At 37.9% G+C, this 72,089-nt stretch overlaps 5 protein-coding genes and 1 non-coding gene across 18 annotated transcripts; 3 read left to right on the plus strand and 3 right to left on the minus strand.

The window, feature by feature from the left end:
• Positions 1 to 11,746: 11,746 nt before the first annotated feature.
• Positions 11,747 to 11,853, minus strand: LOC130466505 (small nucleolar RNA R71). Its single transcript, XR_008926728.1, has one exon. It is a non-coding gene; the product is annotated as a small nucleolar RNA R71 (small nucleolar RNA).
• Positions 11,854 to 26,871: 15,018 nt separating this feature from the next.
• LOC110800502 (uncharacterized) lies at positions 26,872 to 40,153 on the minus strand. 11 transcript variants are annotated; one of them, XM_056837236.1, is made up of 11 exons: positions 39,846 to 40,153; positions 38,097 to 38,177; positions 36,409 to 37,120; positions 36,221 to 36,324; positions 34,748 to 34,948; positions 33,690 to 34,650; positions 32,210 to 32,695; positions 31,815 to 32,122; positions 29,616 to 29,714; positions 29,374 to 29,526; positions 26,872 to 29,013 (listed from the first exon to the last, which is right to left on the minus strand). In XM_056837236.1, the coding sequence occupies exons 2-11, from the start codon at positions 38,106 to 38,108 to the stop codon at positions 27,247 to 27,249; spliced, it is 4,803 nt and encodes a 1,600-aa protein (XP_056693214.1). In that variant the 5' UTR covers positions 38,109 to 38,177; positions 39,846 to 40,153; the 3' UTR covers positions 26,872 to 27,246. The 11 variants fall into 11 exon arrangements, with proteins under 11 accessions (XP_056693214.1, XP_021861499.2, XP_056693215.1 ...); XM_022005807.2 differs by having other exon boundaries at positions 36,409 to 37,125; XM_056837237.1 differs by having other exon boundaries at positions 34,748 to 34,939; positions 38,097 to 38,190.
• Positions 40,154 to 41,276: 1,123 nt separating this feature from the next.
• Positions 41,277 to 43,627, plus strand: LOC110800505 (uncharacterized). The gene is made up of 2 exons (XM_022005810.2): positions 41,277 to 43,523; positions 43,592 to 43,627. The coding sequence occupies exons 1-2, from the start codon at positions 41,277 to 41,279 to the stop codon at positions 43,625 to 43,627; spliced, it is 2,283 nt and encodes a 760-aa protein (XP_021861502.2).
• Positions 43,628 to 46,332: 2,705 nt separating this feature from the next.
• LOC130466053 (serine/threonine-protein phosphatase 7 long form homolog) lies at positions 46,333 to 47,361 on the plus strand. Its single transcript, XM_056834796.1, has 2 exons — positions 46,333 to 46,966; positions 47,058 to 47,361. Exons 1-2 carry the CDS (start codon positions 46,535 to 46,537, stop codon positions 47,166 to 47,168), a joined length of 543 nt encoding a protein of 180 aa, XP_056690774.1. The 5' UTR covers positions 46,333 to 46,534; the 3' UTR covers positions 47,169 to 47,361.
• LOC130465545 (uncharacterized) lies at positions 47,242 to 47,940 on the minus strand. Its single transcript, XM_056834346.1, has 2 exons — positions 47,804 to 47,940; positions 47,242 to 47,476 (listed from the first exon to the last, which is right to left on the minus strand). Exons 1-2 carry the CDS (start codon positions 47,938 to 47,940, stop codon positions 47,242 to 47,244), a joined length of 372 nt encoding a protein of 123 aa, XP_056690324.1.
• Positions 47,941 to 48,532: 592 nt separating this feature from the next.
• LOC110800506 (uncharacterized) lies at positions 48,533 to 50,716 on the plus strand. 3 transcript variants are annotated; one of them, XM_056834798.1, is made up of 3 exons: positions 48,533 to 48,719; positions 49,526 to 49,864; positions 49,994 to 50,716. In XM_056834798.1, exons 2-3 carry the CDS (start codon positions 49,532 to 49,534, stop codon positions 50,567 to 50,569), a joined length of 909 nt encoding a protein of 302 aa, XP_056690776.1. In that variant the 5' UTR covers positions 48,533 to 48,719; positions 49,526 to 49,531; the 3' UTR covers positions 50,570 to 50,716. The 3 variants fall into 3 exon arrangements, with proteins under 3 accessions (XP_056690776.1, XP_021861503.2, XP_056690777.1); XM_022005811.2 differs by having other exon boundaries at positions 49,526 to 50,716; XM_056834799.1 differs by lacking the exon at positions 49,526 to 49,864 and having other exon boundaries at positions 48,534 to 48,719.
• Positions 50,717 to 72,089: the final 21,373 nt, after the last annotated feature.

The raw sequence follows: 72,089 nt of genomic DNA on the forward strand, positions 1-72,089 counted from the left end.
ATGATTTCTTCATTCTGCAAACTTTGGTAGTATTATTTGTATGGAAACCTGGTGGAATTTTCATATATATTTCTTCCTGTAGATCACCATGTAGAAAAGCATTATGTACATCCATCTGGTGCACCTCCCATTCTTTGACCGCAGCGACTGCTAAAAATGTGCGTACTGTAGACATTTTTGCGACAGGAGCGAACGTCTCATTATAATCCAAGCCTTCTACCTGATGATTTCCAAGACCTACCAATCGAGCCTTCAATCTTATCAGATTCCCATCCTCGTCTCGTTACTCAGTATACACCCATTTGCTTCCTAATGCTTTCTTTCCTTCCGGCAAATCCTCCAACACCCATGTACCTTGTCCCTCAAGGGCGGCAATTTCAGATGCCATCGCATCTCGCCACCCCTTATGACGCATTTCTTCTTTGAAGCTCTTAGGTGGCTTCGAATCAGTTATAGCTGCAATATAATTCCTGTGCTTGGACGAAAAACGTTCATAATTTACAAAATATGTTATAGGATAAGGGGTACCTGACGAGGATGAATGTAAGGGTGGATCTTCAGATGGACTATTTTTTCGTATTATGGTGTGAGTTACACAATCTCGAAGCTTAGATGACGGAAACTTTGCTCGTTTGCCCCTACCTAAGTCTTCTGTATTGCTGCCGATGCCTATTGTGCTGTCTGTAGACTCTACTGCTGCCCCGTTGTCTGCTGTCTCAGTAGCTCCTGCAGTAGTAGCAGTCGCAGGAGAATACACAGGCAGACCCTGAGGCGCTGCACTGAAGCCCTGATGCGCTGCACTATATCCCCGAGGCGCTGCACTGAAGCCAGGAGGCGCTGCCCATGTGGCAGGCATGTCCCTGGGCGTTGCGGGAGGCGCTGCTTCAGGCGCTTGAGGAGGCGCTGTAGGAGGCGCTGCACCAGGCGCTGCAAGAGGCGCTGCACCAAGCTCTGCAGGGGACGCAGCACCAGACGCACACATGTACTGCTGCTGCTGTTTTTCTGCAGTTCTCACAGTCTGGTCTTGCGGCTCACCCTCCACACTCCCCTCTGCAACATGCTGCTGCCCATCATCAGTAGCTAGCTTCTCACATTGCCTAGTCCTACTACCCAAGTGCCATTGCTCAAATATCGCATCACCACAATACTCCTCACACACCCCTGCATCTACTGATGGTGATAATGCAACATCCAAATCATTAGCAAAAGGAAATATCCGTTCATGAAAAGTAACATCACGAGATATAAAATATTCCCGTGTTTCCAAATCAAACACGTGCCAACCTTTTTTCCCGAACGGATAACCGAGAAACACACATTTTCTACTCCGAGAAGCAAATTTATCTCCTTAACTCCGCATATTGTACGCATAACACAAACACCCAAAAACACGAATAGACTCGTACGACGGAGGTTTACCAAATAACATTTCATACGGAGTTCGATTCTCAAGTAAGGAGCTCGGGGTTCTATTAATCAGATAACAAGCCGCCATAACACACTCACCCCAAAATTTCATAGGAAGATGCCCTTGGAACCGCAAAGCTCGGGCTACATTCAAAATATGTTGGTGCTTACGTTCGACCCTCCCGTTTTGTTGCGGAGTACCGACACATGAAGATTCAAATATAATGCCATTCTTGAAAAAATAGCCTTGTAAACTATTAAACTCCGTACCATTATCACTCCGAACTACTTTCAAATCATGATTAAATTGCCGCTTCACTAAAGCCATAAAATTCAAAAACATAATATCAACCTCAGTTTTATTACTAATCAAGTAAATCCAAACACCCCTTGAATAATCATCCACAATAGTAAGAAAATAACGTGCACCACAAGACGAAGGTGTCTTGTAGGGCCCCCACAAATGTATATGAATCAATTCAAACATACGACTAGCTCTACTACTACTTAAAGGAAAAATATCCCTACTTTGCTTTGCACGAGGGCAGACATCACAAGGATTATTATGCTTTCTACGAACATGACTCACGGGAGGTAACAACTTGATTATCTTTTCCGAAGGATGTCCCATACGTTGATGCCATAACTCGAACACACACCCATTGTCCACTGCTAGAACTTTGACATGTGGAACCCCACGAAAAAAATATAGTCCATCTTGACGATCACCGACGCCAATCACCATCCTCGTCGACCGGTCCTGTATAACACAATTTTTGTTAGTACATTGAATAAAGCAATGTTTTTCGTCGCTTAACTGAGTGACAGAAATTAAATGACAATTAAATTGAGGCACAAGTAAAACGTTCTCAAGAACCAAACCACCCTTCAACATCATAGAACCAAGTTGATTAGCATTAACGGTATTCTCATTCGGTAGACCAACAGGCCTGTTTTGAACGGTTCTAATTACTCAAGATTGACAAATCCCATGTAACATGATTGGTACATCCTGTGTCGATAATCCAATTAGAATTACCCTGCAATCTGCTCTTTGAGGACAAAACATCTATACTTTGTTGAACCTGTTCTGCAGACACCCCAACTAAACCATCAAGGTCTTTGGCCTTGACAGAAGTATCAGATGGTGACTAACCAGTCACTTGATTAGCCCTGACTGTCGCAGCATACTCCTTCGCAGAGGTGCTGTTGTTACGTCCTCCACGTCCTCCACGACTGCTGCTGGAAGTACGTCCTCCACGACCAGAACCTCTCCCGCCTTTGCGCCTGTCATCCCACCACTCGGGAAAGCCCACCAACTGATAACAACTCGAATTATCATGACCTTCCCTGTTGCAGTGAGTACAGAACATGTCTCTGTTGTCCGTATATTTTTGCTTGTCTTTGGCTTCAACCTTAAATGCCATAACACCTTCTCGTGCATCACTATTTTTAATACGCAGGCTTTCAGTGTTAGTCACAGACTGATACGCCTCCTCGACAGAAGGCAGTGGATGTTGAGCCAAAAGTTGTGATCTTATGGCTTCATAGGGAGTGTCAAGACCAATAAGAAAGTAGTGCAGATGATCCTCAGCTCGAATATATCCAACCTGCCCAGCAATGTTGCACTTGCAACCACCACAAGAGCACTTCGGCACACGCGCAAATTGCACAAACTCCTTCCATATTTTGGATAAGCGTCCATAATACTCTGATATGGTCTTTGTAGTCGTCTGTTTGCAATCACTCAGGGCATTCTTAATTTTGCAGACCCGTGTTCCACTCACAACGCAAAAACGCGTTCTCAAGTGCACCCATAATTCATACGCAATGTCAAAATCCTCAATTGTGGACCTCAGATTCTCCTCTACCGTATTAGTAATCCAAGACACTAACATGGAGTTTATGGCTATCCAATGTTTAGTCTTGTTAACATCTGTGGTAGGTTCACGAATAGAGCCATCAAGAAACCCAAATTTAAACTTAGAGATCATCGAACGTCTCACGGCCTTAGCCCACTCATCATAATTCGGCGTACCTCGAAGTTTCACTGGCGTAATCACAACTCCTGGTCCATCACTTGATCCTAGGTAGTAGTCATGGTTGACCGGTGCGGCTGGCTTGGGTATCTCATCATCGTCGCCCATTCCGTAAGAACTGAAAGATTCAAAAGAGAAAACTCACGTAATCCGAGCAATATGATTAATTTCCCCTCACAACTTCACAATATTTTCGTGCGGAAACGAAAAAAAAAATTAACTAGGGTTTTTAACCTAGGCTCATGATACCATGACAAATATTGTGAAATAATCTTAACTCTTGTATTCTCCTTCATTAGCGCACATACTTATAGTACAATATATTTCCTAAACCTATACAATGTGTATTTAGGAATTCGTATACTAATAAAACTCTAATACTAATATATCTCGTATAGTAGAATTATTTCCATAATTCTATCTCAACAATTACTAACGAAAAAAGTAATGTCAATAAAGTTTTAGTTGTGCCAAAGGGCATAACTCAATTTGTAAGGGATTGTTGATTCTAGGAACATAAAAGTTAAATTCTATGTGTTGAATATAAATGTTGAAGCAACTAAATAATTCAAGGACATAATATTGAGCAACGAACTTGGGGATGAAAATCTATAATTATCGAGAAGGGAGGAGACTTATCTGAATATGAGAGAAAATATAGAATTAGAAAAAGGACGAACAATAATGGAGGTGAGAGAGGCAGACCCGGAAAAAAAGGGAATAGATAAGGAATGGGATAATCAATTAAGGCTAAATTGCCCCGGTTTCTTCATTAAACTGTGAGGCCATGAGGCTTTGCAAGTAGAAGTTTTTCAAATCTAATATACATATATAAAGGAGGCATTTTTACCGAAATATTAGAGCGCCACCTAGGATTACTAATGATTTCGGCCAATTAAAATAAGATTTCTAATTTATTTTTGAATTAAAAAAATTGAGTGCCACGTAGATAATTAATTAGATGACACCTGGATATATTTTAATGCAATCAAAAAAGTTATAGACTCACGTGTTGAAATCACAACACAAGTTTTGATAAAAATAAAAAATAAAAAAAGACTTAGATCTAATGAATTAAGCCGTATAATCTATTAGATACAGGAAACTAAAAAAAAGATGAAGTAGGTCGTATACTCCTATTCATTAACAAATTAATTAGTATTGCTTCCCTACTTATAGTCCTATTATAACACAATAGTCAGATTGATAATCCTATTAGATAAATTTATAAAAATTGGAAGGTCTAATCATATTCAAATTTATAATTGATTAAGTCCTATAAATTGATCGTATTGTTCAATTCATTCGTGTTTCGCGCTTGATTTATGTGGTGAACTTTCGCAAACAAAATAGTTTAATTAGTTTGGACATGGTCCTCATCGACGAAGAGGTATATAATTTTTCTAATATGTACTTTATGATTTTAAAATAAACTTCTTAATTAACTTATAATGCTATTATTTAACTGCAGGATGATTATATGCATGCCTCAATTAAAGCAAATTTTGTCCAACACTTTCGTCCAAAATTAATTCAGGGGAAAATCTACACAAACAGATATTTTTCGGTCCAACCTAATAAGGAACAATATTGTATTGTCGGCGACAACTAAATAATGATACAATTTTTTCAAAATGCCGTTGGAAATATAGATAAGATACCAATGCATCGATTTGATTGTGTACAGTTACAACACTTGGATCAGTTTGTTAAAAACTATTCACTCCCTGATATGTATAATTCTGTTATTTATTCTGTAGTAAAGTTTATTTGAGTTATTGCGTAACAATTATGCTAAATACTTTGTCTTTTTTTTTCCTTGGTTGTTTTTTTCTCTTTTTAGATGTCATTGGTATGGTTGTGAATGAAGTTGAAGATTCTATCGAAATAGAAGACCAGTGGTACATATTTTTTTCTTATTATAAGGAGTTAATTAAATATATTATTTATGGTGTTATTATTATTTAGTTTTTTTTCTTATTCTAAAGAGTTAATTAATTCGCAACAAAAAACCCAACTTGGTGATTCCACTAAGCCTTTTGCTATAGTTGTTACATCTACCATGGTAAAATAATTTTTAGCTAATGGTATCACATATTATGTCTCATGTATTTCTTAAAAATTGTTTTATGAACCATATATTTATAATTTTTATTTTATTTTATACAGGAAAAAATAATCTAACCACTTACCGTCAACCAAGATATATATAAATCTTGATGTTCCGGAGGTTCGTAAATTGACATATAGAGGTATAGTTCATATATATGGTACACTAAATTGAAGGAAATAATGCCCTTGGTCCAAGTATGCATTCTATGTTAAGTCTAATAAATGCGGTTCAGTATTAATTAACAAGTTAATAATTCAGTGAGATCAAGTGAGCTGAATGCCTAGCTAGAGGCCGCTTCAGTTCAAGTGGAATTAATAATATTAATCCACAGCTTACTCTTGACTGAACCCGTAGGGTCACACAAATAGTACGTAAACGGATCAAGTATTTAATGGCATTAGATACTCCATCTATGGATATTCGGAATCGACGGATCTTGGTTTCAGTGGGAGCTGAGATCGTCACAGGCAAGAAATGAATACTCCGGATACGATGATATTGCCGGAAGCGGAAATATGGATCGTATCGGAAATATAAATATTATCCAAGTCGTAGATGTTGCCGGAAACGGAAACATGGTACGTATCGGAAAATATTATCGGAAATGGAAATATTACCAGAATCGGAAATATTGCCGGAAACGGAAATATTGTCAGAATCGGAAATATTATCGGAATCGGAAAATAATTCCGGAAACGGAAATATTAAATATTTGTTCGAAACGGAAATTGATTCCGGAATCGGAAATATTAAATATTGTTCGTATCGGAAATGAATTCCGGAACCGGGAATTTAATCGGAAGCGTATCGTACGAATTAGCATCGGACGAGGCCTGCCGGACGAAGGCCCAGCACAAAGTCGGGCCATCGCCCAGCAAGCCAAACGCGCGCCCAGCCAAGGCAGCGCCCAGGCCCACCGCAAGGCAGGCCCAGCGCGCGCCTAAGGCCATGGGCCTCGCTGCGTGGGCTGCTGCTCGCACGCACGCATGGGCGGCCCTCGTGGCTGCCGTGTGTGTGTGTGAGTTTGTGTTCATGCACGATTCCTAAAACTATTAGAATTAGTATATGATTAAATTCCTATTCCTAAAAGGATAAATTAATTAATTAGAGTTCTTATAGGATTCTAAGTTTAATTAATTCGTATCCTACTAGGATTCCAATTCCCTTTCCATAACTCTATAAATACGTGCCTAGGGTCACATATTTTCAGAGATTAATTCAAGTATTCAAAGTGAGTTTTAAGAGAAAAATTCAGCCACATTCCTTGCTCAATAGTGCCGAAAATTCTAGTACCTTAAGGGCGATTCTAGTTGGTCAATCTTAAGGCGGATCCGGACGTGCTGTGGACTATCTACGGAGGGACGACACTTGGAGTCCTAAAGACTTGTTCTTGTTCGGTTCGGGCGCAGCTAGGGAAGGCACGCAACAAAGAGTATGCATCTAAACTATGCTATATGATTATGTGTAAATAATATGTATTCCTGGCTAAATGGTTGTTTCCGCATGATTTATGAATTGTCATATGTATCATAACCTAACAGTGGTATCACGAGCCCCTTATTATTTTCATAATCTAAATTGCATGAACATGGTTAAATATTACAAATTTGCAAGAATTAAAAGGGGTGATTAATTTTCGTAATTGTTAATTAATTGCAAATTGCGTTTATTTAATTATACGTACGCAGTTTTTCGGCAGTTTCTTCGTTACGCATCCAAATCGAGTGATTTTTGTGTCAATTCCGCATGTAAAAGGCATTCTAAAATTTTGACAAAAATAATATTTTTCTGCCGAACCCAGAATTCTCAAATTCGAAGCCTAACTATGACTTTTCGAAGGTTTTAGTTTTTCGAATGCAAAATTTCGTAAATTTAAGATGTTAAATTAAATATTTGCGATTCTTGTTGATAAATCTTGAATTTTTGATTGACCTACTGTATATGTTTAACAAGTTTGAATGCCTAGCCTTGTTAATTATGCAATCTAATTTGTAATTATGATTAATTTGTTGAAAATTAGAATAATTTAGAATTAATTTGATTTTCATAATTAATTATAATTTAATTAGAAACCTATGATTAAAAACCACCATAAAAATTGTAAATTTATGATAAATTTTAAATTTTTATGACCTAGACTTGAATCCAAGACAATCGGAAATCAATTGAATAATAAATTTTCGACTTTTCGCCCTAAAATTATGAAATTAATATTATTTATTAATTTGTCATTAATTTTAAATATAAATTTTAAATTTTTATGCGATTCGTTCATATAACTTGCACGCACAAAGCAATGGACGCTTCGTGTTACCCTTAAGGGGTGTTGTATAGTGCGGGCATGCGACGACGAGCAAGGGAGCTCGTCACCCGTGCGGCATGAATGCAATGAGCAAGGCATGGTGCACGAGCACAAGGCAGCAGCCCTGCCTTGTGTCGTGGGCCACGAGCTATGGACGAATGGGCATGGGCGAAAGGCGAGCCATGGCAGTCGCGTGTGGGCAGCAAGCGAGCTGCGCCACAACGCGCACTGCCTCGCGCAAGAGCGCGCAGCCTCGCGCGCAGCGAGCGCAAGCTCGCGTGCCACGAGCGCTGCGGCGCCCAGCGTTGATCGCGCGCGATGGCTCGCGCGCACAGCGAGCGATGTCGCGCGCACAGCGAGCAATGTCTCGCGCGCACAGCGAGCAATGGCTCGCGCGCACAGCGAGCGATGTCGCGCGCACAGCGAGCAATGGCTCGCGCGCACAGCGAGCGATGTCGCGCGCACAGCGAGCAATGGCTCGCGCGCACAGCGAGCAATGGCTCGCGCGCACAGCGAGCGAGCTCGCGCGCACAGCGAGCGATGGAGCGCGCGCAGCGAGCACCAAAGCGTGCGATGGCTTGCGATGGTATATGCAGCAGCTATGCGACGAGCGCATGGGCTGCGCGCACATGGCCAGCGATGGCTGTGTGCGTGCGGCCCATGGGCGTGCAATGCGTAGGGTGTTTGCGTTACGATTAGATCATTTTGAATGTTTAATTTGAAATTTTTCAGTTTACGTAATTTTAATTAATTTTAAAATTAATAATTTAAATTATTTTCTTGGATTTTAATTTTGAATATTGTAATTATAATAAATTTTATTTATTCTAATTATTTTACTAAAATTAAAATCATGAATTAATTTAAATACGACTGAAATTAAATTAAACTTTTTGGATTCAATTATAAATTTATATGAGCTTTAAATTTTAATTAAATTTGTATGTTTCCGGTTAGACTTGAAATACATTTTTATGTTTAAAATTAGTAAAGCATATGAATTTATTGGTTTAAGTGAGAGCCCTTTTAGTCATAAAACTCTTGATTAGGTCTACAAATCCTTAAGGTTAAAACAACTTGATTAGAATTAATAAGGACTGAATAATTGGTAGATTATTGGTGCCCTTGATTAATTGCTGCAAATGTCTACGTGATGCATAATGTGTTTTACTAACCAGCTATGTGGGCCATTCATGATAATGAATGGGTGAATGGTATATATTGTATATGTACTGTTTTGCAGGTTATGAAGTGACTAGTATGGCCCAAATAGGATAGAAAATATGGTCTGCGTACCATTAATTTGAATGTAATTGGTCTAAAGTACCAAAGTTATTTTTCAATTCAAATATGGTCTGCGTACCATCAAATAGTTGTAATTAGTTATAGCTTATCCTATTTGAAGAAAATGGTGCCTCCCACGGAGATTTTCAAGACGGACTTTGAAGTCAAAGCTTCAAGATGAAGTCGGGCCATACTAGATCACATTTATCTTATGCATGTTTTAAGTTATTTATTGCTTTTAAATATGTCTTAAAATGCATGAGATCAAAAGCTTGATTATGTTGCATGATTAAGGATTTTAGTTCACTTAAAATCTAACCAACATAGTAAGAGCCTTAAGTTCCAAACTTAAAAATTGAGTTATAAGGTGCCATGCCAAAATATACACTTGCTTGGATATCCTTTACATCAATCTAGTAATAGTTTTCGCTCAGCGAGGTGTTACTTATTGGTCCTAAAGGGGCAAGGTACACAAATAATTGTGAGTACATGTGATATATGCGTTTTATATAGAGTTTTTTACCCCCGTCCCTTAGTACTTTTATGTATCAAACGTGCTCTTAGGAGCCGTTTCTAGTACTAATGTGTATTATTGAGTGTGCCTTGAGTTTCAGGTTTGATTATGAGAAATGGGTCGTTTTAGACCCGTTTCATTGTTGATCAAGGCCACTATATGAGTCCGAGAAGTTCGGGACCTCCATCGTCGACTTTCGGGAGCCTTAGATGCTTATGGTTGAGCCCCGGGAGTTAGACTTGGTGATACGGGCGAAATACATTGAAGATTGCAAATCGCCCTGGAAGCTGAGGGCGAAATGCAACCATCGGGCGGAATTATAAGCAAGCCAAGTTCATCAACGCGCGCCCGATCGGGCGCAGCTCGCCCGATGCGGATCGGGCGGTCAATCTGGAGGCTTTGTGGAGATTTCGCAATCCGCCCGATCGGGCGGATTTTGGCCCGATCGGGCCGACTATCGAGTGATTCGCCCGATCGGGCGAAGCGTCGCCCGATCGGGCGACGCCAACCTCCAGCAGTTTTTCGCGTTTTTAATTCCGTTTTTAGGCCTTATTTTGGCAAAACTATATAAGCAAACTTGTTTTATTTTTGACGGACATCTTATTTTTCCAGCACAAAAAACCCTTAGTTTATTTCTCTAAGTTTTATTTTCTCTCTACATCAATTCAAACACTTAGTTCGATTTATATAAAAATTCAAGCTTTCATTATTCATTGTTCTTCAATTAGGTATTGCTTCTTGTTCTAATTTAGTTTATTGCTTTAATCATGTTTTCTATTATATTAATTGCTTTGTTATTTATTATCATGAGTGAGTAGTTTAATTTCTAGGGTTTAGGGGATCCATGAATGCATGATTGGGATTATATGTGGACATGATATTTGATTGATTGATTAATTTCTATAGCTTATTATTATTGCTCGTCAATTCTGTTCGGCCGGACTATTTTGATTTGAGTTTGATTAACCTTAGATTATGCGCCGAGAGGTATAAATCTGATGTTTTTGGTTTGTGGCTATTAGATAGGAATTATTTCTAGTACGTAGCGAGAGCCCGCTAGTTGTTCTATCCTAAGGAATTCATAAGATTCGAGAGATGCATGTTTTCCTAGTTATGATTGTTAATTGATTGTTATTGTCCGTTGTCCAATCCCGGTCTGCATTTGTGGTGAACCGCTGCCCTAGATTCCTTTAATATTGTTATCTTCCGATTTGATTATTTGCTTTAGTTTAATATACAAACCAATCCAATTCTTGTTACCAATAGTCTAGATTAGTCTTTTAATAGTAGAAAGAACACTGTTTCCCTGTGGATACGATCCCTGCTTCCCTTGCTATATTTTTAGTTGGTGAACGTTAGGTTTATCTTTGATAGGAGTGCGATTTAGCCTGTCAAATTTTGGCGCCGTTGCCGGGGAAACGGTTTTATTTTCTGTTATTAATTGTTTTTCTGGATTATTGTTTGTCACTTCTCAAGGGACTCCCGTTCCTTGAGACCGGATCTCACGACTGTTTTCTAGTTCTTGCTTGTTTATGCCCAGGACTGTCCATACCAGCGATCTGACTTCGTTCGATCCTGAACCTGAACGGACCTTTCGTAGACGGCGTAGATTCGTTGAACAGTTGAGAGACTATTCTGACTCTGAATCCGACTATCTGATTAGCAATCTATTCCATACAGATTCAGAGATGGGTGACCAAGCACCACCACCCCCACTTGTGCCAAGGCTTACAGACTATTCTAAACCAAGTCTGTCTATGCTTCCCAAGGCAATCATGCCTTCCATTGCGGTCGAGAATTTCAAGATTGAACCCCAGCTGATAAACATGATCGAGAGACACCAATTCGGTGGGGAAAAGGGTGAAGACCCCAATCTCCACATTCAGTCTTTCATTCAGTATTGTGCCACCATTAAGCAGAAGAATTTAACACCAGAGCAGACTATGGAGATACTCTTTCCATTTTCATTGAGTGGGAAGGCCAAGCTATGGATTAACAGTCTCAACCGCGCAGCTATGAAAATCACCGATTGGAATTCTTTGGCCCTTGCTTTCTATGTTAAATATTTCCCACCTGAGAAGACAGCTCGTCTGAGGGGTCAGATATTAGGTATCTCTCAACAAGTAGATGAGAGTTTGTTCGAAGTTTGGGAGAGATTCAAGGACTTGCAAAGGGAGTGCCCACACCATGGTTTAGATGACTGGTTCCTGGTTCAGCAGTTCTACAATGGTCTGGGTAATGAATCTAGGTGTCTTTTGGATTCAGCTGCCAGTGGAAGATTCATGCAACTGGAGGTGCCTAGAGCTTTGGAGGTGATTGAGGAGATGGCCATCCATAGTGCCCAATATGGGAATCCTAGAGGTTTTGCCGACCGAGGTGTTAAGCATGAGATGAATTCTATTGAACAGCTTACTGCTCAGCTAACTGCCCTACATCACAAGCTCGACAATATACAGATCGCATCTTCCCAATCCACCCAACATGCTAGTGTCGCTGCAATGAGTGCCCAATCTGCTAATGTCTGTAATAGTTGTGGGATGCAGGGCCATTATGCACAGGTATGCCGAAGCTCCATCGAACAATGCAATGCATTCCAGTCCTACAAGCAGAACAATCCGTATTCCAACTCATACAATGAGGGGTATAAAAATAACCCCCTATTATCATATAGGAGTACTAATGTTCAGAACCCCCACCAAATTCAACACCCTCTACCACCACAACAACCCTACCAACCGCGGAGCAACTACAACTCGCAACCTAGTGGATCACCTGGCTTACCACCACAACCTCAACCCACGCAACCTGATCCCATGCTTGTAGAGATGAGGAATATGATGTTGGAATTGCAGAGATCTCTAAGCGAAAAGGATGCCAAAATCGATGCCCTCACTGCTCATAACAAGATCATGGATAAACAGTTGGCACAAATGGCTACCGCTCTTGCAGAGAGACCCAAAGGTCAACTCCCTTCACAGCCTGTGACCAGAGAGTCTGTAAATGCTGTCACTCTGCGGAGTGGATATGAGTATGATGGGCCACCTATGACTATAGAGGAAGGGGTTGAAGTATCTGTTAGTGGTGCTGTGCCAAGAGAAAGTGAGAAGGTGGTCAAGGATAAGGAAGCTAACACAGGGGTTGAGAAGAAAGTTGAGATACAAGTTCCACCTATCAAACTTCCCTTCCCTCATCGTCAGCTAAAGAACAAGCTAGACAAGCAGTTTGGTAAGTTCTTAGAAGTGGTAAAGAATCTGCAGGTAACAGTCCCTTTCACTGAATTAATTACTCAAGTACCTGCATATGCTAAATACATGAAAGACATCTTGACTAGGAAGAGAGCATTTAGTGAGGTGGAGACTGTTGCATTTACTGAGGAGTGCAGTGCCTTACTACAAAATAAGTCTCCACCCAAGTTGAAGGACCCCGGGAGTTTCTCTATCCCGTGTAATATTGGCAACCTTTTTATTGACAAAGCCTTATGTGATTTAGGTGCCAGTGTTAGTGTCATGCCCCTGTCTGTATGTACTAAGTTGAACATGGGTGATTTAAAATTTACCAACATAACTCTGCAAATGGCCGATAGATCTGTAAAATACCCCCTAGGTGTCTTAGAAGATGTGCCTGTTAGAGTAGGTAAATTCTTTATTCCTGTTGATTTTGTTGTATTAGACATGGAAGAGGATAGGCAAATTCCTATAATTTTAGGTCGGCCTTTCCTACACACTGCGGGGGCAATCATAGATGTCAAGAATGGCAAGTTGACGCTAAATGTGGGAGATGATAAGGTTACTTTCAATTTAACCCATGTTGCTAAGAACCCTATGGTAGAGGAGTCATGTTTTGGAGTCAATATTTCTAATGATTATTTTAATACCGAATTGACTCATACTAACTCTAATAACTCCTCGGAAAAAGCACATGTTTCAAATTGTCTTGCAGGTGGAGGTGATCGGAGTATACACTCTTCGGCATGGGTTCGAAAGAAGGGACGGATTGATGATGCCACGACCCAAGGGGCCGAAAGTTCTGTAAACGGTGGACATCGTGTTCACGATCGGGGTCGTGATCTGTCACTTCCCGCACCACACAGCTCATCCAAGGTAATCGATGTGACACCAGGTGGCACCATCTTTGGTGCCCCCATTCGATGAGCTGTCGTGGCTCTCATCCCTTTCATGTCTATTGTCTGCGCATAAACGGAGATTGTGTAATGGGGACATTACATCAATCTCATAGGGGATGAGTATTTCATTATCCATTTATTGCCTTAGTAGTATAAGCTTGATTGTTGATTCTAATTTTTGTGTGTTTAGTTAGTATTTTCCATTACCTACGTGTGTTTAAGTATTTCCATTACCTACGTGTGGTTAAGTATTGTTTTTGGTGTTAGTGAGGCGAGAAGAGGGCATTACGCTGTTTGGGTGTTTCTTAATGTGCAGGCCTAAAGCCCCAAGTTCGAGAAAGTGAAATTAAGCTCAAGGCCAAGCACACTGCAAATCGCCCGATGCGGATCGGGCGAGGTGCGCCCGATCGGGCGCGCACGGATGAGTTTCTTGCAGTTTATTTCCGCCCGATCGGGCGCAGCATGCCCGATCGGGCGGTCCAGCGAGTGGAATGCTCGATCGGGCGAAATAATTTTGCCCGATCGGGCGCTTTGGCGAGTGGAACGCCCGAGTCGGGCGTTTGTTTGCCCGATCGAGCGCAAAAGACGATCGGGCGGTTGATGAAATTTTCGAGGAAAAGTCAAAGATGATTATGGGAAGGAAAAAGTCAAGAAAATGAGCTTTCGCATATCGCCCGATTCGGATCGGGCGAGGTGCGCCCGATCGGGCGCGTACGGATCAGAAGAAAAGGATCGCAAACCGCCCGATCGGGCGGAATGTCGCCCGATCGGGCGAGATGCGATTTCAGCGACAAGTACACGGTTTCTTCTTTCTTTCTTCACTTCTTCTTCATCTTCAACCTAACTCTCTCTCTCTCCCTCCATTAAACCCCAACCTCAAAAAAACTTCCAACCACCATATCTCCCTCAATTCTCCACCAAATTCAACAAAATTTTCATCAAAATCATCTCCTCATCATCCTCTACAACCTACACCTAATCGATTTAAGTTTTCACTCATCCCCACAAAATCCCCAAATTCACCCAAAAAACTCAAAAAACTCAAAAATTCAGATTTTTCATCAATGGCAAATAGACCACAAAGAAAATGCACGAGGGTACCAAGAAATCAACATGAGGCTTCCACAAGCCGAGCTCGGGAACCGACACCACCACCTCCACCACCGCAATTCGAGCCCGACACGGATTTTCCGGATGTCATCTTTATTACGGAGGAGCAACGAGCACGATTCATGCACCTCAAATTGAGGGAGGTAATCCCTACTCGCTTTATATGTCAAAAATCATTGCATGAAATGGGAATTGAGCGTGATGTAAAACGTGTTTTTGTTGGTGTTGGTATGAGTAGCATGTATGGTATGCTCCGTCTCACATTTAGGCGGTTGACTCTAGAATTTTTGAGTAGTTTTAATATTCGTAGGGATGGTTATCGAACCGTGTCATCGGTTCAATTTCGTGTCATGAACCGAACCTACACCATGAGCTTATCTGATTTTGGTAGAATTTTTGGATTGTCTACCACATATAGTAGGAAACCCAAGGAGACTCACAATAACTGTACCATGTGGGGAAAGCTTACGGGCAATGATAATCCCGGGAGTATGCAACATTTGCATGCTTCCAAGATTCAACACCCGGTACCCATTGTCTTTTACAGGTTCTTAGGATTTACTATCTTTGGTAGGGATGAGACCCAGAACATTAGAAGTACGGAGCTAGAGATCCTAGGTGGCTACGTTTCCGAAGGAGAGGAGAGCTACAAAATGAACCTTGCACATCACATGGCCTCTCAATTTTACTCCATAGCCACCTCCACACATACTACCAAGATTACCATTGGTGGGTTGATCACCCACATAGCCATGGCCACGGCCAATTTTACTGAGGCTAACCAGATCCCAGTTCTGGGTAGCAACTTGCTTGATTTGGCTTATTTTGCTGGACTCCGTAGGCTGCAGGGGGAGCACGGGTTATTTAGGCCGGGAGCCATGTACTGGATGTTCGAGGGAAACAGGCTTTTCACCTTGCCTGACCCTCAGGGCCGCACTAGTTTCAGACCCGGTCAGGCTCATTATCTATTTGTTGGATTTGAGCGAGAGCCTCAACCTGACCCTCAGCCAGAGCCCCATCAGTACCAGCCAGAGCCTCGCACCTACTTCAGGAGGGGGCGTCGAGACACGGGGAGGCCCCAGAGTGGCCCGGTAGTTCATGAGGATCAGGGGTCCATTGATGAGAGGTTGAGCAGACTTGAGCTCGGGTTCCGGGAGTTCGCAGCTGATCACCAGAGGACCATGTTCCCATTTTATGATCAGTATGCCAGGCAGGGCTATATTGCCCCAGATTACGAGCACCCTACCTGGTTTACCTATCCCGCGGAGGGATATGGAGCTCCGGGTTCTATGGGCACCTTCACACCCACCCAGTACGGAGGGTGGGGAGCGGGTCCTAGTGGGCATGCTGGCCGAGATGATGGTGATGATGCTGGTAATGATGGCCAAGGCCATCAGTGATGCCGAGATGATGTTGATGATGAGGTTCGATACCCTTGAGCCAATGAGGACATTGTCTGATTTGGTTTGGGGGGGGTTTCACACTACTTGTACATTGTAGGTATGTCTTTCTTTTATTTTCGCATTTCTCTATTTTAGTGTGTTTATTTTGGTATGTTTAATGCTTTCTAAATTAGTTTATTGCTTTGAAAAAGAAAAAAAAAAAAAAATAAAAAAATAAAAAAAATATATACAAAAATACAAAAATACGTTCCGATGAATACAATATCATGCTTCCCTGTGCCCCTTTGAATTGAAAATTGTTTTGATTCTTGGTATTTGATGACGAGCAATGTGGATGCGTTAGCCATGATTTGATATTCGATTGCTTTGATGCCTTAACATGAGTCAACTCTGACCAACTATTTGTGGACTTGGTGCTTGACTAGTTGATTTGGTTAGGATGTGTGATAGCTTCCTGGTGTGTCATTGATTTTGAGTATTGATTTGCAACTATTAGTAGTGTTTTATGACTCATATACATGCACATTGTGGAGGACGAAGGCATTTTTCTATTTAGGTAGCCTTCAGATGAAATTAGATACATTTGTCCCCTCCTTTTCTACCCATGTTGTTGCTTGTGCCCCTTTATTCGGTGACTAGCCATATTACAAGCCCATGAAAGCCCCATTGGTTACTAGTCCCAAGCCTAGCTTGGGGGAGCTAATAGTAAGTGAGGTGAGGGAGTTGTAGTGTGCTTAGTTTTGAGCACAAAGTGAGTGTTGAAAAGGAAATAAGGGAGTTCTTCTTATCTTGTTGTTTGAAAAAGAGAAAAAAAAAAATAATGAAGAGCGAAAGAGATGAGAAGAATAGAAAATATGAAGGTTTCCAAAGAAAAAAAAAAAAAAAAAAAAAAAAAAAAAAAAAAAAAAGAAAAAAATTCATTACTCTCAGAAAAATTCAAAACATTGTTACACTCAAGTATTGTAATTTCTTATCTTTATGAGTGATTGATTTTAATTGTGAAAGAAAGGCAAGAAAGTATAGTGTGGTTTGTTTGTTGTTTCATCATGTGTTGAGTGGGAAGTTGTGGTTGTGGTCTTCATTTGTGGTTGACCATGGTTTTGCTAGGATTTATGCTCCCCAAAGCCAAGGCTTTAAGCTCACGTTTTACCCAAATTTACCGCACCTCTACCTAAGCCTATCATTACAAGCTTTGAAGACCTTCCGACCTTTGTGCATAGAGTCATATTAATGTGAAAGTAGTTGTTTATCAATGCAAGTTATGACATGACACATTCCGAGTCGACTACTAGGTTGAGTACATGTTTTTCTAGACACACGAGTGTTGTGAGTTTGGGAGGGCATTGTACACATATATGTTGGGAGGGGAGCGAACGGGTACATTTTTTATCCGCCACATAAATGAGTGACGAGTGTGTGAGCACTAGTCTTGAATTCCATTGTACACTTGTGGTTCGCTTTGCGTGACGATTGTTGAGGTGGATTGGCGGTTGAATGAATTTGATTGGTTGACATTGATGCATGCTTGTTGGATTTTGCCTTGAATCGTATCCATTGTTTTTAGATGTATTTGGGGTGAAGTTGATTTATGTATTCATCGATGATTTCTTTGCTTAGGGGCAAGCAAAGATCTAGCTTGGGGGAGTTTGATATATGCGTTTTATATAGAGTTTTTTACCCCCGTCCCTTAGTACTTTTATGTATCAAACGTGCTCTTAGGAGCCGTTTCTAGTACTAATGTGTATTATTGAGTGTGCCTTGAGTTTCAGGTTTGATTATGAGAAATGGGTCGTTTTAGACCCGTTTCATTGTTGATCAAGGCCACTATATGAGTCCGAGAAGTTCGGGACCTCCATCGTCGACTTTCGGGAGCCTTAGATGCTTATGGTTGAGCCCCGGGAGTTAGACTTGGTGATACGGGCGAAATACATTGAAGATTGCAAATCGCCCTGGAAGCTGAGGGCGAAATGCAACCATCGGGCGGAATTATAAGCAAGCCAAGTTCATCAACGCGCGCCCGATCGGGCGCAGCTCGCCCGATGCGGATCGGGCGGTCAATCTGGAGGCTTTGTGGAGATTTCGCAATCCGCCCGATCGGGCGGATTTTGGCCCGATCGGGCCGACTATCGAGTGATTCGCCCGATCGGGCGAAGCGTCGCCCGATCGGGCGACGCCAACCTCCAGCAGTTTTTCGCGTTTTTAATTCCGTTTTTAGGCCTTATTTTGGCAAAACTATATAAGCAAACTTGTTTTATTTTTGACGGACATCTTATTTTTCCAGCACAAAAAACCCTTAGTTTATTTCTCTAAGTTTTATTTTCTCTCTACATCAATTCAAACACTTAGTTCGATTTATATAAAAATTCAAGCTTTCATTATTCATTGTTCTTCAATTAGGTATTGCTTCTTGTTCTAATTTAGTTTATTGCTTTAATCATGTTTTCTATTATATTAATTGCTTTGTTATTTATTATCATGAGTGAGTAGTTTAATTTCTAGGGTTTAGGGGATCCATGAATGCATGATTGGGATTATATGTGGACATGATATTTGATTGATTGATTAATTTCTATAGCTTATTATTATTGCTCGTCAATTCTGTTCGGCCGGACTATTTTGATTTGAGTTTGATTAACCTTAGATTATGCGCCGAGAGGTATAAATCTGATGTTTTTGGTTTGTGGCTATTAGATAGGAATTATTTCTAGTACGTAGCGAGAGCCCGCTAGTTGTTCTATCCTAAGGAATTCATAAGATTCGAGAGATGCATGTTTTCCTAGTTATGATTGTTAATTGATTGTTATTGTCCGTTGTCCAATCCCGGTCTGCATTTGTGGTGAACCGCTGCCCTAGATTCCTTTAATATTGTTATCTTCCGATTTGATTATTTGCTTTAGTTTAATATACAAACCAATCCAATTCTTGTTACCAATAGTCTAGATTAGTCTTTTAATAGTAGAAAGAACACTGTTTCCCTGTGGATACGATCCCTGCTTCCCTTGCTATATTTTTAGTTGGTGAACGTTAGGTTTATCTTTGATAGGAGTGCGATTTAGCCTGTCAACATGTTAGTTTTGGTGAAACTCAACGATATAAGTAAGGAGTCCTTTTATGTCGTGGCAAAATCGATAGGTTTACCTAATAAGTTCTTAGACGTACCTATCAACCAAGAATAGTTTCTAGACTATTAGCAAAAGGCTTTTGCTTACCTAAGATGTTTTAGGATTAAGTCGACAAACTGTGCTTAGTTCTTCAATGATTTTAGGATCTTGGAATCATTTTATTCACACCTGCCGGAACACATAACTTGAATAAAATGCTTAATAAACATTGAATTATGCATGTATGCTAGAATTTAAGTTTATTAAGAGAAACTGTGAATGGTTATTTATTTGTTTATTCTTTTCAATTGTAGTTTTAATATGGCAAACAACAATCAAAACATCATCATGGGTTCTGAGCTTATGGTCAAGCTGAACCTGGCAAATTTTCTTGAATGGGAAGCTAAGCTAGTTGAAATAGTCAAACTCAATGGACTTGAGTATGTACTGTCACATCCCATGCCAAGCTACTATGCCAGAGACATGACCCCTGAGAGATTTTACGCCTGGGATGCGGATCTCAAAAAGGTTATGAGTCTCATGCTGAACAATATCCCTGATGATTGGGCTAAAAGGTTTGTAGCCTATGAACCTTTTACGCTCATCAAGAATCTGAGGGATATCTGTCGTGGAAGCACGGAGGACAGGGACCTGAACGTCCATGAGTTGATTGAATCAATGTCTGGTCTAAAGGTTAGTTCTCCCAATAGGTGTTATAGGATGGAAGTCCAAGAAACACATGTTCAGCTCCTTCGCACTAAACAGAGGGTAGGCGTCCCACTGAGGTTCCATGTGGATCTTATGTGTTCATACTTTGATCGCCTAAGTCTACTAGGAACACCAATAAGCGAAAGGATGGCAGTCTCTATCTTGCTCAATTCACTACACAGTGGGTTTGGTCGCTTCAAGCAACTATACCTAAGTGAACCAAGAGAAGAAACAGTTGCAGAATTTGTTCACCTTGTCAGAAAGGCTGAAATAATACTGGACTGTGAAGCCAAAGATTTACTCAAGGCTAGAAGGAGACCGTTCAAGAAAGGTGGAAAGTCCAAGGGCAATGCTAAATCAAAGCAGGACAAGTCCACATCAAGCTGTCTTTATTGTGATGGAATAGGCCATTACAAAAGAGAATGTCCAAAGCTAAAGGAAGATCAGAAGAACGGAACAGTCGTTCCATCTTCAGGTATTTTCGTTATAGACTGTATACTTGCTAATTCAACTTCTTGGGTATTAGATACAGGTTGTGGCTCACACTTATGTTCCAATCCACAGGGACTAAGAAGAAGTAGAAAGTTAAGCAAGGGTGAAGTCGACCTACGAGTGGGAAATGGAGCACGGATTGCTGCATTAGCTGTAGGAACTTACTATTTGTCGTTGCCCTCCGGGCTAGTTTTGGAACTGGAAGAATGTTTCCATGTTCCAAGTCTTACTAAAAACATCATTTCAGTTTCTTGCTTAGATGCTAAGGGATTTTCCTTTTTAATAAAAGACAATAGTTGTTCGTTTTATTTTAAAGAGATGTTTTATGGATCTGCTAGATTAGTCAATGGACTTTATTTATTAGATCACGACAAACAAGTATATAACATAAATACCAAAAAGGCCAAAAAGGATGATTCAGATCTCACCTATCTGTGGCATTGTCGATTAGGCCATATAAACTTGAAACGCTTAGAAAGACTTCAAAAGGAAGGAATTCTAGAACCATTTGACTTAGAGGATTATGGTAAATGCGAATCATGTTTACTTGGCAAAATGACAAAGCAACCTTTCTCTAAAGTTGGAGAAAGAGCAAATGAACTATTGGGATTAATCCATACAGATGTATGTGGACCAATGAGTACAAATGCTAGAGGTGGTTTCAGCTACTTTATCACTTTCACTGATGACTTCAGTAGGTATGGTTATGTCTACCTAATGAAGCATAAGTCTGAATCCTTTGACAAATTCAAGGAATTTCAGAGTGAAGTAGAGAATCAATTAGGCAAGAAGATTAAGGCACTGCGGTCTGATAGAGGCGGTGAATATCTGAGCTATGAATTTGATGACCATCTGAAAGAATGTGGAATTCTATCAGAATTGACTCCTCCTGGAACACCACAATGGAACGGTGTGTCGGAACGGAGGAACAGAACCTTGCTAGACATGGTCAGGTCAATGATGGGTCAGGCCGAACTTCCATTAGAATTTTGGGGACATGCACTAAATACAGCTGCACTCACTATAAATAGAGCTCCGTCTAAAGCTGTCGAAAAGACTCCATACGAATTATGGTTTGGAAAGCCTCCAAATGTGTCTTTTGTTAAGATTTGGGGATGTGAAGTATACGTCAAACGATTAATTTCAGACAAACTTCATCCAAAATCTGACAAATGTATCCTTGTGGGCTATCCAAAGGAAACAAAGGGGTATTACTTCTACAATACATCTGAGAACAAGGTGTTTGTTGCTCGAGATGGTGTCTTTTTGGAGAAAGATCACATTTCCAAAATGACAAGTGGGAGAAAAGTAGACCTCGAAGAAATTCGAGTCGAACAACAAACTCTAGAGAATGCTCAAGATGACATTCAGGATGAAACTCAGAGATGTTTAGAAGAATCTGGTGAGAATCATGGTCAATCTAGAAATGTTACCCCGCGTAGATCGCAAAGATATAGATCTCAACCGGAAAGGTACTTAGGTATTTTGACGAACGAGAGCTATGACGTTCTATTACTTGAAAGTGATGAACCTGCGACTTACAAACAAGCTATGACGAGCCCTAGCTCCAAGCAATGGCAAGAAGCCATGCAATCTGAATTGGACTCCATGTCTGAAAACCAAGTATGGGATTTGGTCGATTTGCCAGATGGCTACCAAGCCATTGGAAGCAAATGGGTTTTCAAACTGAAAAAGGACAAGGATGGGAAACTTGAAGTTTTCAAAGCTAGATTGGTTGCAAAAGGTTACAGGCAAGTCCACGGTGTGGATTACGATGAAACCTTTTCACCAGTTGCAATGCTAAAGTCTATTCGGATAATGTTAGCAATCGCTGCATATTACGATTACGAAATATGGCAGATGGATGTCAAAACTGCTTTCTTAAACGGCGTTTTAACAGAAACTGTGTTTATGACACAGCCTGAAGGTTTTGAGGATCCAAAGAATGCTAGAAAGGTATGCAAGCTAAAGAAGTCAATCTACGGATTGAAGCAGGCATCCAGGAGCTGGAATATACGTTTTGATGAAGCAGTCAGTGACTTTGGTTTCATCAAGAACGCAGACGAATCTTGTGTATACAAGAAGGTCAGTGGGAGCAAAATTGCTTTCCTAGTATTATATGTCGACGACATATTACTTATCGGAAATGACATTCCTATGTTGAACTCTGTAAAGATCTGGCTTGGGAAATGTTTTTCGATGAAAGATCTAGGAGAAGCACAGTACATATTGGGCATCAAGATTTACAGAAATAGATCTAAAAGGATGATTGGACTTAGTCAAAGCACTTATATCAATAAGGTGCTTGATAGGTTCAAGATGGCGGACTCCAAGCGAGGCTACCTACCCATGTCTCATGGAATGACTCTAAGCAAGACTCAGTGCCCAAAAACACTTGATGAGCGTAGACGAATGAATGGGATTCCATATGCATCATTGATTGGTTCAATAATGTATGCTATGATATGTACACGCCCGGATGTTGCGTACGCACTCAGTGCTACGAGCAGATACCAGTCAGACCCAGGAGAGGCGCATTGGACTGCTGCCAAGAATATTCTGAAGTACCTGAAAAGGCACAAAGATGACTTCCTGGTCTATGGTGGAGATGATGAATTAATTGTTAAAGGCTATACGGACGCAAGTTTCCAAACCGACAAAGATGATTTCAGATCACAGTCTGGGTTTGTCTTCTGCCTCAACGGAGGAGCAGTAAGCTGGAAAAGTGCTAAGCAAAGCACCATTGCGGATTCTACAACTGAAGCGGAGTACATTGTTGCACATGAAGCAGCAAAGGAAGCTATATGGCTAAGGAAGTTCATAGGTGAACTTGGTGTAGTCCCCTCCATTAAAGGACCAATTGCCCTGTATTGTGATAATAACGGAGCTATTGCACAGGCAAAGGAGCCTAGACACCACCAGAGAGTCAAGCATGTACTTCGTAGATTTCACCTTCTACGAGAGTTCGTTGAAAGAAAAGAAGTCGAGATAAGAAAAATTGGAACTGATGACAACATATCAGATCCATTAACTAAACCTCTGCCGCAGGCGAAGCACAACTCGCACACTGCAGCTATGGGAATCAAGCATATTGGAGAATGGCTTTGATGTCTCTGTTTAATGTTTTGAAGTTTTAGAGTTTAAATCTTTGTAAAACATTATTGGTTAATCATTCACAATAAATGAAAAGAATTCATTTTTCCATTTAATTTGTGGTTTATTAAATGATGAGTCCCTTCAATTTGACGATATATTCAAGATAGACTGTCAGGACCAGTCCTGTGACTAAGAAATGTCTATCAAGTGAACTTGAATGTCAAAGGTTGAAAATGGTCCCTAGTCGGAGTTTTCTATAAAATTGGACGCATAGAAAACGTTAGACGATTAGAATGCAAGATGACTAGTAGTTCTGTTTCTTGAACTATGTGGACATGGCAATGTCATAATCATTTGCATAGATACTTACTTTGGGAAGACTAGTATCGGACAAGACCTATGAAACTTTACTGTAAGAGATGAAAATCTGTCATAAGTAAATTTCATTAAATTATTAGACACTAAATCCTCAATACCTGAGTGATTTGAGATTACTTGTTTGAGAACTGGTTGCTTTGACGTTGACCAACCGTCGCACCGTAAAAGGAGGCTATAAAGGCAACGCTCAGGTAATCACCTATCAAACGAAGTCTAATCTCAAGATCGCAAGATTGGGATTGTCCTCCCATAAATCGGGATGAGATGCTTAAAAGTTGTACAAGGCCACTCGGAGAGCTAGAAACTGTGAAATGCATGGCCGTGCTCGGATGAATCATAGGCTATGATTATCTGTTTATTTGATCAGTTGAACTCTGAAACCGAGGAACACCTCTGGACATAATAAGGATGACGACTCTTACCTTATGTTCAAGAGCAAGCATCGAGCGACAAAGGAATTAGGAAATGCACACTTGTCCCTAAGGACAAGTGGGAGACTGAAGGAAATAATGCCCTTGGTCCAAGTATGCATTCTATGTTAAGTCTAATAAATGCGGTTCAGTATTAATTAACAAGTTAATAATTCAGTGAGATCAAGTGAGCTGAATCCCTAGCTAGAGGCCGCTTCAGTTCAAGTGGAATTAATAATATTAATCCACAGCTTACTCTTGACTGAACCCGTAGGGTCACACAAATAGTACGTAAACGGATCAAGTATTTAATGGCATTAGATACTCCATCTATGGATATTCGGAATCGACGGATCTTGGTTTCAGTGGGAGCTGAGATCGTCACAGGCAAGAAATGAATACTCCGGATACGATGATATTGCCGGAAGCGGAAATATGGATCGTATCGGAAATATAAATATTATCCAAGTCGTAGATGTTGCCGGAAACGGAAACATGGTACGTATCGGAAAATATTATCGGAAATGGAAATATTACCAGAATCGGAAATATTGCCGGAAACGGAAATATTGTCAGAATCGGAAATATTATCGGAATCGGAAAATAATTCCGGAAACGGAAATATTAAATATTTGTTCGAAACGGAAATTGATTCCGGAATCGGAAATATTAAATATTGTTCGTATCGGAAATGAATTCCGGAACCGGGAATTTAATCGGAAGCGTATCGTACGAATTAGCATCGGACGAGGCCTGCCGGACGAAGGCCCAGCACGAAGTCGGGCCATCGCCCAGCAAGCCAAACGCGCGCCCAGCCAAGGCAGCGCCCAGGCCCACCGCAAGGCAGGCCCAGCGCGCGCCTAAGGCCATGGGCCTCGCTGCGTGGGCTGCTGCTCGCACGCACGCATGGGCGGCCCTCGTGGCTGCCGTGTGTGTGTGAGTTTGTGTTCATGCACGATTCCTAAAACTATTAGAATTAGTATATGATTAAATTCCTATTCCTAAAAGGATAAATTAATTAATTAGAGTTCTTATAGGATTCTAAGTTTAATTAATTCGTATCCTACTAGGATTCCAATTCCCTTTCCATAACTCTATAAATACGTGCCTAGGGTCACATATTTTCAGAGATTAATTCAAGTATTCAAAGTGAGTTTTAAGAGAAAAATTCAGCCACATTCCTTGCTCAATAGTGCCGAAAATTCTAGTACCTTAAGGGCGATTCTAGTTGGTCAATCTTAAGGCGGATCCGGACGTGCTGTGGACTATCTACGGAGGGACGACACTTGGAGTCCTAAAGACTTGTTCTTGTTCGGTTCGGGCGCAGCTAGGGAAGGCACGCAACAAAGGGTATGCATCTAAACTATGCTATATGATTATGTGTAAATAATATGTATTCCTGGCTAAATGGTTGTTTCCGCATGATTTATGAATTGTCATATGTATCATAACCTAACATAAATAAGCTAATTAATTATTCTTGCAATTGACGTGGGTTTGGTTGACTTTGTTTCCATGTTTGTGGGTGTTTTCATTTCCCATCTTAGAGCCGAGCTAGCGAAAGTGTTTCATTGTAATGTGGCGGAATTAGACGTAGAGGAAAAGATGCATATATCTTAGTCTCTTCATTCGGTTTATTGATGGTTTGGATAAGTTTAAATAGTGTTTATCTTTACCGTGTTTAAATTATACGGCATTATCAATCTAACTTAAAGTGGGATAACATAATTAAATATCTGTGTGTCGTTCTTATCTTCCAAATGAACTTAATTATTAGTTTTTAATAGTTACTAATTGCCTTCCACACAAAAAAAACCCTAAATCATTCATTCACCGTAAGACAACCTAATAACATAAATACAAAACCGTTACTAAAAAGAAAAAATAAAACGAAACCCGTGCAATCGCACGGGCTTCAAAACTAGTAAGGTAATATTTTAGGAACGGAGGGAGTAAAGTGCAAATGGAGGTACGAAGCATTTCTTTAAAGAAGAGGGAATCCACAATTGAGGGTTTAGGGTAATTTTCTAGGAACAACGGGGTATATATTTATTTTTATCCAATTTAGGTCATTCGAATTTGGTTCTACAATGATACGAGTATACAAATCTTACTTGCACATGGTTCTTGAATTGATTTGTGTATAGCAAATACAATGACTAGCTGATCCTCATTTTATAGAAAGTGAAGAGGCTTAAAGCCGTCATTATCACAATGCTATACTTGAACCTGCATTCCCATTAAAAATGGTTTTTGCACGTAAAGTTGGTGATCTTCATAAACCTCAAACGATTATGTTCATCTGGAAAAAAAAAATATGTTCATTCTTCACTGAGATTCCGAGAAGTCACTCCCAGGAATAAATTACCTTCTCTAGGGAGGTTAGTGATATGATAGAATAGTTGTGCATTTACATTAAACACCAACTCTGAAGAAACTAGCAAAAATAATTCCAAAAAGTAACACTGTTGAAAAAAAAGGTACTATTTACAACAATCCAACTCAATCTAAGCTAAGCTGAATCCCCTCAGACCCTGACTTACTGTAAGGTAAACACTTGCGTTTTCCCTTGCTGCTGTGTATTACTGTATCCTTCCCTGCCTGTTAAAATCTCTACACTGCCAAAAATCATTTACAACATTCTATTCCTGTCTATACATGTTTCAACATGCCTAATTTACTCAAAAATTTATGCAGCTTGTGAAATTTTTCAGATGTTTCTATTGTTGTGTCAATGCGCTGCTTCCTATACTTTGTGAAGTGATACTACTCAAGTTCTAAACCCTTTTCTCGAGCTGCTTCAACAACAGAGACCCTCTTGCTGGCCGCAGTTGTCAGGTTAAGAAAGGACTTCCATAACTTGATGGAAAATGGATAGACTAACAAGGCTCTTTGATGGAAACTCTCACAGATTTCCTGCACACTTGTTAGTTTACTCAACAAATCTGCAGCTTCCACCACCACATGCTCTGGTGGGAATGGGAAAGTGTGATAGATGGTGTTAACTAGTAATGAACTTGCCCAGAACAATACACTTGCAGATTTGTTATTGCTGGAATCAAAATCTCTGCAAACCAACTTACAAACAGAAATCACAAGCTGATAGTTGGCAGGTGAAACTTCAAGAATTGCTTCAACAAAGTCCACCATATCTTTTAGCTGATCAAATTTCGGAGGCAAGAGAGATAAACCGAACCAAACCTCAAGAACAGAATTGACCAAAATTGAATCAGGAGAAATTGGACTCAGCATGTTACGAACAAGCTGCCTTGTTCTAGGTTTTCTGATATCTTGAATGAATTTTCTGGTCAATGGTTCCAAGACAGGAATAGCCTGAGCATGATTGGTATAGCCTTTTAGAATGTTAATCAATTCACAAAGAGAGAGATCCTTCATCAACTCAGATCCATTGTTGAACAAAAATGTTGCATGCTCCTTAACACAATGTCTAAACACATCGGCATCAGCAACCTTCAGAGCTTTATCAACTGCGTTGTGAGCTTCAAGTACGTCATTCTGGAATAAATTATACAGAGACAAATTCAATAGCCCAAATACAAGATCCAAATTGCTATAATTGGACACAAGAGTACTCAAATTCGATCCCGGCGGAGGATCTTCCGATATGCTCTTATCGTCACCAATCTCACCATCAACTGAACCATTATGAAACAGCAAAGGGACCCTAGCTGAGTGAAACCATTGGTCCATAATTTCTTTTGCTCTACCAGGTCTGCCTTTCTCAAGTGCATATTCGGCAAATTGATTCCAGATGCACTGACTTCCAGAAACATTTTTAGGCCAACTGCTAACTATTCCCTCAAACTTTTCTAAACTTGAACTCTCATCAACATGAACTCTGGCTGATAATAGAATGAATTCTAAGCATGACGAATATGTGTTTCTGTACTTCTCTATAAACATCTTACAATTTTCCACACCATCTATAGCTGCCATAAGCTTAATGTGGTTAATTGCCAGCATATGGGCAGATTTAAGCATATTACTTTCAAGAGATTTGCTGTTATTCAGTCCAACAGAATCTATAGCCATTTCCATCAGCCTAGACACGTCCTGCTTTTCTTCAACTGTTAACTGGGCAGACGGCCACTGTATCAAAGAAATATCTTTCTCAAATTCAAACTGCTGCACCAGTGAATCAGGCAGTTTCCTGTAGATCACTAAGTACACACAACAAACCCAGAAGATACATTTGTCAGATATCGTTAAGCATTGAAGAATATCAGAAAGCAAAAGAGAATGAGACTCATCAAAATCTCCTTCAGCGTGAACAAGTCTTTTGATCCTCCGGACGGCGTTGGACGAATTCCCAGACACACAAAGACAGTACATCATCTGCATAAACAGATCTAAAATGGCAGCACTTCTATGCATCCACTGCTCATGATTTGCAGATCCATAGTTGCACAGCCTGGAGAGTGCTCTTTCATAAGCAGAAAAACGATCATCAAGTCGTCCACGGCTGTTGATATACAAAAGCCACAACTCATATGACACCTCACTGTGCTTGACCTGGAGATCCCACATGAGAGAAGAAACAAAATTATAACTTGAGTAGCTCAAAACCCCAATTGAGCATCAGAAACTGGAACGTTAGACTCTAGCTGTTCTCTTGTAAGCAGAATATTGTCATACATATTTTATTTTCTCCAAGTCAAGACCACTTTTACCTTTACTCCCTTTCCTTTATATGTTAAAAAGGCAGAACTAGGACCAGCATCACTTAAACAATGCTACAGAATCAACTAAATATCATTCACCGCATCAATAATTTACTCAACAGTACTCAACACAACCAATAAAGTCAAAAGTTGTGCATTTCAGTTTATGTCACTTGATGAAGAGGCACCTGATTTATGAAAGGGAACTTACAGCATGAGAGAAAAAGTCATCCTCCGGAACTGAACTCTTTTTGCTGAGCACCCCATCAGAGTGCTTAGTAGAGTAAAACAGGAGCAGATAAATGATCCAGATAGGTAAGGATGAAGAATCAGCTTCCAGAGCTCGAGAAAGCATAGAAAGAGCCTGCATACATGAACAGTGCAGGAATGCTATTCATAGAAACAAAGAAACTTTAACTAACTCATTTATAACATAAAGGCCATGGAAAATACCTTTTTCATACCCTCAATTTTGTTCACCTCCTGACTCAATATAATAAGGGCCATTTCTAGGGATTGATCATTATCAGCCAAACCATTTCGCAGTGGATTCTAATCAGAATTGAAATAGAAGAGTAAGGAATACAACCAACTAACTTTTACTAATGGGTTATGAAAATAAAGCAGTAATATAAACATACAATTAAGACCAGAAGTATGAATGTATGATGCAGAAGTACTTCAGATGATCTATAACAATCTGGTAAGACTAGAAAACAAGTATTCAACCCATAAACAAATATACATTAATGTAACTAAATAAACAAGTATTCTACACAATGCTTCAACAACTAATGCAAATATTTTTCTGAATTGCAGGAAGCCAACTACAACTACCAGAAAAGGCAGAAATTCTCAAAAGGCGGATTCAGATGCAGAACACCATATCGTAACCTAATTTGCTCATCTCCTGCACACCAAATGTCAGAACATGCAGATTGGTATGTGGTACATGGTAAAATGGCATTCCTCTGAACTAGTTTAACAGAACTAAGAAGTGAACTACATTCTTTCCCATAAATTCCAGAAAATGTCATGTCCCAGGTAACACTGCCAGTCGACATAGCAGGGGAACAGAAACAGCCATGGGAAAAGTGCAATTTTAAAAAATAATGACAATTTTTTTTATAAATACTTCACTTGAATATACACATGTAGAAGTTTATTTCTAAATGTTTTTACCATTATAACCTGAGTTTAGAAATAAAATATCATGGAAGTTACCCCCATCCCACACCCCCGATTTTAAACAGTGTACAAAAACGTTTATCCAACCAGTAAGCCAAAGGGCAAAGCTCAAAACTCAAAAGTAACCATCAACCACACTCTGTTTTCCCTTTTGATGTCTTTACTCACCTTCTGCCCTCTCTCCTCTTCAGATTTGGTTTTGTTCAACTCTGAATCTTCTTCAACTCTTAAATTTTTCCTTCTTCCAATTTCTTCTATATCCTAACATATTTTATTGTTTTACTTTAGCATTAATTTCTTCTTCCTGTTTTTTCCAGTTGACAGCTGACAAACCCCAACAAAGCTTCAGGCTTCTTGGAAGTGGATACTTTACTACAGAGGGAGGACAGGAGAGGGATTAGGGATTCTGAAAATTCCACATTTTCCTTTCTGTTTTGGTCCTTTTTAGGCAGGAAACGTAACAGAATGCCACATAAGCATTTCGATACTCTTCTTGCACAGGATATTTGTGCCAAAAGCCCTGGGAGACTATTCCAAGTTCCAATCAACCAAATAAGATATAAAGCAAGTGAAAAATCCAACAAACTCCCCCACTCACACACACACACAAAAAAAAAGGGGGAGGGGTGTTTTGAAATATAATCAGTCTCATAATTTCTGTGTTTACTTGGTGCATATTGACATAAATGAATTTTTCAAGCGCCATACATGGACTTAAAAAACCATAAAATATGCTAAATACGAGAAAAGCTTTGTTTTACAGCAAATCCAAAAGAGTTAAGGAGATAGAAGCATAAGCTCTAATAAGATCGAACATTGGAACTTTTCCCAGTTCCACACGCAACCCACTTCAAATAATAAGGAAAAACAGTAAAATATAAACAGCGCAGCCTAATATGTGGAACTCAATCCAAACTAGGGAGACTGTTTCATGGTCTAAACTACCAAGACAGATGTCCTTAGTGACACACTACTGTCGGTGAAAGAATTTTCAGATAACATCCCAATAGAACATATTTTTTGAAAAAACTGGGGAAAATTTTTTAAAATAAATAAATAACTTCAACTTTTCTCCTAAAAAGTATATTTTCTTATTTTTATACCCCGTAAGTTATTCCATAGTCTACATAGAATATTCCCAAAGTGTTCCACGGAAGGGAAACAAGTACCCTGATGTAGAATGCCAATGCGGATTATGTTCCACATCTGTTCTCCGTATTGTTTAACTAATTTCCAGAAAAAATAATATAAAAGGACAAGCAAGCTACAATGGTACAAAAAAAACTGAAAATTAAAATCAAAAGTTCACTCCTCGATCATCCAAAATTCACATAAAGCCCAGGTTATAAAATTGATAGTTAAGTCTACTATAAAGACAAATAATAACAATAATGAAAAATTGGCAATGTCATGCAAATATAGCACTGATAATTTAAGAAAATGAACAGGATGAAGTGAACAAACCCCAGTGCCATTTCTACTTTGAAAATACAATGAGTGCCCACTGCCACCATAAGATTCAACACAACCATCATTTCCATGCAAGCAAGGGTCATCCGAAGGAAGGTGTTTTACAAGTGAACTTGAAAGAGCCAAAGAATGGCTGAAAATATTTTTCCCAGACGACCCAAAATCACGAGCTTTATGAGAACCATGAGACTCGTCCTTCAAACTATCTAAGCAGACCAGATATCTTGGAGGGGTCAATTCACAAGAAAATTCGGTCTGATCCGTCGGGTTCTGACAATTTGATGCCCAGTGTGACCGGGAGTCTGCAAAAGGGCAAGTTCCATATCATTTCCTTTCAAATGAAGCTTAAATGTGCAATTTTGTAAACTTCAAAATAAAAAAGACAATACCATCACTATCGGAATAATCTTTTGCATGCTGCCAAGGACATTCATCATTGTTGCATCTTCCTCGAAGTTCATACATACACAAAGGCCAAAAGGGATTAATTGCTGACTTGCTGGTATATGAGTCGATCTTACCAAAACCCATGCATGTTACAAGCTGTTCAGCAGAGCTTGTCATCTCCAAGTGTAACTTGTCTTGATTTTGTCTGAGAAGCAAGTTATTTGTAGTGCGTGTATCAGAGAAGCTATACTGATATTCTTTACTCAGAATACTGGTCAAAATGACTGGACTGGCAGCCTTCATGGCACTCTTAAATATAGAGGATAATGAAACAACTGATATTGATGCAACATCTACGGAAAGAAAGCTGCATTCTTCGTGATTAAAACTGCGAGCAGGAGAATCATTTAAGCAATGCTCTTCAACTTGTTGGTTTTGAGTGTTTAATAGAGGCTTAGATATGCTACCTTTGGGCTCCTTGGAAACATCTGCAAAATTAACAACCAGCAAGCTACTTTTCAGAATTTTACTACACCTTAGACAACAGTTTCCATGATATTATAACAAACAATACAAGTATTTTTCAACTGACACAGTGGCAACATTAGTTTCTTTTACAAGTAAAAACAAAACCCAAGTTATACATATCATTTACGGACTTTGATTATTGATGTGTTATAAAAACCCAGATTATAAAAATAAATTTAAGTGTAAAATTGGTTTTAAATCCAAAGTATACATCAACGGGGTTTCGACTTTCTAGGCATCAGACCAAATTTATGCTTATAGAAGCTTTAGTGATAAAAATCATAAAATTACTGTAGATCCTTGTCGTGTATTTTCTCTAGTGAATCTATGGTCTTTGATTAATGCTGTGTTGTTATAAGAAACTTCTTCCGATGGTTATGAGATGTTAAGTCTGCACATGACTTCATAACCTGGAGTTTGTCATACTTGAGGCAATATTTCTTGCTTATTTTATTGGTTTTAGAGTTTTTGCTGAACAAGTACTGCTGACCAGCTTGACCTTGAGTGTGTGTTTGCAATTGTTTGATGTTTTTAATTGATCTTGTTCAGAATAATTTTTTATTTTGGTGCCTAAGCAATAAGCAGTTTGCCTAACTTTATCCTAGCAATCGTCAGAAGAGACATGGCAGTTGGTACAGTAAGATAATCTCCTATCCAATACAAACTAAACAATTTTTAGCAGCACTTACAAAATAGCACTGTTTAATTGTTGGGCAATACAAACACTCAATATTATTTTATTCTTGTAATTGAGAGAGAGGAACACTTTGTCACTAACTAGCAACATGGAAAGAGACATGGAAATAAATATATATATATATATATATATATATATAAAGTCATTCAGAACATCTATGAGATAAATACAGCTGAGTCTGATTTATGCAGAAATTTTTATTAAGAATTGACTTTTGCAATGCAAGTAAAGATAAGAGGAAGTCCAAAGCTTTATACCTCTATAGTCAGCTGCAGAGATATTAGGATTAGAAAGTGAGACACTCTGCACTATCATCCGAGTCTTTGCATCAGCGAACCCTTCCTCAGCAGCCCTACCCACTGATGATTCACAGTTATCACCAATGCCATTACGTTTTACGGAACTCACCCCTAGCCTTGAAATCAATTTGGATCTCAGATATTCTTCAAGAAATAATGGATCCTGGGAACCATCTGTTGAGAAGATTGTAGGGGAGTCCACATCTATATCCTTATCACTTTTTTTCGTATCGTCCTTGGATCTTGGACCTGTCAAGTTGGTATTGAGAGATCCGTGGTCCGGAGGAAAGGTTTCATAATCATCATCAAGGGACAAATTGCGATCACCAGATGGTGAACATAAGCGATTGTCAGCAATATTATTTACACGAACAAGATCTGACGTGCTAGCATCAGGTTCACTGCATGCTTCAGAACCTAAGTTGTGTCCATCCTCATTGGCAGAAGATCTATTGTGTGCATCACCATCCGCACTTTGGACATTTGAATCATAACCCAATCCGTTACCAAGTTCGAAGTCATCTAATTGATGGCTAGACGGAATTAAATCCAAATTAACTTCAGAAATATTGTTTGCTAAATTCCATTTCTCTTCAGTTTCATGATGCTGCTTAGAAGAGTATAATAAACTTGAATCCTCCATCAGACAAGAACGAAGCTGCGCAGAATATTGTTCCCTTTTGCGATAAAGATAAGTGCAACGAGAATTAGCCTCAAGCAGTGCTCTCTGGGCTCTACGGTAAACCTTAAGGGCATTTCTTTCATCAACTTCACATTTCCACCTGTGCTCTTGTGCTTCTTCTAGCTCCTTATCATGTAATTCCTCAAGTTCGAACAGACGCTGTAGATCAACATCACCACTTTTGAAGGCTTGAGACTTTCCAACACAGAGTAAGAGACTAGATTTGTCCGGAAGCACCTTTCAAAAGAAATATTAAGTGTGATCAGACAGAAGCAAACAATAGCAAATATAGGAGGACAAGTCCAAGAGATATTGCTTTTTTACTGGTTCATACATCAGGAGTCTCAAACTTGCTATTTAACACTTGTAAAGAGCGACCCTGCAAGCTACTATCAAAAGTTGACTTGACTTTCTTAAGAGAAGATGTAGCATCACAATAATCATTGACCTTGTTCTTATCGCTTTCATGTATATCTTGGTTTGGGGCAGATCTTGACGGTTGATTCTTACTTATCCCACCTGGATGCTTTGACATCTCAAATACAACATTAGAACCCTTTGATAAGAGGAGTTATTCTGGATATAGTTTGTTTAAAATAAGAAAAGGACAGAATCTGACTCGTATATACAAGGATCGACTAAAATGGAAAAAGGAGAAAACGACTCATAAGCTGCCACATGGCCTTCTAACATCTCATGAAAATAAAGGCCTCATTTCAACTTGACTCGTATATACAAAGTGTTCTGGGAAAAATGGGAGGGGGGGGGGGGTGGAATGTAGCTGATTTTTCACTTAAGAATGGCTACTCATTTAAGACAATCCTTATATAAAGGTAAGAGAACCTATCAGAAGTTTCTTAAAATGAGGAGAATGAGTTATAAGTTTATACTAGGGGTTGAGGAAGTATTCATTCTTATCATTGACTTTAATTATATATTAGAAAAAGGTGTTACATGCACCATTTTGACTTTCACGCCTGCCAATGAACAACTTTGACTATAAATAACTTCAATTACTCTACTAGAAAAAATTATAAAAAGTTGAAATTTTGAAAATATTCATTGAAATTAACCCAACATAATTAAAATAATGACAATTATTTTTATATATTACTCCTTAGTACTCCCTCCGTTTTTTAATAAATGCATTACTTAGACTTTTACACTATTCATATGCTAACTTTGACTTGATTTTTTACTAATACATTAAAAAAAATATACGTTATCATATAGTATATGTTGGATTAGTTATAATGTACTTTTTAATAATATCCCAACTTTTTAACTTATAATAATAGACAATTTGAAATACTAGTGGTCAAAGTTATGCATTGGCAAGTGTAACCGTCAAACTGATGCATTTATTCAGAAACGGAGGAAGAAATAAAATGCGGTCAAAGTTAGTATGTTAATAGTTAGACAGAACATCTACCACTGTCAGCAATTCTCTTATATTGAATTTATGCTACTTCTATAACTACAATTCTCTTATATTGTATTTATGGTACTTCTCTAAAAATCTCTTCTAAGAATGGAGTCATGGACAGGTTTGGAAGTGGGAAAAGACTAGAAGCGCGAGCTGCTCCTTTATCCAAACTGAAAAGAAAATGGAATAGCGGAGAGAATCTAACACATAAACATGTAATTGAGATACTCTTGCAACATTATAAAAAGAAAAATTATGGACCTAGGCAGAATATCTAGCTGTGTGAACAAATTATAGTTATGTTACTCACATAAAACATCATAAATTTAGAGATCTTCCTAGTTGATGACAATCATAATATTGAACCATGAATCAACTTACTGGTATTTCTAGGGGATCTGTAGGAGTAGCGTTAATGATCGATGCAGTTTGCTTTGGCAATGGGATCCAGTCTGACAAACTACAATTAACAGTCACACCTGGAGCTGCAAAGAGATCATGACATAGTAAACAAAGAAGCCAGTAGCAAAAGAAAACTGAAACTTAAATAGATAAATTGGGGAGCTGACCATCCGTTTTTAAGCGTTTCCTATCAGGCTCCTTAGGTTGATTCTGTACATTGTAAGGTACTGATTTACATTTCCTTGATGGGACTTTTTTGTGGCCCATGGTATTGGCCTCCTTACATGGCTCAGAGACATTTTCCTTATTTTGTTGCACCAGTTTAAGCTTCAGTTCATTTTCCCGTTCGGCGATCTGCTGGCGCAAGTCTTCAAGTTTGCTACTGCTCATGTCCAAGTTTTTGCTGCATCCAGGATCCTGGCTTGATAAACCTCTTCCAGTTACAGTGGAATTCTTCAAGTAAGATTTCTGTTCAGCTAATGCAGACACACCACTTCTCGCATTGGATTCAGGGATTTTGGCCATCGATGAAGTATAAGGACGACTAGAAGACACCTTCTGGGGCATTAGCTTCCCTTCATTTTTAGCAGTCCTGCTTACAGTCTTCATTGTTACATGTGGCAAAGCAGGCGGTTTTCTGTTGCTGTTTAGCACAAGAGGGGGTCTATCACATGATGATGCCTTTCCTCTTCTTCTTTCTTCGACATCACTACCACTATCATCGTCATCTGAGAAACTAATCACTAGATTATCATTTGCACCACGAGTATCCCATCCAGAATTGCTCGACTTTAACAGAACTTGGTTCTTATTAAACCCTTTACGATAAGGTGTTTGACACTGAATGTGAGCAGAAACTCCAGGCATTCCAGAACTCAACTTTCCTACCAAAATTCATAATTGTAAGATTTGTGAAAACATAACAGTAACAAATTACTCATACAATTCAACTTTTGAAGATAAAATCTCAAGTAAGACCTACCATTTTAGCAGCAGATCAAATCAACTCGGAAATAACCAGGGTATTCATACATGCTCATTACAATAACTTACACAAATTAAAATCATGATTCACATGCGCAGCTTTTAACCCCACCCTCAAAGAAAAAATTCTACACATGGCTGCGGCGGCAAAGATCTTTAAAGACAACAATATAACAAGTGCTCAAGAAAATTTCGGCACTGGAATATTTAAAAGTGTAAGTCACTAAATGTAAAATTATTTTCTACATGGAAAATACTAACTTAACAACTGTTTTACTACAAATTTCTATGGTTATGGAGGAGTAGAGCCAATGCCCTTTCAAACCTAGGGTCCAACAGAAACAGAATTTCTGGTATTCTAGGAGCCTCCTGAAAGGAAGTAATGTAATAGTTTGTCCAGGAATCCAATGTTTTTAGAAAAAACTACAGCACTTAGGAGTTTGGACTCTGGCATGTGCTAAATCACCAAACGTTGGCATGAGAAACCCTGCATCTGCATATAACAAAAGACATGCAACAAAATAAAATAAAAAAACATAATACCAAATTACCAAGGCACCAAACCCTGTATCTGCATATACACAAAAGGCCCTAAACCACGGGATTTTCACAGAAAGAAATAAACCTGATGCAAAAATGGCCTTAACCCACATGCCCTATCTACAAGCATCATAGAAAGGGTTCAAAATAAAAAGAAGTCAACAAAACATAAAGGAAATATCTCTTTCATTACTGCAACATTTTTCATATCCATCTTTTTTTACCCCAATTGTCTAATAAACATGATTAACACAATCCTAAAGCTAATATTGTTCAAAAACACTAGGACCTAGTGAAGATGAAATTTTGGAGTATAACAGGCAAAGCCTACCTGACTTGACATCCTGCATAGATGTTCCCATTGATGATGGTGCAGTTGGAGCAGAGCTGGATGGAGGTGGTGCAGCTGAGTCTGTTAGAAGATCCTGAAGCCAAACTTGGTCAAATGATTTTTCAACACAGAAATTGACACTAGAAGAACAAAATCCGACATCATTTAATTCAGCTAAGCCAGTAATGCCAAGAACATTGAATAATCTGATACACAGAAGAACATGGGAACAAGGATCACAGATCACTTATTCTCATGGAATGTGGAATGCTGGCTTTGACTCAATGACTAGACTACAACAGAATTGTTCGGAAATCCAGGATTGTCTAAATCCCTACGCCTTCAGTCGAGAGTAAATTACGTTGAGATAATTTATTTATCAATTTACTTGTCTCCATTCCCTTCTTCTTTCACTCACTCTCTTACTTTATCCACCTTTTTCTTACACTTACCCACGTTTTCAAACTTTTCTCGAAACAAGAGTCTATGGTTAGTGGGCAGAATAAAAAAAATCGAAGGCAGTAATTATATTTCTTGAGTTAACTACATCCACATTTGGAGTGGTGGCGTTCTGAAACTTGGATAGATGGACCCAGACGAATAATCAGTTTTATAAGTCAATCCATCAATATGCAAAAGCATGTCATTCAAACCCATATCTTCAGAAAACGCTTCTAACGCATTCAACGACTTTCTAAAAGAAAATTGTTGGCGCACGTGATGTCATAATTGTCATTATCTGTCAAACCTTGATCAAAGATTCCCTCCCTAAAAATCTAAACCCCTTTCACTTTTAGAGCATGCTTTGTATAGTGTTTTTAAATGTAGGAAATTAATCACTTAACCATTTCCATTACTTAATATTTGGTATGAGAGTTGTGGTAACACAATCCATTTCCTAAGAATAACCATTACCAACCATTTGTTACCCTTCACAACCTATGCTAAAATTTGTTACCTCTTGAATCCCCAATGTAATACAACTATACAAGTTATTATTTTCCTAAATTATACCAAACGACTAATAATGGTAACAATTAACGTTACCATCTCTCCTTATTTCTTCCCATTCCATTTCCTTTCCTAAATTCATATCAAACATGCACTTGGCAGAATATTGAATACACTGTGCTTCCTTTCAGCCTACTTGCATTTATGAATGACAAAAAGTAAATTCCAATAAGGCAATAACACTTCACAATTTTGGTGAAAATTAACACTTTACAGCGAGAGGACTGAGAGCTCTAAGCCTCTAATCAAACCAAAATGCATTTGTCCGATCTTACAATGCTCCCAATTTTGGCATCTTAATATAACAGCTAGTCGGACGTAAGCACCTTCTCAGGCGGATACCACTTATTTTATCAATATTACAACCCCTTGTTGATTAATTCAATTTCCAACAGTGGAATAGTGTTCACGAATAATGGAGTTCGAATAAATCTCTTCAGTAACACTGAAACAGGCAGAACCTTCGCCCAGCTATATGATTTTAAACTAAAATTATGAACTGGTGTAGACTAATTAAACATAAAAGAAGATCAAAACAAAGCCAAAAATAAAAAGGAACCCAAGAAAATATACATTTACAATCATTTGAAACATCATATTAGGCAAAATCCATCATTTCCACATGAGACTAAAAACTTATTGGATCTTTATATACAAGTAAAATCAACAGAAAAAATCCAAAAAATATCAATACAAAATATACAAGTTAAGAAAATACATGAGGAACAGAAGCTATACACTGTCGTCAACCCCGAGAATAGCAGCCGCCGAGAAGGAGAGGCGCCGCCAAGTAGAGGTGGTGTGCAGCTAGAAGTGGTGGTTTTGTTGGAGGAGAGTGGTTAGGGTTTTAAGAGGAGGAAGAGCAGCTCGGGATCTCCTGTGAGTTGGAGTTTGAGGAGAGAGAAAAATCAATTTGGGGTTTCGTTGAAGGATTTTTAAGAGGAGGACGAGGACTCGAGGAGTCAATCAAAACTCCGGAGGCGGGAGGAAGTGGAAGGGGATAAGAGCAGCTGCGAGTTGAAGTTTGAGGGGAGAGAAAATTCTTTTGTTTTTTTGTTTTTTTTTCTTGAGGGGAGAGAAAATTCATTTGTTTTTTTGTTTTTTTTTTTTTTGAGGGGAAGAAAAGAGCGATTTTCGTCAATAATGCACAAAGATAAGTTAATTTCCAAAATACGTTACTTTTCTTGTTAATTTCCACCATACCGTCCACGCTAGCATAGTGAACCGGTCTTTTTTTTTTTAAATAAGCAGCGCAAAACCGCTATCTGAGATAGCGGTTCATGGGGGTTAACCGCTATCTGAGATAGCGGTTCCTGTTTAATGAACCGCCATCTCAGATGGCGGTTTACCCCTTATCACTTACCTCCAGGAAGCAAGTTCAAAAAATCAAAAGCACAAAAAAAACCCCGCTTTGTTCTGCCTCTCTCTCTCCGTCGTCCTGCGGTTAACCCGCCGTCGTCCCTGTTTCTCTCTCCACCGGCCGGCTCGCCGTTAGCCGACCTCATTCCTCGCCCTACCTCCGGCCGTCGCGTCGAGCCTCCTCACCCACAACGGATTCTCGAGTCTCTTTCACACCCTTCTCCATTGTTCATCCGTTTCGAAATTGTTCCTCAACCCTTGCCGGCCGTCGGACCTCTTCCTCACCACCACCAGCCGTCGAGCCTCCTCATCAGCCACCAAAGCCGTCGAGCTTCTTTTTCACCCACCACCGGCCGTCGGTGGTTCGAAATCAGGTAAGCCCTAATTTTTTTTTTTTGAATTAATATATCTGAAGCTAATTATTAATTCAGTAATAATCGTTGCTATGTTTAGGTTTGTTTGATGATGTTATTAGGAAGATCATGCTTATGTTTGATTAATGAGTTTATGATATAATTACCCTGAATTGTAATTTTTTTTATTGTTAACGTATATCTAACCGCTACTTGAGATAGCGATGTTATGAATTATATTATTTTAAAGTGATTATGCTGTGATTTTTATTTTTTTGAATTGTTTATCGCTTAAAAGTGCTCTTAAAACTCCGATCTTTGATTCGTTTTAAGCTCTTGAGTTTTTCAATTTGGAATTTTAGTCTTCAATTTTTCAAGTTCAATTGAATTGAAATCAGATTATGATGGCCCAAATTAGGGATTCATATTATTAATCATATTATTTTTTGTTTAGAATATGGAGTTGCCAGACTATCCTATTTATTGTCATTGGGGAGGGGAAATTTTGCAAAGTAGCGGTGATGTTACATATAAAGGAGGAGAGCGAAAATTTGGGTTTGTCAATTGTCAAATGAGTTATGATGAGGTTTTGAGTAAGGTTTATGATCTTATGAGATGTGACTCGAGATATGTGGAGTTGAAGCTACTAATGAGGTATCCAATGATGTCCGGTTCATATGAAGCCATTCCGTTGGATGATGACAATTCTTTAAAAGCAATGTTGATTGCTATGTCTCAAACACAATCAACCACAATGCAATTGTTCATCGAGCAACTTCCAAAGCAACCCGAAACTCAATCCCACTTGGAATCCTTTCATGAAATGGATTCATGGGCGAGTCCATTTCCCTACTTGCCCTTGACAAATCAAAGTGGGTTAACGGGTTCATTCACAAGAATGCTTACGGATGAACAATATGCTAGTGAACACATTTCAGAGCTCACTTCTCCAACTCAAACACCACATGTAGAAGCTACAAATGGTGATCCATCTATGATACTTTTCGATTCTCTAGATCAAATATGTGTTGATTTTTTTGGAGATGAAGCGGTTGGGGTGGATAGTGATGTTGATGAAGATGAAGATACACAAGATGCTAATGACAAAGCTATAAGAGAAAGCGCTCCATCTCAAATTTTCAACAATGTTGCAGAGTTGGATCCGATTTTGCTTGATTCTTGGAGGACTTGGTCCAACAACCACTCTTTTGATGGTGAATTTGCTATTGGGCAAGAGTTTGATTCTTTGGCGCAATTGAAAGACATAGTCAAAGGTTATTCCATAGCTAAAAATCATTCATTTAAGGTGTTGGAGAGTGAGCCCACAAAATACGTAGTTGAGTGTAAAAGAAAGAGTTCATGCAAATGCTCATGGAGGTTACGTGCAATCAAGGATCCTTGTCTTGCTTCATTCAGAATTGTGAGGTATAATGGCCCCCATGCAAGTAATTGTTTGGGTGACATAAACTCAATCGATCATCCTCTTCTCTCCTCTGATTTTGTATGCAATGAGATAAAAGATCTTATTCGTGCCGATCCTTCTTTGAAAATCCGTGTTATTGTGCAAGCGGTGAAAGTCAAGTTTAAGTATACCATCACTTACAAGAGAGCTTGGTCAGCGAAACAAAAGGCTATTGCAAGCATTTTTGGTGATTGGGAGCAATCTTACGAAGAGTTGCCTAGGTACATGCAAGCATTGAAAGAATCTGATCCAGGAACCGTCGTGGAATGGTGTACCTTGGCTTCTAATGAAGATCCTTCTGTTCACATTTTTTTGAGAGTGTTTTGGGCATTCAAGCCTTCCATCGATGGTTTTAAGCACTGTCGACCCCTAATCACCATAGATGGAACTCATTTGTATGGTAAGTACAAGGGCACGTTACTCATAGCCATGGGTACAGATGCGAATTCTCAATTGTTCCCTCTTGCCTTTGCTATTGTTGAAAGTGAAAATGGTGAGAGTTGGAAATGGTTCATGAAATGCATTCGGCATTTAGTTACTCAGAGGGAAGGTTTATGTGTCATTTCTGATAGACATGCAGGGATTTTGCAAACAATGAATGAGGTCAATAGTGGGTGGGAGGAGCTGCGTGCCCACCATCGATTTTGTACTCGTCACCTTGCCTTTAATGTCAACACTCAGTTCAAGAATGCTTATGTGAAGAACCTTTTCGGAAAAGCCGCAGATGCTCGTCAAAGAAAGAAGTTTGATTACTGCTTGGGAAGAATTGGTGAATTGAATGTTGAAGCTCATAAGTACTTGATGGATATTTCTTCTCATCGGTGGTCGATCCACCATGATGGTGGTTTTAGATATGGCGTGAAAACCACAAACATGTCCGAAGCTTTTAATGGGGTGATGAAAGGTGCTCGTTGTTTGCCGATAACCGCCCTTGTTCGGATGACGTTTTACCGAGTGAACTCCTACTTTGTTACAAGACGAGGTTGGGGTAAAAGGAGAATTGAAGAAGGCCACGATTTCGTTGAGAAGGCCACAACAACAATTGAAATGAACATGGCAAAATCTGGTGCTCACGAGGTCCAAGCCTTTGATCATGAGATGGGGCTATTTGAGGTTACAACTGGACGAGGAGGCATGGCTTCAGGTAAAGGTGGTAACATTCACACTGTTAACCTTGTAGCCAAAACTTGCACTTGTGAGAAATTAAAAATCTACAAGTTTCCATGCTCCCATGTGCTTGCGGTTTGTCGTTCTCGCAGCTTATCTTATGTTGCTTTCGTTGATCCTTTCTTTACCACTGTCGAGTATAGGCAAACATACTTGAAGATCTTTCATCCACTTCCTGATGTTCCCTATTGGCCTCCTTATACTGGGGTGAGAATAGTTGCTGATGCTAGTAAACGGCGTGGTGTGGGACGCCCAAAGTCGTCACGATACCCTAATGAGATGGATTCGAGTGCTCGACGCAGTGTCAATGTAAAATCATGTAGCATTTGTCGACGTCAAGGGCATAATAAGAAAACTTGTGCAGCTAGGGGTGGTGTTGGATCATCGGGGTAATAAACTCAGTTTATGTTTCTCTTGATGTGTGATTCTAAGTTTAATTGTTGTGCATATATTTCTTTTGACGTGTGATTTTACGATTTCTAATAAACTTCTTTTTCAGGTCTCATGGAGCCGACGATCCATCCCGGCCCACGTGATACTTCGGTTTTGACGTTGCAGGCGGAGCATAGGAGTAAGGATGTTTGGGGAGGGGGTATGGACAGGCTTTTGACGTGTCGGGAGCACGTGCTTGGTTTAGGAGAGTGGGTGATACATGATCGAGTCTTGGAGTTTGTTAGATTAGCAGGGTTCTATGGTGTACATAGATTGGTTGGTGGTGAATTAGCCTTAGATAGGTCTTTGATCACAGCATTGATTGAGAGATGGAGACAGGAGACGCACACTTTTCATTTGGCTGTTGGTGAAGCTACTATTACTCTGCAGGTCAACTTTGGTCAATTTAAGTCAACTTTGGTCTAAATTGTGATTAATTCAACTAAAAAAGCATAAAATGACCTAAATTCAACTAAAATAGCATAAATTGACCTAAATTCAACTAAAATTGCCTAAATTCAATTAGTTAGGTCAACTTTGGTCAATTTAAGTCAACTTTGGTCAATTTAAGTCAACTTTGGTCAACTTTGGTCTAAATTGTGATTAATTCAACTAAAAAAGCATAAAATGACCTAAATTCAACTAAAATAGCATAAATTGACCTAAATTCAACTAAAATTGCCTAAATTCAATTACTTAGGTCAACTTTGGTCAATTTAAGTCAACGTTGGTCAATTTAAGTCAACTCTGGTCAACTTTGGTCTAAATTGTGATTAATTCAACTAAAAAAGCATAAAATGACCTAAATTCAACTAAAATAGCATAAATTGACCTAAATTCAACTAAAATTGCCTAAATTCAATTACTTAGGTCAACTTTGGTCAATTTAAGTCAACTTTGGTCAATTTAAGTCAAATTTGGTCAACTTTGGTCTAAATTGTGATTAATTCAACTAAAAAAGCATAAAATGACCTAAATTCAACTAAAATAGCATAAATTGACCTAAATTCAACTAAAACTGCCTAAATTCAACTAGTTAGGTCAACTTCGGTCAATTTAAGTCAATATTGGTCAACTTTGGTCTAAATTGTGATTAATTCAACTAAAAAAGCATAAAATGACCTAAATTCAACTAAAATAGCATAAATTGACCTAAATTCAACTAAAATTGCCTAAATTCAATTACTTAGGTCAACTTTGGTCAATTTAAGTCAACTTTGGTCCATTTAAGTCAACTCTGGTCAACTTTGGTCTAAATTGTGATTAATTCAACTAAAAAAGCATAAAATGACCTAAATTCAACTAAAATAGCATAAATTGACCTAAATTCAACTAAAATTGCCTAAATTCAATTACTTAGGTCAACTTTGGTCAATTTAAGTCAACTTTGGTCAATTTAAGTCAAATTTGGTCAACTTTGGTCTAAATTGTGATTAATTCAACTAAAAAAGCATAAAATGACCTAAATTCAACTAAAATAGCATAAATTGACCTAAATTCAACTAAAATTGCCTAAATTCAACTAGTTAGGTCAACTTCGGTCAATTTAAGTCAACATTGGTCAACTTTGGTCTAAATTGTGATTAATTCAACTAGTTAGGTCAACTTAGGTCAATTAAGTCAACTAACGTCAATTTGAGCTCCCTCGATTCTACTTAGATGAAGTTATGTTCATTTAGGTAAATTTGTGCTATTTTTGTCTTAAATAGCCTACATTCACCAAAAATTGTCTAAAAATTCCCTTAATTCACCAAAAATTGCCTAAAAAGGCTAAAATCGCATAAAATAGCTTCAATTCACCTTAATTAGCCTAAATCCACCAAACATAGCCTAAAAAGGCCTAAACTAGCTTAAATTCACCTAACATGTCTAGAATAGCTTGGATTCACCTAAAATAGGCTAAAATAGCTTAAATTCACCTAAAATGGCATATAATAGCTTAAATTCACCAAAGATTGCCTAAAAAGGCTTAAGTTCGCCTAAAATGGCCTAAAATTGCCTTAAATAGCTTCAATTCACCTTAATTAGCCTTAAATAGCTTAAATTCACCTTAAATGGAAAATAATGGCCTAATTCACCTAAAATCGCCTTAAATAGCTTCAATTCACCTAAATTAGCCTAAATCCACCAAATATAGCCTAAATACACCTAAACTAGCTTAAATTCACCTAAAATAGTCTACAATAGCTTGAATTCACCTAAAATATCCTAAAATTGCCTAATTTCACCTAAAATATCCTAAAATGGCCTAAATTCACTTAAAATAGCCATAAATAGTTAATTCACCTAATGTAGCCTAAAAACGTTTAAGTTCACCTAAAATAGCTTAAATTCACCTTAAATGACAAATAATGGCCTAAAATCACCTAAAATCGCATAAAATAGCTTCAATTCACCTTAATTAGCCTAAATCCACCAAATATAGCCTAAATACACCTAAACACGCTTAAGTTCACCTAACATAGTCTATAATAGTTTCAATTCACCTAATATAGCCTAAAAACGCTTAAGTTCACCTAAAATAGCTTAAAATCACATAATGTAGCTTAAAAAGGCTTAAATTCACCTAGAATTGTCCAAAATAGCCTAAAATAGCCTAAAATTGCTTAATTTCACCTAAAATTGCCTAAATACTCACTTTTTACTTATTGTAGATGACTTGGCAGCCATATTCAGAGACGGTACTTGGTTTACTACCCGAGATTTGTAGATGTGATAGAGATATATGGCGCTCAGTTGTACCGTTGATTTGCTTTGACATTGTTGAGTACCACTACCCAAATAAAGTGATGCGTCAGTTTGGATTGGAACAGTCAGTTCCCGTTGCGTGTGACACGAGTGTTGATCTTCATAATGTGGATCGACGGCATAAAAACAAGAAGTTTGAAGAGATGCATCGCAAATATGTGGAGGAGTGGCGTGATCGTGAGAGTCGGATTGTTCAAGGCACTCCTTTTGCCGGTCATCGTGAGAGGATGAAGGAGTATATGGATTGGTATTGTAGCATCACGAGACTCCTCATTACTCCTGTTACACGATCACCCCCCACCACTCATTATCAGCCGTCTTCCTCTGATATTATTTTGGTAAATTAATCCTTGTTCCATTTTCATGTATAATGTTTATATTCATAACTAATGTTGAATTCTAATTATTGTTTCACATTCTTTTTTGTAGTCACATGCATTGGCTGATCTTGCCTCAAGATGCACTCGAGCTGTGGATTCTGCGTTAGAGTTACCTCCCAGTTTGGCCTTCCTCTCACTCTTGATACGTTACGCAATTTGAGTTCCTCTTGCATTGAGACCTTATCAAGAGTGGGGCAAGAACATATCCTCCAACAATATGATTTAGCCTCGTCTCAGTGTACACCCGACACCTCCACCTCACATGTTTCTCGAGGGCGTGGTTTTCGACCACCACGTGCACGCCCTCCACCACTTACTCCTCCTCTACGCCCTCCAGCACTTACTTCTCCACGCCCTCCACCACCACCTTCTCCACGCCCTCCACCACCACCTTCTCCACGCCCTCCACCTCTTACTCCTCTTGCATCTCCGCCAGCATCACAAGTTATTTCATCTCCTCCTTTGCAGCTTCTCACTTACCGACGACAAAAGGATTGCTCTCCTAGTCAACGTCCCGAGCCAATTGCCGAGGAGGATGAGTCCTCATTTTCATCGTCCGAGCATGCAAAGAAACAACGTAGAACTTAGATTTGAGCTACATTAGAAATTTTGTGTAATCTTTTGTTCTTTTTGACAGTATTGGAACTTTTAGAACTTTTAGAAACTCATGTGTCATTATTGGAAAGATTGAACTTTTGGAAATTTTTTGTTTGCACTCTTCTATTTTGTTGCATAAGTGTTATGGTTTGGTTGGTTGGTATGATTTGTGGAGGTTGTTGGAGTTGGATTATAGACGTTGGAGTTGGATTATAGACGTTGTTGGAGATCTTGGATTTGTTTACAGGTTGTTGGAGTTGGACTATTTGGCAGGAAGATCTCAGCCCATTTTCTGGCTGAACACTGGAAACTGCAAGCTTGGATGCAGGGGGCATTATGAACCGCTATCTGATATAGCGGTTTGGTTTTGAACTAAACCGCTATCTCAGAATGCGGTTAAGTAGTATAAACCGCATTCTGAGATAGCGGTTTAGTTCAAAACCAAACCGCTATCTCAGATAGCGGTTTAGTGTTGAACCGGAAAAAAAAATAGTTTTCTCTCTCCCTTGCTGACGTGGACGGTATGGTGGGAATTAACAAGAAAAGTAACGTATTTTGGGAATTAACTTATCTTTGTGCATTATTGACGGAAATCACTCGGAAGAAAATTCATTTGTTTTTTTTTTGTTGGTTTTTTTTTAGGGAAGAAAATTAATTTGTTTTGTTTGTTTTTTAGGACAATTTTTTTTTCCATCTGAAAAAAAATTGAAAATTTATTTTTTTACTAACTAAAAAACTAAATTTTGTATTTATAATTTAAAAAAACTAAAAATTGTTTTTTACCACTTGAAAACGAAAAAAAAATATCAAATTCTTATCTGTGTTATAAAATATATATTAGGGTGGATGCCTAGTATACCCTTACCCCTATATGGCTATATGATATATGTATGTGTATATATTATATATATGCCTATAGATATGGATGAATAATAAGAAATTAATAGTTAGTTTCTCTCTTCCTCTCTCTCCCCCTTCCTCCCTACTCTCATAATACGTTATCGGCACCATCTCTAACCGACCGAAGATAATTGGAATTATCAACCATAATCATTAATCTTGTTTGGTGATGCAAAAGGAACAACGAATCAAGCAAATTGATCGACAAATTCTGGTATGTATTTTAATTATTGGATCATGGTATTTATTTAATAACTGTATAGTTTATTGGATACTTGTTCTTCTTGACAATCCGTTACTCAAATTACTAATTAAACTTCTTAATTCCATACTCGTTGATGCGATTTAATGATAACCAATATTTCCTGTTTATAGTAAATGTCTGCAAATTGCAATTTACTCCGTACTTTTGTGTTTGCTTCATCATAATTTGCGTGTCTATTCATTCACCGACTAATTTGCTTCATCATTATTTGCATGGCCATTCATTCACGACTAGCAATTGTTTAATAAGTTTAATGTTGATGTGAATATGGAATAATGCTTCATTATTTTTTATAGAATAGTACTCCGTATTAGTTTATTGTTTTATCATCAAATGTTCGCCGCAACAATTTTATTCAGCGTTATTTTATGGAACTTTTACTCTTTCGTAATATATCCTGCTATTTTTCATGGCATTGTTTTGGTGTTGCGTATGATATCTACAAAGCATAAGAATATGTCGCTTAATATTGTTCTCATTATCGATATTATTTACAAATCATGAGTAACATAAATTTGGTTGTTCTTCATAACGATAATCGTCAATAAGACATGAATCCCATGTTTATCTTGATATTATGTTGTGTTAATTCATTTCTTGTGTTACTATGCAAATAAATTATTGTGAATCACGTAGAGTTACCGTACTAGTATCTGAATATAGACTAGTCAGGACACTTGTAAATAATTATGATTTTATTTCATAGGAATATGTTTATTATTCAAGTTTTAACTTTACGATATTATTTTCTATAGTAAACTATGTCAAACCTAGCAAAACTTGAGATTGTGCCCCTTGATATTACTGGAAAAAACTATTTATCATGGGTGTTAGATGCTGAAATACACCTTGATGCAAAAGGGCTTGGTGACACAATAAAAGAAGGAAATAAAGCAACATGTCAAGATAAAGCTAAAGCAATGATATTTCTTCGTCATCACCTCCACGAAGGGCTTAAAACTGAGTATCTGAGAGTTAAAGACCCACAAATTCTTTGGAGTAATCTAAAGGAAAGGTATGACCACCAGAAAACTGTGATATTTCCAAAAGCTCTTTATGATTGGTTGCATTTAAGATTACAGGATTTTAAATTCGTAAGTGAATATAACTCAGCCATGTTTAAAATTACTTCTCAACTGAAATTATTTAGAGAGAAAATTACTGTTGCAGATATGTTAGTAAAAACATACTCCACTTTTCATGCAAACAATGTTGTCCTGCAGACACAATATCGAGAAAAAGGTTTTAAGAAATATTCTGAATTCATATCTTGTCTTCTTGTGGCTGAACAAAATAATGAGTTGTTGATGTATAATCATGAAGCACGCCCTACTGGCTCAACTCCATTCCCTGAAGCGAATGTGGGACATCCCATAATGGGAAAGAATCAAAGAATAAAAACCATGCCAGCAGCAGTGGTCGTGGTCGTGGTCGTGGCCAATGGCGAGGTCGTGGGCGTGGACGTGGTTTTGGTGGATATGGCCGGTAGAGGTAGTGGAGGTTATTACAAGAGCTCACATTCCCACCAGAAGTGGGACCGCAAAGATGGTAAAAGTGAGAAAGGTAAAGGAGACATTGTGACTAGTGTGTGCTATCGTTGTGGAGGAAAAGGTCATTGGTCACGTGTTTGTCACACACCAAAACATCTTGTTGATCTTTATCAACAATCATTGAAGAAGAAAGGAAAGAATGTTGAGACCAATCTTGTATTTGAAGATGGTGAAGGTGATTTTGATTCTGGTGATACAACTCACCTAGAAGTTGCAGATTTCTTTACTTCCCCTGAAGGGAATAATTAAGCTTTGAATATATTGTGTTGGATTTGATAAAAAATTGTAGTAGTTTAACTATGACAGTATGTGTCTATGTTGTGAACTTTGTGATTGTACTATGACTTTATATTTTGTGTGCTTTCCAATATATTACATTATTCTGGGTGTTTTATTTTATAATGGTTATTTTAAACATGTTTAGTTTTGTGACACATATTTTTATTTCCTTGAAAAATATGAACACCTCTGAAGGTCAGTGGGAAATAAATGATGAAGAATTGTGTCTTGCAGACAGTGCAACTACTCATACTATACTTAAGAATAAAAAATATTTCTCTGAATTGATGATGAGAAAAACTAGTGTGAGTACTATATCGGGTAGTACAAATAATATAGAAGGCTCTGGAAGAGCAAATATATTGTTGCCTATGGGAACTAAATTTGTCATCATTGATGCATTATATTCTCCCAAGTCTCAAAGAAATTTATTGAGTTTTAAAGATATTTGAAGTAATGGTTATCATATTGAGACAATTAGTGAAGGAAATGATTAATACCTTCAAATCACTAGTATAACCCATGGCACAAAGACTGTCTTGGAGAGATTACCTACATTCTCCACTGGTTTGTACTACACGAGAATTAATTTGATTGAAACACATGCTATAGTAAACCAGAAGTTTACCGATAGCTTCATAGCTTGGCATGACCGATTAGGCCATCCCGGTTCAATAATGATGCGAAAAATCATTGAAAATTCTTGTGGGCATTCATTAAAGAGCCAACAGATTCTTTCTAATAATTTTTCATGTGTTGGTTGCTCACAAGGAAAGTTGATAATTCAGCCATCACCAGTTAAGATAAATTTTGAATCAATCAATTTTCTGGAACGTATACAAGGGGATATTTGTGGGCCAATACATCTGCCATGTGGACCATTTTGATACTTTCTGATGTTAATCGATGCATCAACTAGACGGTCACATGTATGTTTGTTATCATCTTGCAACCTGGCGTTTGCGAGATTACTTGCTCAATTGATTAAATTAAGAGCACATTTTCAAGATACTCCTATCAAGTCTATTCGTCTTGATAGTGCTGGTGAATTTACTTCTCAATCTTTCAATGATTATTGCATGTCCATTGGGATAAATGTTGAACATCCTGTAGCACATGTTCATACACAAAACGGCCTTGCTGAATCATTAATTAAACGCATTCAATTGATTGCTAGACCATTACTAATGAAATCTAAACTCCCAATTTCTGCTTGGGGACATGCTATATTGCATGCAACAACATTGATTCGCATCAGGCCAACAAATTATCATAAGTGCTGCCCATCACAATTGGTTTTTGGTCAGGAACCAAATGTTTCCCATCTTAGAATTTTTGGATGTGCAGTTTATATCCCTATAGCTCCACCACAACGCTCCAAGATGGGTCCTCAAAGGAGGTTGGGAATATATGTTGGATTTGATTCCCCATCAATAATCAAATATCTTGAGCCAACTACAGGGGAATAATTTAAGGCTCGTTTTGCTGATTGTCATTTTAATGAGTCAGTTTTCCCATGTTTAATCGGAGAAAACAAACACCTGGATAAAGAAACTAGTTGGAATGAATTATCATTGTCCCATCTTGATCCTCGTACTAAGCAATGTGAACTAGAAGTTCAAAAGATAATTCATTTACAAAGTTTAGCAAATCAGTTGCCAGATGCTTTTACTGACCCAAAGAGAGTGACTAAGTCACATATACCAGCTGTGAATTCTCCAATTAAGAATATATGAGGTCCCAGAAGGACAAAATAAATTTGCTAATGAGTCTAAGACACACCAGAAGCGTGGAAGACCAATAGGTTCCAAAGACAAGAATCCTCGAAAAAGAAAAGGAGCAATGGTTGATGATGGTCAAATCGAGGATACGATCAATTTTAAAAGATCTCCAGAAGAGACTTTAGACATGATAGAAGATGAAATTCAGGTACGTGATAATGAAGAAATTTCGATAAATTATATCATGTCTGGAATTACATGGAACCGAAACCAAATCGACGTCGATGATGTTTTTGCATGCAATGTATCATTAGATGTTATGGATAACGATGAGGATCATGAACCAAAGTCTATTGAAGAATGTAGACATAGAGATGATTGGCCAAAGTGGAAGGAAGTAATTGAATCAGAATTGAAATCTCTTGCAAAACGAGAAGTATTTGGACCTGTAGTCCGTACACCTAAAGATGTAAAGCCAGTGGGATATAAATGGGTCTTTGCGCGAAAGAAAAATGAAAATGGTGATATTGAAAGATACAAAGCAAGATTAGTTGCACAAGGATTATCACAAAGACCTGGTATTGATTATGAGGAGACATATTCTCCTGTGGTGGATGCAACAACTTTTAGATACTAGTGTGCTTTGACCGCGCACGTCATGCAAATAACGTGATTCACTTTTAGATAAATATGAGGAGACAATATATTTTGTTGAAATATATAAATAACTACTCCTTATTCTAATATGATCATTTTGTTGATGAATGGAAAATTCATCATGTTATTGAATTTGTAAATTGGATATAATTTAGTATACAAGAGCACAATTCACCCTTCCCAAGTAAATTTTCCCCTAATACTACAATTTGTCATATCTATATCGTTATACATTTTAACTAGCGTGAGAGTATATCAATATATATTTTGAGGTCTTAGTTTGTGTGAATAGATTAAAAAAAAGGGGGGCCACCGAACCAATAATTAAGTGAAACGAAAACAATACAACCGATATTGGTCTCAAATCGTCAAAGGAGAAGCAAACCTATAATCTTTAGGCGTGCAATAAAAAGGTAACTAACGATACACACAAACAAAGCTAGAAAGGCTCAATTTTCTAATCATTATCATGTTTAAATGTCACTCTTCTTCTAGGTCATGAACCTTGGCACACCATAGGTCTCCAGGCTTTAGAATGTCGCTATAGATGATCGATTCAGATTAAAATCAACCTATATTACTAAAATGGACAACCCCACATTCAAAAAACTAAATAAAATGGAGAAGAGAAGTTGTAATATGCTAATATGCCACAATTGGTGGTGTATCATAGTACTTACTTAACTTGCTTACGCTTTTACAAGCAGTTGGCACTACAAATTGAGTTAATGAGTTCAATATAGTTTTAATTCACTTGTGCATGTTTCTCTTGCATGATTAAGATCTGAAAAATCATACAAAAGGATTTTAAAATAATGTATAACCAAAATAACTAACACAAGACAGACTTGAGTCCATATCCACAAAATGTAATAACCTAAAAGCGCTAAAGCTGAAGTTTGCACTAAATTAGCTTTGTTAGCCTGTATTGAGCTATTCAGTTTGACAGTAGTATATCATCAATGCCCTTCCATGTAAATTGTGGAGGAACATAAAATAAATAGACAAAGAATGAACCAAATTTACACTATTTCTTGCGAGGAATCAAACTGTTTAAGTTCAATGATCCGATCCTATTTTTCTTTCTTGATTAGAGTAGATGTAGTGAACTCAACATCATCACAAAGAAAGCTCAATATGATACAGGTGAGAGGTACAAAAATGGCTTCCCACAAGGCATGTGCATCGATTAAATCCTTGAAAGAACGAAATTTGATTATCTCCAGAAGTAACAAAAGGTCACCCCAGACTACCACCATCCACAGGTCACAGCTTCCAGCTTCCAGCTTGATGGCTGGTGGAAATGAACGGCCCAGATTACCCAGAAGAGGAGTTGGGTTGTACGTAGACTTGTAGCTATTAAAATAATTGTTTTCATATTTAGGCCTGTAAAATATTTAGTTGCATTACATTTTACGTTACTGAAGATTCACATACATGGAGGTATGAAATTGTACCCTTTCAGTTTATCAAGAACAATATATGTGAGTTGAAATATTCATATGCAATGGAACTCATTGGAACTATTTATTGAACTTAAGCAATTTTCCAGCAAATCTTATTTTAAGTTGAAAAGAACAAAACCACAATGTATTACACATTGTCACATAGACATGTTGATTAGACTCACCATAGTAAAGTTCTCCAAGATTGAGAAAGAGTATGTGAATAGTCACGAATTCGATGAGTGGAGAAGCAACCATAACTTTGTATGCCTCAGTTGTAACATTTAGAGATCGGATAATGGAGTATAAGAGAAAACCCGAGAAATGCCACCCTTGAAGAATAGTAGAAGTTTCTCGTTAATGCCACGTATCTGCCAAAAAATAAAAGAAGCTTAGGGAAAAAGGACTTATAGGAGAATTGGCAATAAAAGAATGACATAGAGAGATTATCAATGGAAGATAAAGTAGAATCAAACCAATGTCCCTGCCATGAAAAACAACACTCCAAGATTAAGAGTTCATGGATAAGATTGCATATACATGCCATAAACTAGTGTAGATATTAAGCTTCCCTTTTAGCTTCAGAGGCAACTTGTAGTCAAGAAGGATGAGAAAGATATCAACTCTGTTACTTCTTGCTCTCGCTTGGCAAATGTCACAATAAACACAACTTGTTTCCTCTTTGCCTTTTCTAGATGGTTAGAACAAAAAACAATTTAGTCAACATCTATAACTGATAAGATTATAAATATGGGGAGAGGGAAAACACAAACCTGCCCTTTATGTGACTTATCTCTGGGCTCTAAGGTCCAATTTAGGTTCTACAGGAACAATAACAAAGGAAATTAATGGCATCAAGTAGAAGTAAATTCTTCAAGACAACAGATGTATGAAAAACAAGTAAAAATATAAGACTAACTTGGAGTTTCGGATGAGGATATAAAAGACTCGTTCTGAAATGAAAAATGTCATTTCTGAATTTCAGACTTTGCAGATTCCGGCTCCGTCTAAGATAACAAAAAGAAAACTCAAAACTAAGTTACTCCTTAAACAGTTGCCAAAAGTCAGAAGCAAAACCTAAGCAGAAAATAATCTGTTAGTCACTAACTGGGGTGCAAAAGTGAATACAAAGGTGTCTTTAAGAACTGTTTTGCCTAATGCTAGGTGGCTTCTCTTTGATCGGAGGTTAATGATTTTTTTTTCAAGTTATTAAAGCTTATGCTTTGCTATATCCAAACAGTAAGCCGAAGAGAAAGATAAAAGTGAATATAGACACCAAATTAAAAGGTCATCATCTGAAGTGATACATGCATTAGAATTTAGAATAGACGGCAAAGACAAAAATAAAAACTTCAAGTAGTGGATAAGCCTTACAGTTTCATAATACAATCAAATACATACTTATTCAATCTTCCGTATTTGATTAAGTCTTATACCTTGACTAAGGTATGTTCTAGTTGATGGTGATTCATTTAGAAGATCAAATATTGATATGAGCTATCAAGTAAATTCATGAAATTTATCAAGACTTCTAGTATTTAAAAGGTTGATGTATAAAAAAACTTCACCAATTAGAAGAAGTACATGTAAATTATCATAGTTTGGGCTGAAATGCTAGAAGTACTCTTGTTGTATTCTTGGTCTACTCAACTATAAGTCAAAGTAGCTGGAGACTCTTGTAAAACAAAATTTTGTCATATCAGATTAGTATTAGGAAGATTTTGAGCACGAGGAAATAAATTGATTCTCAAAGGCAATTCAATGTACAATAGCAAATGAGAATTTAGTTCAATCCTACTATCTTATTACTTGCTTTCTACATCCTTCCCTCCCCCTCTCTCTCCCCATCCTTCATTTTCTCCCTTTATTTTTTTGGTCTTTCCAATTCACACACTTTAGGAAGCTAATGTGAAATAATGATTTCACGAAAATAAACATTATGTTGATTTGTTTTCGTGAAATCAGGTTAAATTCTTTTACGTGAGGGATGATGGGGTCAATTCAACTACTACTTCCATTAGGAAAAGTGTTCATTTTTCAACAAATCTAATACATATCCTAATACCTTTGCAACAAATCTTCCAGCTCCCCCTTTTCCTTATTCTTTCCATTCCCCACTGTCTGTAAATAGAATTAGCCGCTCTTTGCACTCACACCATTCATAAGCTCCTTCAAGTGAAAATGGATTCTGAAGCAATCTACAACATTCATAAGATCCTTCAAGTGAAAATGAAATAAAATGGAACTTGAACGATAACAAAATTGTAGTTTTGGATTTGGGAGGGAAGGATAGAGACTACATTCTCCAAGAAGTCCAACCTTGCAAAAGTGAGAGCTCTTACCACCTAGGAAGTTACAGAGCACTCTCTGGGTCTCTGATCTTTGAACATATATGTTACAGAACATGGTCTTTAAATAAGAATCAGAAGACTTAACACCAAAATATAATGTACTATTCCCCATTCTCTCGCCTCGCTAGTTTCTGCATCCAAGAGTCTTTTCATAGACAAAAATATGCTTCTGTTCCCGACTATAATATGACAGAACTTTCAATGTATCCACTATCTGCAGCTATCACAAGAAAAGATCATTGCAACAAGAATTGAACAAAGTTTCTCGTCATTTAACAAGCATAGCTGAAATTGGACGAAAGAAGAAATGATCCCAAATCCTTCATCAGATATTTTTTAGTAGTGCCTCGGGCCCTCGTCTCATGCCACAAAAAACAGGTAATGAGATTTAACTATCAGCAACCACAGGCTAAGCTGACTCCTCAGATGCTGGTTACTTTTCTTTTTTTTTTCTTTTTTCTTTCTCCATTTGCATAAATACTATACCAAAAGCAGGACAAGAAAGGGGTGATGTCAATATAGATTATAGAAGGAACGCTATAAAAAAACACTGTGCCTCAAACTTATGAAGCATAGAAAGCCAGTATAGCTAAGTATGAAACACTAAAACGCAATTATACAAAAGCTTCATGATAGAGGACTTAGCTTTTTATTTTTCAGAATCTTCCAGTTTGTTCACTTCTGTGTGCAACATCAAATCGCTAAGGGAAACAGCTTCCACTTCATCCTTTTTCTTCAAGACCATCAGCACATCCTATTATCTAACCCATCTGTTCAGCCTTATGCAATAATTAAGAAATCTCCTCTATGAGATAAAGAAAACGAAATACTGTAACTATTGAAAAGACAATATGTTGAAGTCTCTCCTTTTTAATCAAAAAAAGAAAGAAGTATGTCCACTTGATCGCTATTTTCCAATAATCGCATAAATCATGCTTCCCTTTCTCCTCTCCACGTTTTAGAAGGGAAAGGGTGCATGAAACAATCACACTAATGGACATCGGGGTGTGAAAGACGTGGCAATTAGACTACTTCCATGCACATTTGACATCTATGCTGCTGCAGGTACATAATTCAGGTACTAATATTGGTGATTTACATAACACAGGTGCTTCCAATAATTATTCAATGAACAGAGTACCAGAATTACCAATTAGCGGAGAAGGTGAACAGCTCACAAATAAGAGAAAATACGTCCACTTTCTCCAGTACTACTCCAATGCCTCTGAAGAAGCCACAAGGGGGGAGATAAGAAAAACAAGTATAGATAAATAAAGATGAGAAAATCCTCGAGGGATGAAAAGAGAAATGACACTATGACAGGAAGGTGTTTGGAGCCTGTTCTGCAGCAAAATAAGGTATCCGAGGTTCCCTCAGAGCAAATAAAATCTCAAAATATATACTATTTTCTTTTACATTGAAAGATTCAAACAGGTGGGTCTCGCTCCACTTAACACTACACTTATAGAAAAATTCATAACCACATATGTGTTCAACAATGAAAAGAAAGATTAATCCAGATTGATTAAATCATTGAAACTAAATCCTAGTGCGTAAACATTTCAATTCTTTGATGTGATTCCAGAAACATGTCGGTCGGATGACAGACACCTAATACGGTTAGAAAGCGATCAGTTGATCAATTTGTTTCAAAGGATATAGTCAGCTTCACACCGGCAAGATAGAAAACATTCTCAAACAAAATATGAGAGATTATAATACATATTGTGAATGGAAAAACTAAATCATAACCTATAAAATGCCATAATTCGAATTAAACCGAACATACTATGAAAACAAAATTATAAAAATTAAAACTTGATATTTTCTAACCTAGAATTTGGCAAGTGCATTGGTATCCCAGTCATTGCAAATGAATAATAGATGGTGCGATGAGAAGGTGCTTGAGGTTGAACAAAAGCAAGTCAGGCCGACCGAGTCAAAGATAAACCCGGTCTCAAAGACTGAAGTCTATCGCACCCCGCCATCTCCCAGTTGTAGCAAATTGAAAACCCCCAAAAATCAAAATTTAGGGTTTTTGAGTGACTCGGAGAGAGTGTAAATCAAACACATGAATATTTACCGAAGCGGTCAAATCGTTTCACAAGATTAGAGCTCGAACTCCTCTCAAAATTTCTCTCTATAATTGTTGAAAGTAGCGATTGAAAAGGTTGCACATGGTGGAATATCGGGGAACTGGGAAAGCAGGAAAGAGAAGGGAAGCAGAGAGGGAGCAAAGAGAGGAAAAGAGAAGGCATACACGTCATTGAAGAGTCCACAAGGGCAATATTGTCTCCACACTATTCTTAAGAAAAATCTAATTTTTTTTAAGAAGGATTATAGGGTTACTATGGGAATATATTAAAAATGTTAAGGCCAAGTTTTGGCTTTTAAAAGGGTAGAGATATAATCAGTCTGGCAATGAGAGAGGGACTTGACTTATGCTTAATGGATGTAGTCACATATTATTTGTATGGCCCCCTGGATAATGATATCTATATGAAACTCCCAAAAGGATTTAAGTTGCCTGAAGCAACAAAATCAAGTTCTCGATAACATTTCTCTATCAAATTGAATAGATCTCTTTATGGATTGAAACAATCTGGGCATATGTGGTATAACCGCCTTAGTGAGTACTTGTTGAAAGAAGGCTATAAGAACGATGCTATTAGCCCATGCATTTTTGTAAAGAGATTTGGATCAGGCTTTGTTATAATTGCAGTATATGTTGATGATCTAAATATTGTTGGAACTCCTGAAGAGATTTCCATGACAGTGGAATGTTTAAAGAAAGAATTTGAAATGAAATATCTTGGAAAGACAAAATTTTGCTTGGGTTTACAAATTGAGCACCTAAAGAATAGAATCCTTGTGCATCAAACAACATATACGGAAAAGGTGCTAAAAAGGTTCTCTATGAATCAAGCACATCATTGAGTAGCCCTATGGTTGTAAGATCACTTGAAGTGGATAAGGACCCTTTCCGTCCTCGGGAAAATGATGAAGAAATCCTTGGTCCTGAAGTACCAAACTTAAGTGCAATTGGGGAATTGATGTATCTTGCTAGTCATACAAGACCTGACATATCATTTTCTGTGAATTTGTAAGCAAGGTTTAGCTCATTACCAACCCAGAGGCCTTGGAATGGGATTAAACATGTACTTCGTTATCTACAAGGTACGAAGGATTGTAGGACCTAATTCTCGACCGACTATTATTTACCTTGAGAATCCTACATGAGAGTCTGTTCAGACTGTTTATAAATGGTTTAGAGTCGCCACCCTATTTTTATCCGAACAGGGAACGGATTTTGTAAAACCATTTAGGAAAAAAGTTCAAAGAAAAACAATTTCGAAAATGATTAATAACTCCATAAAATAAAGGCTTTTTCTTCTTTGAAAATTGGTCTTTTGAAATCAAAAATTCGGGTTCGGGGTCTACGTTAAGAGAATCGAACGTCTGGAACTCGTCACTCTTCTATTATAAAGAATAGGCTCTTACTCTGACTCAATATCTAGTTGATTTGATATATGGCTATTTTGGAAGTTAGATAAAAAAAAACACATATGTTTCACGTTGTCATACACATGCAACTATGCAAGAATACTAAAAAAAAATTCATTAAACCAAGAGAAGATTATTAACGCATGATAGGTTTGAACATTGAAGTTGCACTACGTACCGATCATCATGGGATTTGAATCCACTCTCGGATCAAAACCATCGTAGTTCGGACGAATGCCTCACTTTAAATGGCCAATTCCACTTGGGTTTGAGGGATAATGATATTGGGTTTTATTTTGCTTGGAATAAGACTTTGTGATCCTTAATCAATTCACTTTAAGAATCAAAATGATCCACTTAGGGTTGAGAAAATCACACCGATTAGTGATTACCATAAAGGTCTTCTGAATAAGACGTTTTCAACGAGAATGTGCGCCCTGATTGGCGGCTTGAATGGATCAAAAATGATTTTTTGTAGTAAATTGTTAGGGATTCTCTTTGATAATTGTATTATGAGCAAATTCCAATCATGAGGGTAATTGAGGCGTTCTTTTTGGTTTTGTTTTTGGGCTAATGGAATTGACCAAACAAAGTAAGACATCCGTCTAGGCCTCATCGCCAAATAAATTAAAAGGGACAATTGACTATTCAATCATATCTGATTATGATTTAATCCACCGAAATTTTATAGTGAATAAGGGTTTTTGATGGAGATGGATTATCTCAATACCTTATATGACTGGGATAACTAACGCCTCAAATATGAAACAAGGCCATTATCATGCGTTAAAATGCATTATGACTTAATTGATCAAGCAAGCAAAATGTTTCACACTCCATACGTTGACAAGATTAAATTCGGCAAAAATAAACTTGATGTTGTGCACAAAACTGATCAAATCACATATTTATTATTATGGGATTGCGTAAAGTTGTTTTATAACATTTTTGCTAATTGTTACACAATTTAAAGATTTAAAAATCTTTCTTTACTTTTTCTGAAGTCATCTCTGTTATTCATAAACTTTTACAAGATTTAAAAGTTTTAACATTTCTTCACTTGTTTCTGAAGTCATCTCTGTTATCCATAAACTTTTACAAGATTTTAAAGTTTTAACATTTCTTCACTTGTTTCTGAAGTCATCTCTGTTGTTTATAATTAAACTTTTACAAGATTTAAAAGTTTTAACATTTCTTCACTTGTTTCTGAAGTCATCTCTGTTGTTTATAAACTTTTACAAGACTTAAAAGTTTTAACATTTCTTCACTTGTTTCTGAAGTCATCTCTGTTAATTTTTAATATTAGGAAATGTCTATTAAAAGGTTAGTTAGTTTAAAGTTCAATAAGATTTTAAGAGTGAAAACTCAATTTAAGGAAAATTTACCATTTCACCTAAACTTTACCAAAATTAATTTTAGGAAAGTAACATTTGGTGGGAATGGCCCTTGCCTATTAAAAGAATGTTGGTAGCTATTTATTAGTGAGATAACGATGATTTTATTTATTCTCAAGAGGATTTTAAAGGCATTAAGCTGATTTCTTGATTTATTTAGATTATTTGAATTAAAATATAAATAAAACACTTTTATTGACTTAAAATTTAATCGGTTCCTGAAGGTTTTTGGTGATTTTTTTTTAGAGTTATGAAAGTTTATTATGACACAATTGGCAATTTTATGTTTGTTTTGACATTATCGAAAAATATTGGTTGTTATTATATGAATTATTTTTTATTAACTTAAAGTTTATAGAAAACTTTTATGAGGGTGCAATGGACTTTTTTTTTGGTAAAATAGAGTTGTTATATTAAACCATGTGCAATGGACTTTTATAAGACATTATATATATCCTCTGTTTCATTTTAATATTTTATAATTTTTGGATTTAAAATAAGGAATATTTAGATTTTTCTTAATTAGTGTTTAGGTAAATTTTTTACCATTAGGAAGACAAAATTATTTACTTTCAGTGATGTTTCAACAATTTTTTATAAATCTTAGCTTAAGTTAATTTATTTCAGTGATTTAAGTAATTAATCTTATTTAGATAGTTAACACGGAAATATTTGTCATTTATTCTAGAAGTCTCCGAAAATTATAAATCATATATGGTTGGAAAGATCTTCTTGTTTAATTTATTTCATATTTAGAAGTCTTTGACTGAAAAGGAACCAAGATGGCATGAAATTGACGTTTTCTGAAACCGTGCATATCGTTTTTGTCTTTTAATTGTTTTTAGCTAAAAAGCACATAACTTTGATAGGAAAATGATTTCGACTTGATTCTTTTTGCAAAATTCGACTTAAATTATTATCTTTGTGATGTTATATAAAGTATGTTGAAAAATAAAAAATTATTTGGACGAAATTATTATTGTTATTATCTTATTAATCAATTTTATGCACAATATCATTCATTTTTTAGATAAAATATTTTGAACTAAAATTTAATCATCCAAACAATATAAGTGCAGATAATATTAAACACATAACTCTGAAATATCACCGGCCCTAAAAACTTCACCAATAGGATCAGTTGCTAATGAAAGATTATCATAGATTTAGGGCAAATTAGCACCTAATATCTTGATACATCCTTTTCATAATGTCACATGGAAACAAATATGTTAGTCCACAATAATAATCAAAATAAATTGTATTAAGGATTGAGAAAATATACCTTGTTCCGGAAGTAGCAATTTTAACTTTTGATGAAGCTGTTAATATAATCTAAAAAAAACATAACGATGCTAAAAAAAAATTTACTTTTTTTTATGTTTATTTTGAGGAAGACAAATATTTCCTAATTACTGATATTTTTTTTATTTTTTTGTACTTTTTTGTTGAAAGGAAAATTCTCACAAATTACATAAAATACTTAAGATAATTAAGCTTTTTTTTTATAAGAACCTTTTTTTTTGTTTGAAAACTCTAGTTACTTTTTTAAACTCTTTAAGAAAGGATTTTCAGAAATTTGCTTGTTTTTTTTGAAAATGTTGTGTTTTGAAGTTAAATTTTTGTTGCTATTTATAGAAAAAAAATATAATTTTATAATAATTTTTGAAAATAAAATTAATTATAAAATATTTTGAAATAAATATAAATATTTTGTAATCATGACATAAATTTAATACAAGATTTCATAAAGATTATGTTACTATTTATTTTACTATTTTCGTTTTAGTGTTAAAATGATGAAATAAAATTTTCGACGTAAATATTTATCAATGTTTCTAAAAGAGTAAAACTTAATAAAAAGACCCTAATGAAACCGTTAATTTATTTATAATGAAAATGATCATTTTTTTTGTTAAAAAACGAGATTATTAGAAACATAAAAAATAAAAATAAAAAAATTAGCGTTGCGTAATGTCGCATATAAAAATAGATTTTGGAACTTTTCCTTTGGTTATTTGCGTTTGTACATATATTTAAAAGTACGGGTTAATACTTTCCTAAGTCTTATATAAATTCAAATAGTTAATTATGCGGTACTTATTTACCTGTAAGGATTTTATAATCACGTAGTCACATGAGCCTTAAAGACGGGTGATTACATCTACTACTCCGCATTGAGTCTTGTCGTGTGTTAATTTGTTGGGACATAACCTTACGTCCTTATTCATACAGTGGGGCTACGGGAAATAAGTGGTGTTTTCTAGTGAGAAGTTTTTTATATAGCCGATGACCCACTCACTATTCTAACGCCTATATCTCATTGTCCTTATGAGATAATTGTCCACATATTTATGAGCCCGATCCATGGATCACCTTTTATGTGGGAAAGCTTATTACTTTAAGTACTTTAGTGGTAGCCTACTTGAAAGTTTTGGGATTTATTCTTGAAAATATAAGAATACTTATTTTCCGTAAGGGGTACTACCTGTTTTGGCCTCGGTGCGTAAGAAAATATTAGATGTTGACATTTTAGTTACCTCATAGGGAAATTATAGCCCGTTACCCAACATTGGGCATGACCACCCTTCATCTTGTTACATACTTCGTATATCTTAGACTTATACAATCTAATCTCAAATTTATACAGTCTACGTTATTGATTGTACAGATAACTGATTAGGTATAAGCCAATGTGATCTTTACTTGGCATTATTTTACCAACCTTTTTTCTCCCATGTGTAGATATTAGAGGGGTGACATAATTTAGTTAGTTAAAGGGAAGAAAAGAGTGAGTATACACTTGTTCTTCATTCCCCTTTTTTGAGGGGCAGCCCCACGAAACACCTCCGACCAAGGGTCAAATGTGGTCCGTTTTTGCCAAAATTTGGTCAGCCTGTTTGGGACATATAGCTCTTCATTTCCACCAAAAATCTTGTCCTTTCGTGCCCCGAATTAAGAAATATGACAGCCACACCGAACTTTATTTTATGGTCAATACATATCATTCTCTCAACTTACTTCTCCCTATTATAACTTCTATTATTTTCTCATGTAATCAGACTACTTATCATCCTTGTCCAATAAATTTCTATTTTTAATCATACCCGTAATATAATTTGGAGGTTGCAAATTGTTCGTTCGTGTTTCGAAAAAGAAAGCGTGCGTCAATAGTGAGTTGATAAAATACAAAGAAATGAAATTATTTATACAGTAACTGTAAATGATTTTCGAATTTCGCGCGACAACATTTATAGCAGTGCAGCCTTACCTATTTGAATAGTGCAGCCTTGCCTATTATTATTATTATTATTATTATTATTATTATTATTATTATAAAACGTTACAAGCTTAACAAGCTACAAAGATCAAATGAACTACAAGAAGTTGGAGGGGAGCCGAGAGACAATCTGGGCCCCCACTCCTCTAGCTATGGCGAACCCGATCCTGCTGAAAATGTGGGCAGCTGCCCGTGCCCCAATGTCTTGAGCCCTGGAGTACGCCTGGACCCGCTTCAGCAAAGAAACAGCCCCTTTCTCTAATTCCCCAAAAGAAGAGAAGGAAAAAGGGAAGAAACCGTAACCCAAAGCCCTACAACGTGCCCCATACTTATTCTGCTTCCGCTGCGCTGCAACCGCCACAACCCGACCCGGAACGAAGCCTGACAACCCAGATTGCGTCATAGGGGAAGACCCAGTCAAGTCAACACACACATCCAGACCACCATCCCATGAGTAAAGCAGTATATCTGCAGGACGAAGAGCTCCATCACTCTCACTAGCCAGCCCAACATCAACCTCCTTGCGAGCAGAAATCCCCGACCGATAGCAAATATCCAAAAGGGTATCACGAACAACATTATGACGATGTTTGATACCCACAATCCCAGCACAAGACACGGCATGATCCCCATAAATGTCCCCGTCGAAAACCCGAGAGCAAGCAGAACACGGCGTCGAATCAGAGAACAACGGAATACCCAACCGATAGCAAAGAACCGAACGATAAGTCTTACCGTTCATAGTCTGGCCTAACCCCGAGATGGGGACTGCCCGCAACCAAGCTGAGGAGTGATCCCCCTGCTGAGATTTCCATAGGGCAACAAAACGTGAAGATAAGGAGTAGGCGGATTCCGCATCAGCAATAACCTTCGTGAAATATATGTCTGCCAATTTCTTCATGAGTCTGGGGGCAGCGATCTCACTAGGGCTACGCATAAGGTCGGTCTCCACGGTCCTGTTGAAAAGACCAAGAGCATCATCAAAGGCCGGTCCCGGACCTTCAACACCTGAAAGCCGAAGAAGCGAATCCTGCAAACCAGAAGACTGCAAACGGGATGCAAGAAAAGCATAATGCCGAACATCACCAGCTGAATAAACACCCAATCCTCCATAAGAATAAGGCAAGGTGGCAAGGCGCCATTGCCAGTCACCGAACCCAGGTCCCGAAGCAACCACGATGCGCTCTAAAGAAGCCCGCAGAGCCACATCAAAAGATAATTGGGCCGCTTCGAAAAGATGAGGCGGACAAGTGCGCATAGCAAAGTAGAGTTTAGAAACTCCAGTACACGCACGAAGAAGCAACAACTCACACTGGGGATCATTAAGCTTGGCTACAGCATCCATCAACACAACAGTCTTCGACACACGCTGCGAAACAACCTCCTTACAAAAAGAAGAATCCGTACTGACTGGGCCACCAAGCAACTTAACACCAAACTCAGGACGAGCAATATCCGCAGGAAAGACACCCTCTAGACGACAGCGCGGGTCCTCCGAAGGCCAGAAAACCTCCGTCTTCTCAACATTAACATGAAGACCTAAACGAGGCCCCTCCTCCAAAATCAACTCCAAGACCTGCCCAACCACCAAAGTGTCACCAACAATAGTGCCATCGTCCAAGTACCATGCCTGAAGAGATAGATCAAATGAGTCTCGAATTCGACACACCAATGGATGTAGAACCAGAGAAAAAAGCAAAGGGCCGAGAGGATCCCCTTGCTGCACACCCTGACAAGACCACAAGGTATGCTCCCCATAATACAGCCGCGCTGGAGAAGAGTAGCAGAATTCAACCCAACGCGAAAGAGCAGGACAATGGAGCCGAACCTCACGCAACAAAGCCGATCGATCAACTAAATTGAAAGCATTCTGAAAATCCACCAATAACATAGATAGGCCAACATCGGCCCCACGAGCCTCAACCAACCGATTGACAGCATGGAGAATGGCCTCACCACCTGCTGGAACCCCAACTCCAAACTGCAGACCTCCAAAGTAGTTTCCTAAACGCGGACCAATCAAAGCAGCCCCGACCTTAGAAACAAGGCGCCTCCAAATAGTACCCACCGCAATAGGCCGAACACCCCCACCAGGCTTAACCAATGGCGTAAGAGGAGCACTAGCAATGTATCCTCCAAGCTCAGCGGGACACTTCCCAGCAAGAAAGAGATTAACTACCTGAGTGATAGCATCCACCAACTCATCAGAAACAGCTACAGCAGCACCACCCAAGCAATCCAAAAGGTGCTGAGCACGCAAGCCATCTCTACCGCACGAAGTACCACGCGGAAAGCCCATAATCTGCTCCAAAACAACAGCAGAGGAAGCAGAAAGGTGATGATCAACAGGGATATCCGGTAAGGTAGGGACCGGAACGGAAGGGTGCTTTGCTTGTAAATCTGCAAGAGTAGCATCATCGTAAGGGGCAAGACCTGAGGAAGAAAGAACCCTAACGGCAGCAGTGTAGTGACCGTCAGAAATCTTTCTCTTGCATTGCTTAATACTACGCTCCGCCAAATCATGGTCATCGTCAACATCCAATAGAGAGGGAGACACGCTAGCCAATGTGTCTATGACAAGTTGCTCAGAACCGCCAGGCACACCCCAAGAACGAATAGCAGAGGTGATACACTCCTCCTGTTGCCGCCGCCTAACACCGGAGGAACACTCACGATTACTTCGAGGAGAAAAAGTCTTGAGGACACAAAGAGGTAACACGAGCAACTGAACCCAACAAGCGATGTCATCTGGTCTGCAAATCACCTTATCAAGCGCCCCTTTCAGAACTCGCGAAAAACCCAAACGACATTTGGGAGGGATGGATTTCACAGAACGCAACCGCTTAGACCATAAAGTGTCCAGAAGAGCAACATCAAAAGAAAAATATTGTTCTCGAGGCGCATCAGAAGTAGACAGCTCGGAAGCAGGAGCTTGAGGTTTTTGAATACCGTAGAGAGTAAAACGAATAATACCATCCCCAGAATTAGGTGGGTCCACAAAAACCGTACTAGAACCACTGCCATGCCGACACCTAATACGATGAGTATGCGTCTTGAAACAATCTCCACATAACCAAATTCCCATACGACGAAAGGTAACCTCAGCCGAAGTAAAAACCTGCAAATTGGTAGTAAGGGACTGACGGGTTACATCCCGCACATCAGAGCAACAATGACGATCCCGTAAGTGAGTGATCAGAGAACTCCTTACCAAACCACGCCCACCGCCATCCTGGCACCCGCTAAGACCCACAAAAGGGCAATGAAACTTCTCCACGGAAGCCTCCATATCAAAGCACTTCAACAGCACCACCAACACCAAACGCACACGCAAACAATAACAACACCAAAGAGCAACAACTCAAGCTGCCCAAACTACAAACTCCAAGACAAACACCAAACTCCAAGACAAACACCAATCTCCAAGACAAACGCACAACAACAATGCAATAATCTGACCAAATCACCAATCACCAAATCACCAAACGCACAACAACAATGCAATAATCTGACCAAATCACCAAACTCCAAGGCAAACACCAATCTCCAAGACAAACACCAATCACCAAACTGGACTTACGAACTTGAAATCACTGAACTGAACCCCGAACAGGAACTGAAATGACGAATAGCCGGAAACTCCGCAGCAGAACTCCACCGTCGAGGCACTACAACCGCACCAAAACAGAAGCGCAACAAAAACAGCACAACCGCACAGCAACCAAACAGAACCACAACAGAACCGAGAACCGCCAGGAGATACCGGAAAAAGCCACCTGGAAAGACACCTTCGTAAGCCGGGAATGTGTTACCGGAGACTGATCAATAACTGCACCAAAAGCCGCCTGAAAACTTCCACGCTAATTACGGTAGAAAATACAGATAAAACCGACCCAACACCGCGTATATCTCGCCTGAGAACCGCCTGACCTTTGCCGAAGCCTTCGTCGGACCAAACCACCGTAGCCTCCGCCGGAAGAAGAACGTGCCCTAATATGCCATAATCGCATTCATAATCGCCGGAATAGTGAGAAATTGCACCGATGTCGAACCAAAACGCACAAACCAAACAAGAGATAATAATAATAATAATAATAATAATAATAATAATAATAATAGTAATAATAATAATAATAATAATAATAATAATCATTACTACATATAAAAGAGAATAGCAAGTTTCAGCCAAAAACCCATTTGAATAGTGCTCTCTTTTCTGAAAATTCCTTCCAAGTCCCTTATTTTAACTTCCTTTACTCACCACTAAGTAGTACCCCACCCTTGGAATCAAAAAAAAAGTAGTACCCCACCCCCATTACCCCACTCTTTCTTTATCTCCCAACATCTTTTCTTTTTTATTATCTCTCTTCAAATTTGCATATTCCGCCAAATAATAACAACAATTTTGAGCCTCAATTTTTCCAAAGTGAGACAAATTGGAGATACCACTTTCCTATTAGAAACAAATTAGATTTCTTGATGTCCGATTAGTATTCTATTATACTGTACGACACTCTTTTAAATATTTGATCAAGCTCAATGATAAGTCACTCTAAACGGAGGTGGTGGACGACGTAATATAATATGTGGTCTTACTGTTTCAGAGGGTGTTTTACAACAAAAATGTAATTGTATTTTAAGTAACTACCTAAACATAGCTACATCGATCTGATTCGAAGTAAAACGACATGAACCCTATTGTAATACCTCGTATTTTTCTGTATTTTATAAATATATTTTATTATATTTATAAAGTATTTTTATGATTTTTAGAATTTAAAACGCATTTAAATGTTATTTAAATGTATTTTATTTTATTAGAATATTAAACGAATTTATTATTTAATGTTGGGAATTTAATTGGGTTTCAAAAGTAAAACGATTTTAAATGAATTTAGCCCAATTCAATTCCAAGTTCAAGTCCAAACAAATTAAACAAGCCCATCCTATGTTTAATGAAGCCTGAAAGGGAATCCTAAAGCCTAGCCCATCTTTGAGTTTCCTAAGTCTATAAATATAGGTGCTCACCCTCAAAATCGCTCCCTATTATTCATTAAACCTAAAAACAAAATCCTAACCCTAAATTCTTCTTTCTTTCGTCGAACTTATGTTTGGCCGTTTTTCTCCTACTTTCGTTCGTTTTCAGAAAAAGGTTTCTTCTTCAAAGTTGTAGATCTCGAAAAGTTCTTGAACTTTGCCTCAAGAATCGATTAATTCCGAGTTGTAGATTAAAAGTTATGAGCGTTCTAAAATCCTGCTGCAGTAATTTTTCTCCCTCTTGCTCCCTCGCGCAGCGCTCGCCCTTCCCCTTGCGCGCTGCTGCTGTGTGCTATTGCTGTTGCTGTGTGCGCTGCTCTCGCCCAGCCACACGCCCCTCGCCTCACTCTCTTGCTCGCCCTCTTGTCCCGCGCGCCAGCTGCTGCTGCTGTGCCTGCCTTCGATCTTGCCCGCGCGCGCACACACGGAACGTGTGCGTGTGTTGTTTTTGTTAGTTGTTCAATTTTTTTCGCCCAATCACTTAAATTCGTGGTTGTTCCGTGCTATAGGCCGGATTGGTATAATTCTCTTCTTCCTTGCCTGTTCTATTTCAATTTTGTATTTTAAATTATTAATATTATTGGTTTTGTTTAATTAAAATGCTGGGATCGGTTATGAACACCGAATTTTGAGGATTTGTATGTTTGAATTATTGAAGGATGTTTTGAATTGAAATATTATAATTTTCAGATTTGAAGTATATATTAAAGCTTCAATTTTTATTAGTTTTAATGGTTTTAATTACAAACTATGATTGGGGTTTTAATCTAAGCCTTATGGGTGATTGATTAGCATAATCAGATGATGAATTTAATTATGATAATCAATTATATTTTTCAGAATATTATATAGACTTAAAACGTCGATTTTTAATGGTTTTATGCATGAAAATAAATTAATTTCATGCTAGGATTTTAAACGATTGATTGAGACGATTATTTTATTAATGAACGATTAAGTTCTAATTAATTCAAGTGTGTTAAAACTAAACAAAGTTGCTGGAAATTTAATAAACATGGATAATAATTAAGTTTCTCCATTGTGTTTATAGGAGTTGATTTCTAGTAAGTTGTAATTCGCACAGTGGCCCCCGTACTTAGGTATTCCAGGTACGTACAAGTCTAGGGCGACCACATTAATTGTCAAGGGACATTACATGATTGTTTATGGATGTGAATTGTATTACGTGAATTTGGTGAATTCATAGTTGATTTGGTGGACGATCATGTGAATTATTATTGTTGGAATTATTGATTTGTTGATTGAACAAGCATGTTGAGATTATTATGAGTATGGATTTCATTGTCAATCATGTTGTTCAATATTTATGCATGTATGGTTTGTTTCACATGCAAGGGATAGATTATTTATTTGTATGCTATTGTACGGGATGTCTAGCATACTTTGAGCCAATTATTCGTACTTCGTTGTACTATTTATTTTACCACATGTGAAAGGTTAGCTCGCGTAAGCCACCGCACATGTAGGGTTCAGTTGAGAATATTATATGAAATGAATTAGGATTTGTCGTGCAAGGGCACAACCCTCATGTTAATGGGCATGATGTGGAATCTCACTTTGGTGAGGAGGAACATGGTAGTAATTTCACAAGAGTCTTGCTTGGTTGATCACAAGTCTTAAAACATTAAAATAAGATTGTTTTGGTTGTGTTTATTAATTGAATGAATGTACATTGTTGAGTCTTGAGTTCACTTTTAATAAAATATTAATAAACGTAAAGTGCAACCAGAACAAGCTTCAAAACTCTTGGAACGTATATACCTTGAGTATGAACAATGGGGGGAGTCTTGCCGGAAAGCTCATACTCCTACTAATGATACAAGACGTTGTTTCATTTATATTATGCGCAGGAATTCCGTCGGTATGGCCCGATTTTATTATTATATATTTGGTGTATGGTTGGCTCCCATCACCTTTCCTTTATGGAATATTTCTTTGGCCCGTTCGAAGCTTATTCTAATTAAATTGTGAGTCAAGAGTCGAGTCTTGTATTCATGATTTGTTTGATTTATTGAATGGCCGTTGCATGTTGATTAGTACTTAGTAAGTGATGCATGTTTTTAGTTTTGTTCACTCTATT

This window comes from Spinacia oleracea, chromosome 1 (genome assembly GCF_020520425.1).
Source record: "Spinacia oleracea cultivar Varoflay chromosome 1, BTI_SOV_V1, whole genome shotgun sequence".
Taxonomy (NCBI): domain Eukaryota; kingdom Viridiplantae; phylum Streptophyta; class Magnoliopsida; order Caryophyllales; family Amaranthaceae; genus Spinacia; species Spinacia oleracea.

Excerpts from the sequence above, each read along its gene's own strand:
- LOC130466053 (XM_056834796.1), top strand. The coding sequence starts at position 46,535 with ATGACTTGGCAGCCATATTCAGAGACGGTACTTGGTTTACTACCCGAG. Across the intron at positions 46,967-47,057 it reads CTTCCTCTGATATTATTTTG|TCACATGCATTGGCTGATCT; the intron begins GTAAATTAATCC and ends TCTTTTTTGTAG.
- LOC110800505 (XM_022005810.2), top strand. The coding sequence starts at position 41,277 with ATGGAGTTGCCAGACTATCCTATTTATTGTCATTGGGGAGGGGAAATT. Across the intron at positions 43,524-43,591 it reads CATGCTCCCATGTGCTTGCG|GCAAACATACTTGAAGATCT; the intron begins GTTTGTCGTTCT and ends TGTCGAGTATAG.
- LOC110800506 (XM_022005811.2), top strand. The coding sequence starts at position 49,532 with ATGTCAAACCTAGCAAAACTTGAGATTGTGCCCCTTGATATTACTGGA.
- LOC130465545 (XM_056834346.1), bottom strand. The coding sequence starts at position 47,940 with ATGCCCCCTGCATCCAAGCTTGCAGTTTCCAGTGTTCAGCCAGAAAAT. Across the intron at positions 47,477-47,803 it reads GTCTATAATCCAACTCCAAC|CTGCAAAGGAGGAGATGAAA; the intron begins GTCTATAATCCA and ends GTAAGTGAGAAG.
- LOC110800502 (XM_022005807.2), bottom strand. The coding sequence starts at position 38,127 with ATGGGAACATCTATGCAGGATGTCAAGTCAG. Across the intron at positions 32,696-33,689 it reads CTCTGCAGCTGACTATAGAG|ATGTTTCCAAGGAGCCCAAA; the intron begins GTATAAAGCTTT and ends TTAATTTTGCAG. Across the intron at positions 29,715-31,814 it reads AAAGTAGAAATGGCACTGGG|AATCCACTGCGAAATGGTTT; the intron begins GTTTGTTCACTT and ends AATTCTGATTAG.